This window comes from Budorcas taxicolor, chromosome 20, assembly GCF_023091745.1.
Source record: "Budorcas taxicolor isolate Tak-1 chromosome 20, Takin1.1, whole genome shotgun sequence".
Taxonomy (NCBI): Eukaryota; Metazoa; Chordata; class Mammalia; order Artiodactyla; family Bovidae; genus Budorcas; species Budorcas taxicolor.
Genome location: NC_068929.1, coordinates 5131666 through 5203754, shown reverse-complemented (window position 1 = coordinate 5203754; position 72089 = coordinate 5131666). Strand labels below are relative to the sequence as shown.

The 72089-nt window shown below is 40.9% G+C and overlaps 1 protein-coding gene across 1 annotated transcript; it reads right to left on the bottom strand.

The window, feature by feature from the left end:
• Positions 1-28650: 28650 nt before the first annotated feature.
• SPDL1 (spindle apparatus coiled-coil protein 1) lies at positions 28651-54667 on the bottom strand. Its single transcript, XM_052659274.1, has 11 exons — positions 54509-54667; positions 52795-52971; positions 50620-50811; positions 48210-48359; positions 48011-48109; positions 47824-47934; positions 45537-45677; positions 39505-39608; positions 38511-38698; positions 34836-35178; positions 28651-28989 (listed from the first exon to the last, which is right to left on the bottom strand). The coding sequence occupies exons 1-11, from the start codon at positions 54665-54667 to the stop codon at positions 28842-28844; spliced, it is 1812 nt and encodes a 603-aa protein (XP_052515234.1). The 3' UTR covers positions 28651-28841.
• Positions 54668-72089: the final 17422 nt, after the last annotated feature.

Genomic DNA, 72089 nt, shown 5'->3' with positions numbered 1-72089 from the left:
CATAGGGTTTTTATTATAATGATTCTATGGCACTGTTGGCATCACGGACTCGATGGACGTGAGTCTGAGTGAGCTCCGGGTGATGATGATGGACAGGGAGGCCTGGCGTGCTGCAATTCATGGGGTCGCAAAGAGTCAGACACGACTGAGCGACTGAACTGAACTATGGCACTGTGGAAGATTTTTAGCAAGAGAGATTGATGGTCAAATATAAAGATCTAACCAAAACCACTTAAAGAATTTACAATTATCTTGGTCACACAATTGTATTAAATAGCATCTGCTACATACCTGTACCTTAGGTGGTGCACTATTGATGACTATAGTGTTGCACAGACTCTGAGAGATGATTATGGAAAGAAGGACGTCTCCTGGCAAGACCCAACCCGAGGGTCAGGCTCATGTGTCCAGCTGCCTCCAGGACCTCCCTTTGCCACTCGACATTAATGTCTTCAGTTCTGAAGCTAAACCCATCACCATAGCCACACCACAGACCTATCACCCCTCTGATTGTTTCTGTTAATAATTTATGTAACAAATGACATGAGTAAACTCTGTGCTAAAACGGAAATGCTAGAATTCCTACTCTGTCACTTACATAGCTGCTTAGTTTGGAGAGGTTACTTAACCTTGCTCAGCCTGAGTTTCCTGAAGAAAAAAGTTCCTAACATTTATTGAACACTTACTGAATGCCAAGCCTTGATTTAATACTTTACATGCATTATCTCATTTAACCCTCCAAGTAGCCCTAAGAAGGGCATGCATTCTAAATTACTTCAATTGTGTCTGACTCTTTGTAACCCTATGGACTGCAGCCCAACAGGCTCCTCTGTCCATGGGATTCTCCAGGCAAGAATACCAGAGTGGGTAGCCATGCCCTCCTCCAGGGGATCTTCCCGACCCAGGGATCAAACTCGCATCTCTTCCATCTCCTGCACTGGCAGGCAGGTTCTTTACCAATAGCACCACCTGGGTAGCTGAGGTAGGTACCATTATGATCCCCATTTTTGCTAAGAAGTAAATAGATTTCCCGGTGGCTCAGACGGTAAAGTGTCTGTCTACAATGCAGGAGACCTGGGTTTGATCCCTGGGTTGGGAAGATCCTTTGGAGAAGGAAATGGCAATCCACTCCAGTACTACTGCCTGGAAAATCCCATGGACAGAGGAGCCTGGTAGGCTACAGTCCATGGGGTCAGAAAGAGTTGGACACGATTGAGCAACTTCACATTCATTCATTCAAACAGAGACCAGGAGGCTGAGAGTCTTTATCTACAGCTGTCAACCATTATAACTGACTATAAATGGTATCATCACCCTCTACTTCACCCTCTCTTTCCCTGCAGATGATTGTCTCAAAATGATCATCTCTTGGATATGCCCCATCCTCTATACCACTACCTTGCCAAGGTCGTCCTCATTTGAAGCTTGTGTGTGAGTTCTCTGCCTCCGGTTTTGCCTCCTTCCAGTCTCTTCATCATGTTACTTCTAGGATGCTTTAGAGCCCCAACGACTGTGTCCACCTCAAACTCACAAAATAAGCTAGAAAATATAAACAAATCAGGTTTTAGGTAACTTGGGAGATTTTACTACCTTTGTGAAATCAAGATATTGCATATTAAAGTGCCAAGCAAAGCCTCAAGTGCAGACCAAAGAAATCCATCCAGACTCAGACCCGTGTTTAGGAAGATCATAGAAACCTCTTTCCCTAAGACACAGCAGAAGGAGAAGACTGTGTTGTCCACCTTTCCCATCATCGATTCAGGACTGAGATTTTGTTACAGGTCACTAGTATGGCTGCGTGTGTGTGCGCTCAGTCTCCTCAGTCGTGTTGACTCATTTTGACCCCATGGACTCTAGCGTGTCAGGTATCTCTGTCCATGGGACTTCTCCAGGCAAGAATACTGGAATGGGTTGCCATGTAGTCCTCCAGGAGACCTTCCTGACCCAGGGATCAAACCCATATCTTCTGCATCTCCTGCATTTCAGGTGGATTCTTTATCACTGAGTCACTGGGTATGGCTGTAATGATTATTAAATATTGAAATATGAGTTGCTCAGGGCTTCTCCAGTGGCCCAGTGGTAAAGAATCAGCCTGCAATGCAGGAGCCACAGGAGACACAGGGTCAGTCCCTCAGCTGGGAAGAGACCCTGGAGGAGGGCATGGCAACCCACTCCAGTATTCTTACCTGGAGAATTCCACTGACACAGGAGCCTGGTGGGCTATGGTCCATAGGGTTGCAAAGAGTACGACAGGACTGAAGTGACTTGACAAGCAAAAAGTCACTGCCTCCAGTGCCTGAAGTGCCCTCCTCCCATCCCTGCCTTGAAAAGTTTTCACTGGGCACCACTGGGGTCACTATGATGGTGCCTTCCAGCTTGTCCTCTGTAGTTTAAGAGGATGGGCCCCCTTCCCTGGGTGCCTCCCTGACTCTAAGCCAAAGGGAGGAGGAGAAGTGGATGACAGAGGATGAGATGGTTGGATGGCATCACCTACTCGATGGGCATCAGTTTGAACAAGCTCCAGGAAGTGATGATGGACAGGGAAGCCTGGTGTGCTGCAGTCCATGGGATCACAGAGTTGGACATAACTGACCAACTGAACTGACTTGAGAGAGATGTCTGGAGGTGGAACTGGCACGTCAGCAGGTGTCAGAGTCTCCCGGTCCACCCTCCACTGGCGCCCCGCTTTGGGAACTGCAGCCTCCACAGTATAACATTTTATATCATTTATCTCTTCTTGTTTTACTCATAGAGTCATGGCAAATAGCTTCTATGAGTATGTTATAAGCAATTCAAATAGTTTGGAGCTAAAACATGTTCTTACATTTTAGTAACAGGAGGACACTTTAGGTCCTTATCAAGGCCAGAAAGGCTCCAGGGAAGAAGACATGAGTGTGCAGAAGTAATCAGCTACTCTAAAGGGAGCAGCAGCAAAGACCACCTGTGAATAAGGAGGCGTTTCAATAATCCTGCCTTAAGGCAACAGTCAAATCTCTAGAAGTGAAGACAGCAACGGGAGCTGGAGATGAGGGAGAATCAAAAGGTGTTCTGCTTTAAAGAATTCACTCTCTTCCATTAAATATGAATACCCTCAACCCTTATTGCTAATTAACATTACCTGAGGCTGCCAGGGGGATCTGTCTAAGATGATCTGACTGAGATGTCAAGGCACTAGTTAACATCCTTCAGTGCATCCTCCACACCCTTTAGGATACTAGTTAACTCCTAAGAGCGTTGCACAAAGCCTTCTTGGTCAGATTCTAGCTCTCTATGACACCTTCACTTCCTGCCTCCTGCACTGCCCGTTCTTGCAGCCTCGCTTCCCTGTACCACACACACACACACACACACACACACACACACACACACTGCCACATGCACGGTATGACAGAGAGGCTGTCTTGCCACATGGTGCTGTTTGAAGTCTCCCGAAAGTGCCACAAGTTCTCACATTTAGATGTGCTCTCAGTGTTCAGCAGCACCCCCCCTTCTTCCTTTCTAGACTATACTGCTCCAGAGAGGCAAGGGAAGTCATCCTTGGTATCCTCCAACTTCTCATCTAGACAGACAGCCTTCTTGGGTACCCGCAGCAGCCTGTTCTCATGACCTGCTATCCAGCTTCTTTAACTGCCTATTCTGTCCCGAAACTGTCAGAATTCACACTGTGTGCACAGCGATATCAACCCTGTTCCTTGTTTGTATCTGATTAGCACTGACTGATTCCTTGTCTACATTCAACAGAGGTCCAGCCCCAGAAGTCCAAAGGTCAAATCTGGATGATGACTGATTTGTTTAACAAGCACATTTTATTCTCACAGTGAATTTTTTTTTTTAATTGCCAACAATGAACAACTGAGAAACTTCACCTAAACTTTTGGTTTTTCTCAAAATAAATATGAAGATCTGGCAATTAGGGTCTGTGTTTCCACAGATAGAACTGCCCTGGAGGTGATTTTAGTGGCTGTTCTTTAGTCAGAGCATACACCCTCGTTTGCCACAGCCCCCAGCACTCCCTCTCTTCCCCAAATACTGAGGCCAAGTCTTAATTGCCATTTATAATTAGATTTATACCACTACTTTTCTTAAGGTAGGCCTTCCCTGATAGCTCAGTTGGTAAACAATCTGCCTGCAAGGTTCGATTCCTGGATTGGGAAGACCCCCTGGAAAAGGGAAAGGCTAGCCACTCCAGTAATCTGGCCTGGAGCATTCTATGGACTGTATACATAGTCCATGGGATCAAAAAGAGTTGGGTGACTGGGAGACTTTCACTTTTATTAAGATAAAGACCAAAAAAGAAAAATCCAAAACAAAACAAAAAAACATACTAGAAGTCACGTGCCATCAAAAGTGAGAATACAAAAGAGACCAAGAGGGTATACGTTTTAAGAAACACGAAAGAGGGTCTATATGTGTTCAGTACGTACATCTGAAGAGTTGTCCTAGATGCAGACCTGTGTCAAAAGAGTTCTCCCTAGGCTGCCATTAAAAAACAAACAAACAAACACAGTTTACTTTGTTTAAGATGCCTGCCTATTTCCTAGAGGCATTTGAGTTGTGACCTGTGATAAGTGTGTTGGAAATAGAGGTGGTTAACATTTTTCTGGTCAATGAGAAGACTTTGTATTGGGTGACAGAAGGTTGTTCTTGGAGAAAGCAAATTGCTAGAGCCAAAGGAGCCCTTGAATAATCTCAGTCTTGGACAAATCAAGATCACAACAAGTATATGCTTAACAGGAGACAACAGATTCTTCATAAGCACGTGTGTTATGGTTTTTCCAGTAGTCATGTATGGATGTGAGAGTTGGACTATAAAGAAGGCTGAGCACTGAAGAATTGATATTTTTGAACTGTGGGGTTGGAGAAGACACTTGAGAGTCCCTTGGACTGCAGAGAGATCAAACCAGTCAAATCCTAAAGTCCTGAATATTCATCGGAAGGACTGATCCTGAAGCTGAAACTCCAATACTTTGGCCACCTGATGTGAAAAACTGACTCATTGGAAAAGACCTTGATGCTGGGAAAGATTGAAGGCGGGAGGAGAGGGGGATAACAGAGGGTGAGATGGTTGGATGGCATCACCGACTCAACAGACCTGAGTTTGAGTAAGCTCTGGGAGTTGGTGATGAACAGGGAAGCCTGGTGTGCTGCAGTCCATGGGGTTGCAAAGAATCAGACATGACTGAGAAACTGAATTGAACTGTGGCACCAAGCCTCAGACGATTCAGTCGTGTCTCCTCCCTAAGAAGTCCTGTCCACATCTGCATACCATGCTGAGCCCGAGAGGCTGAGTGTTTACTCCACAAACATTTATTGAGATCTCTTCATGTGAAAAGCGATGTGATAAGCAGAAAGGTATACTTGGTCAGTGACACAGACCAGATTCTTTCTCTCATGAATTCTATAGCCTATGAAGGATGGAAGAAAATCCGCAAGTACACAATAAGGTTTAATAAGGAAAATAAAACAGAAATAATATAAAGAGCGTCTTGGGGGAGTAGAAAAGGTGAGAGTGAGGGAAAGGCTCACTGGAGAAGTTATATTTGAGAAAGGACACTTGGAAAAAGATTGTTTCAGGGAGAAATGAACACAAATATAAAAGTCCTCAGGGGAGAACAGCTTTAAGCATTTGAGAAATTAAGAACGAACCAGTGTTATGGTACTATAGTGACTGTGTGGTTGGAGATGAGCTTGGAAATTAGGAAGGAATTGGATCATGTAGTACCTTGAAGATCATGGTAAGGAATTTGAATTTTACTCTAAATGGACAGGCCAGTAAGAAAGAGACAAGCAGGACTGGCACTCACAGGTTGTGGTGGTCTGTTCAGTTCAGTTCAGTTCAGTGCAGTCGCTCAGTCGTGTCCAACTCTTTGCGACCCCATGAATTGTAGCACGCCAGGCCTCCCTGTCCATCACCAACTTCCGGAGTTCACCCAAACTCATGTCCATTGAGTTGGAGATGCCATCCAGCCATCTCATCTTCTGTCATCCCCTTCTCCTCCTGCCCCCAATCCCTCCCAGCATCAGGGTCTTTTCCAATGAGTCAGCTCTTCCCATGAGGTGGTCAAAGTATTGGAGTTTCAGCTTTAGCATCAGTCCTTCCAAAGACCACCCAGGACTGATCTCTTTTAGAATGGACTGGTTGGATCTCCTTGCAGTCCAAAGGACTCTCAAGAGTCTTCTCCAACACCACAGTTCAAAAGCATCAATTCTTTGGCACTCAGCTTTCTTCACAGTCCAACTTTCACATCCATACATGACCACTAGAAAAACCATAGCCTCGACTAGCCTTGACTTGGCAAAGTAATGTCTCTGCTTTTGAATATGCTATCTAGGTCGGTCATAACTTCCCTTCCAAGGAGTAAGAAATGTCTTTTAATTTCATGGCTGCAATCACCATCTGCAGTGATTTTGGAGCCCCCCAAAATAGTCTGACACTGTTTCCACTGTTTCCCCATCTATTTGAACACCGATAATTCCTCAGAACATTAACATCAGACAAGGCTAATTTGTGGCCATGATGGATTAAGACAAAAACAGGATGCAATCATGATGAAACACAGAAAAATATGGACATTGTAAAAATCACAAACATGATCAACTATCTCCTTGTCATGGTTAACGTGTCTGCTGCTTTTTTCTTTCAGTCAGTTTCAACTTTAGCTTCATTTTATTCTTCTACCCATTAGATGAGATTTATTAATATATCTAATCATAGAATTAAATTGCTTTCTTAAATACTACTTTATTATCAACATAAGCCCAAATCCGATAACAAAGTCCTTTCTGACAGACTCTATGGCTCCCCATGGTCACAAGCAATAAACTCAATTTGTTCTATTTTATGTATGTTGCTGGTGGTCTTTTGATGAAAGGCACTAACAAATGTCAGTGGAGGATTTTAGCTCGGAGGTGACATAATCTTTTTTCAAAAAAACTATTCTCATTGGAAAATAAACTCTATTGGTCAAGAATAGAAGCAACAAGACCAATTCAAGGCTGTTTCAGCATCCAGGGAAAAATGATGGTACATTGGGTCAAAGTGGTAGGGCAAGGCAGTCAAATTCGATATATTTCACAGGTGGTGTCAGTAGGACTTGCTTATGAAGTGGATGGGTCCACAGAGAAACATAAGTAGACAGTCAAAGACAGAGATCCAAAATAAAATTAGCCAAAACAAGATAGAAACCTATTTCTTATCACGTAAATTCTCAGCTGTCATTGCAGATCCATGAATTTAGCAGGGATGCAAGCTCCATCCTTCCTGCTATCCCACCATCCCCCAGGTTTGCAAACATTAAGTGCATGACCCAAAATGACTTACCACCACCTCCCCATGCCAGCCTGCAGGAAAGGAGATGGGGAAGAAGAGAACATATCTGGGAAGTAGCACTCATCAGTTCTGCTCACGTTCCTTTGACCAATATCTGGTTCCAAGGCCACACCTCATTGCAAGGAAACTTGGGAAATTTCTAGCCTTTATTCTACATGGTCATATGTCCAACTAAGGTTTCCCTGGTGGCTCAGAGGTAAAGAGTTCACCTGCCAATGCAGGAGACACAAGTTCAATCCCTGGGTTGGGGAGATCCCCTGGAGAAGGAAATGGCAACCAACTCCAGTATTCTTGCCTGGGAAATTTTGGACAGAAGAGCCTAGCAGGCTACAGTCCATGGGGTCTCAAAAGAGTCAGACATGACTTAGCAACTAAACAATAACAACAACTAATCATGTCCAACTAAATGGTCTCTTACTGTGGAAAGTAGGAAAACAACTGTTGAGACAGTGTAGAGGAAAGACAAAACCTGGTTGAAGTTAGTTAAGGAGAAAATATTAGATAAGAAAACAGAATGGGAAGTATAGGCAAATCTTTTAAAGAGTTTTACTGGGAAGAAGAACAGATAAATGACGTGGTAGCTAGAGGAGACCATAGAATGAAGTTAAAAGAGGTGTGGTGACCATTACCTTCCAAATCTCCCATTATGAAGAACACAGTTGACTACAGGCCCAGGTTCTGTGTTCTGAAAATCTTTCTTCACAATCATAAGACTATACTCTTCCATGGGCTTCTTACAACCAGCGACCAGGAGTGGAGGGAGAACAAGATAGGCATGTCCCTCCATGACATAAGTCTCCTCTGACTAGTGGCTTTAGCCTAAGGACTCCCCCCTGGGTGGGTATCGCCAACAGTGTCTTAGAGTTGCAGTTCAATCCAAGACATTTCACTGTCTCTCTTTCCTTCCTTCTTTCTCTCTCACCTTCACAGGGGTCATATCTGCTTCATGATCTGATGGCTCTTCTGATTTTCTTCCCATCTTCTCTCACAGGAGCTCTGTGAGGAAAGCTCCATTACAGTTTTTGCATATCTAGTTCTGTTTTGGAATTAGCTTCTTGGAAGACTGAAGGGATGCAAGAAGAGATGTTGGAGCTTGTTTGTAGCCTTATGGAAATGAACCCGGCATAAGGAGTCAATGTGCTCATGTTTAAGGGAGAGGAGGTCATTATAGGTAGACAAGATGGAATGGGAAGCATGTTTTTAGATGGGCATGCACAGAATCAACTTTATAAATACGGGGAAGGCAGAAGACATGAGCGCAGGTTCAGATTAAGGAGCAAACGCAAAAGAGTGAAACAAAGGTAGTCTTTTTCCCTTTGTTTCAGCATACCACGGGAGGGAGTATTGTGCAGGGGTGGCAGGTGGATTCTGTAGTCAGCCTGGCTGGATTCAAAGGCAAATTTCTGTCAGCACTAGCTTTGTGATTGTTTCTGTTTCCTCATCTTGAAAATGGAGCAACTTTGCAGCAACTACTTCAGAGAGTTGAGAGAACTACATGAATTAATACTTGAGAGCTCATGTAGAGCATTACTATTTAGCACATAAGCATGAAACAAATGTTAATTATTATTTTTTTAATAAAATGTAATGGTCATCAGCTGAGATAATTAAAGACATTAAAGGAAAAAGAAGTGAAAGTCATCTTGTAGAATTGCAAACAAGCACTCATAGGTTGTAATATTAAAGCGACAAAGTCAAGATTGAGTGGTTTTCTTTTGCCACGTTCAGCCATTTGGGCACAGACTTAAATTAGACCAAAGATTCACCATTCTGGCTACAGTTAGAATCACCTGGGGAGTTTTTAAAATTTAACTCAAGGACTTCCATTTTAAGACTTAACTCAGGTCCAGTGGCTAAGACACCGCACTCCCAGTGCAAGGGGTCTAGGCTCAGTCCCTAGTCAGGGAACTAGATCCCACAGGCTGCAACAAAGAGTCCATATGCCACAAGTAAGGATCCTGCATGCTAATGAAGATCAAAGATCCCGCATGCTGCAACAAAGACCCAGCAAAACCAAATAAATAAATAAGAATTTAATTCAGGTCCTCTCCCCTCCACCCATCCCATTCGGATTAATCTGGTCTGGGGTGGGAGTCTAGCAGACTTTTAAAGATACCCAGGTGACACTAATGTGCAGCCAGAGCAGAGAAGTAATAGAATAAGGGATGAGCTTAATGGAATGAAACTGACTGGGGTTTAACTGAAGTTTATAATTTTTCCAGGTGAATTCAGAGGAGAGATCAAGAGAGTGATTAATTATGGATAACAGAATCTACGTTAGTTAGGGGAAAAATTAAATACTTTCATGATGGAGACTGCAAAACTGGCAGAGTCTAGGGCTTGGAGTTTCCACTGGAGTCAAAGTGTTGGTATGGAAGGGACTGTGCAGCTGAAATAGTTCATGATTATACATCTTTACCCCAAATGCCAAACACACTTACTGCCCTCACGTGTTCTACTATATAAACAACACCAAAATTTAATTCAAGTAGACCATGAGAATTATTCTCTTTTTGATGACTCTTTTTCAAAGTCCAGTCCAAGAACTTATTATTTGAATCTAATTGACCTAAAGTGCTTTTGTTCTAAAAGGATCACCGTGTTGGAAGCTCAGTTATAGAGAACAAAATCTACCCTAATTTAAGTAGAAAGTCATGCATTACAGAGTATTAAGCACATGACAGAACTGATGAGGGGGTTGAAGCAACAGATACTGGATTCCAGGAATGACTACTTACCAAAGCTACACTGTGAAACTAGGCTTAGCAATTTTTATAACTGTCAAGGTAGATATCCTCTGTCTGTGGTAAATCAGTGAGATAAAGAGCAAAGACCAACCAGTAAGAGAGGTAACTAACGCAGACCAATGTAATCCTAAATCATTTGCACGCTGCTTCTTAAGTGCGATGGAAAAGTGCTAATAAGTGTTCGAAACTATGTTTCACTGTATAAGATGTCACAAAGTCAAGAAACATGCAATTTTATTTCCAAGAGTTATTAGTCAATAAAATGTTTAAAAACAACACTGTCTTCCTAAATAAATAAATATGACAATAAAAGAGTTACTGGTTACTCTGTCAATTAATATGCTCAATATATCTTAGTTATCCTGATAGCTTTTCAAGTGGGGTATCTTTAAATTTAAACCAATGGGTCTAATTGTTAATGTAAAAAAATATACAATAAATACTATTTTCCTTGTTATTATACTTCTTTTTCCAGGTCAGCACTTAGATCCATTGCTTTAAATTTTAGAATATTTCAACTGAAATTTTATGGAACATTTTAAAATGTAACTAATATACTGTTTATACCTAAGTTTTTCCTACGTTACCCAACTTCATGGACAGTTTTCACAGTAAAAACAGTTCAGGCCAACTCTCTTCTCTTTACTTTTAATACCCAGAATCAGTGTGAAAGTATTTTAAAATGAGGGGGAGGGAAGGTTTCACAACCAGAATCTAGAGGAAATGTGAGTAACAGATTCAGTTCAGTTCAGTTCAGTCGCTCAGTCGCGTCTGACTCTTTGTGACCCCATGAATCGATTATTCATGTTAAAAAATTCATTGTAACCAGCTAGAAAAAAAACAAAGAAATGCTGTTTCAAAGAATTATCTCTTCAAATAACACAAATCACTTTTTTTAGGTTATAAATTTCACCATACTTATTCTCTTTTGAATTATTCTTTGCATGTGCTTCCTTTTAATTTCTTTTTAACTTTTCTTTGATTTTTTTTCTTAATAAAATGTCCCTCAAGGCTCATAGGAAGTACTATTATTAAAAAGAACACTAGAGGTGGGGTCAAAATTTCTGGATTTAAGACTGAGTTTTAAAGGAAAATTACCTTGCCTTATATTTACATCTGCAATATACTTAGAACTGACATTGTGTAAGGTAGATAGAGATAGGGATCAAGATTTTTTTTTTCTCTGTATGTTATGCAAATTGACTCAGCTTCAATTTGCAAAAAGTCTACCCTTCTCCTTTGTATCTGTGGTCAATTTTTGGCCACAAACCAAATGAGCAAACATATCTGGCTCTGTTTATGGACTCATTCTCTTCCTTTGATATATGTCTCTATGTTTGCATTCATATCACACTGAATTGATTATCATCTTATAACAGGTCTCCGTACCTGATAGTATAAGTCAAAAAATAGCTTGCAAGGAATTTTACTGAAACTGTGTTGAATATTTAGATCAATGTGGAGAGAAGTGATGTCTTTATTATGGGACCCCACTATTTATTTAGATCTTTAGTTTTTCTCCATGATGCTTTGTCATTTTCAGTGTAGAGGCTTTTTACATCTTTTCATTGACTTTAGCTCTAGGCATATGATAAAATTTATGCTGTTGTTCAGTTCAGTTCAGTCGCTCAGTCATGTCTGACTCTTTGCGACCTCATGAATTGCAGCACGCCAGGCCTCCCTGTCCATCACCAACTCCTGGAGTTCACTCAAACTCATGTCCATCGAGTCAGTGATCTCATCCAGCCATCTCATCCCCTGTTGTCCTCTTCTCCTCCTGCCCCCAATCCCTCCCAGCATCAGAGTCTTTCCAATGAGTCAACTCTTTGCATGAGATGGCCAAAGTACTGGAGTTTCAGCTTCAGCATCCAAAGATGCTTTAGTTTTAGCTTTAGTCCTTCCAATGAGCACCCAGGACTGATCTCCTTTAGAATGAACTGGTTCGATCTCCTGTCCAAGGGACTTTCAAGAGTCTTCTAGTGCAATTTGAGCTTTTTCATTTCTATTTGTTTTTATCTGGTATAACTGGCTTTTTAAAAAATTGATCCAGTTTTCAATTTTAGTAGTCTATCTACAAAGCATTTTAGGTTTTTTTTTGCACATACTGTCATAACATCTTCAAATAATGACATTTTAAAACCTCTAATTTTAACATAATTTCAGACTTACATAAAAGTTTCAAGAATATTTTTAAAAAGTACATTCTTTACCCAGATTTTCCAAATGTTAACATTTAACAACATTTTCTTAATTATTTCCCTTTTGATGTATATACATGTTCTTTTGAACCTTTTGAGTATAAGGTGCAAAACATGATGCCTTTTTTCCTTAAATATGTCACCATGAATTTCTTAAAAACCAAAGGCAGCACAATGATCAAATTCAAGGAAATAACATTAACAAAAATGTTAACAAATGTCATACCATCAGCTAATCAAATGCCACTTGTCACATTAATGTTTTCTATTGCAAATGAATATTCCATATGGCAAGCTGTATTCACTTGTAATCTGTATCCGTAGTCTCTTTTAATCAGGTTCAGTTCCTCCACCTTTACTTGCCCTTCATGATCTTGGCATTTTGAAGAGTATGGGCCAGTTTTTGAAGAGAATGTCCCTCAATCAGGCCTTTAGGATATTTCCTCATGATTAGAAGCAAGTTATGCAATTCATGGCAAGAATACCACGACTGTGATGTATGCTTTCCTTACCACTTTACATCAAGAGGCACATGCTATCAATCTGTCTTGTTACTGCACCGGCAAAACCCAGTGGGGTCCCTGGGAAAAGGAAGACGGGACCTAGGTGATAAGATAGAGTCTAACCTCTTCTCTGGGGCTTAGTCTAGTTTCGCTTGCCTGTGGGGGGCTGTGTGCAACAGAGGGCTTGCACCTAGCCCATCAGATTAGAGCTCCTAGTGCACAAACTGCCATTCCTGACAGCTGGGTTTGGTGAGCTGTGTGTAGAAGCACTGTGCAAGGCACTTCAAGCCGAGATGGCAGAGCGGGCAGCGTGCAGAGGCGCTGCGCCTAGCCCTGCAGTCTGAGCTGCCTGAGCAGCACAGCTGCACCCGCCTAGGCGGGCTCCGGCCGCTGACAAGGGCCCTGGCATGCAGCCCCGCCTACGGCCTTTCGGGGAGAACATGCACTCTGCAGTGGCTCCCAACCCTTTTGACACTAGGGACAGGTTTCATGGAAGAAACAGATTTTGGGGGGGGGGGGGGGGGGGGTGGTTTCAGGATGGTTCAAGCGCATTACATTTGTTGTGCACTTTATTTCTAATCTAACGTGAGGCACCAGTCCGTGGTCTGGGGGTTGGGGACCCCTGCTCTGGAGTGCAAGTTCAAACCTCTCATTCTCTGATTAAAGACTTCCTTTGCTTCTGAACCAAACTTGGTCTCATTCTATTGGCTCCAAAGACACTGGGCAGGAGACCCCTTGTTGGGAATTGACTTGGGAGTGTCAATGACAAATTTGGGCACCCCAGAAGTGACAGAACATGGCCTTTTCCCCTGCACCCATCCCATAGTCTCCAGGCTCAACTTGCTCCAGCCAGAAGATGGCAGAGACTTCGGGAAGTTCAGGTGAGGATGACTGCCTCTGATCTCTGAGTTCCCTCTTGAGGGGAGGGGCAGCCGAATCCAGAGCACTCTGCCTGGCAATCAATACCCAGGTGTGGTGTACACACAGTGCAGCCCCCAGAGTCATCTGGATTGTGCCCCTTGAAATGATCACACTGCCACATGGCTGAGCATCAGAGACTGAAACTCACGCGTGCCTGCCCACTGTTCCAGCTGGCTTTTCCAAGGTACCAGACACCGGCTGACAGTGAGGGAAAAGGGGGAGCCACAGCAGTCTTGCATGCTGACTCAGCAGCAGTGCTATCCTCTTGAACTCTGTACAGGCAGGAGAGGCCACACCAGGGCCGTTCTCCTCACCAAACTCCAGGGGTCACAGCAGTGGCATTCTCCATTGTCACTTTGAGTTTGATAAAGGAAAGGGGACACTGATCCTTCGAGGACTCAAGCCAATGGCACAGGGCCAGTGTGCTTACAAAGAGGACACAAGTTCTTGGGTAAGCTCTCACATTCAACAAGGGGCCGGGCAACCCAATGCTTAGACAGTGCCAAGGTGAGGGGCTGTGTTACCATAAGAACTTTAAGACCAGATCCAAACTTAAAGTTTACAGTCAGACCATTACCCATGAGAAGAAGCCACAGTGCTCCAAAAGAGCCAAAGGTCTATGAATCATAGGGGTTACTGTACTCATGGGGGAGGCTAGTGACCCTGGCTGGGGAGACTATATACATATGAATATATATATATGTATATATATATATATATACACATATATACATATATATATATATATATATATATATATATATATATATGCTGCTAAGCTGCTAAGTCACTTCAGTCATGTCTGACTCTGTGGGACCCCATAGACGGCAGCTCACAAGGCTCTGCCACCCCTGGGATTCTCCAGGCAAGAACACTGGAGTGGGTTGCCATTTCCTTCTCCAATGCATGAAAGTGAAAAGTGAAAGTGAAGTCGCTCAGTCGTGTCTGACTCTTAGCGACCCCATGGACTGCAGCCTACCAGGCTCCTCTGCCCATGGGATTATATATATATAAAACATTGTGTATATTTGCATATTGTCCACAAATATACACAGTACTATATTTAAAAAGGGCTTCCCACCCCATGGACAGAGGAGTCTGGTGGGCTACAGCCCACTGGCTCATGACAGAAGCGACTGAACACACACACATATTTAAAATAGCTAACCAACAAGGACCTACTGTATAGCATAGGGAACTCAGTTCAATATTCTGTAATAACCCCAATGGGAAAACAAGTTGTATAAGAATGTATACTTGTATGGGTATAACTGATCTACTTTGCTGTACACCTGAGACCAACACATCCTTGTTAGTCAACTATAATAAATTAATATAAATTAAGAAAAAAAAACCAGTCTCCATAATAAAGGTAACAGCCACAGTGGCAACAGTGCCCATGACACTGGCCTCAACTTCAAGCTGTTAGAAAAAAGTTGCTATTTGAAGTAGGCCAGGTCTTTAAACTCCATACAAAAATCTGTTGACCACCAAATTGCCCTAGGTTATCTGTTAGCTGACCAGGGACGGTCAGTGTGCTCACCAATACATCGTGTCGCTGTTACCTCACTGCAAGTGTCCTGACTGTAGAAAGTGCTGACAGGCCACTGGGAAAAGCAACTTGGCTCACAGAAGCCCTCCAGCCTCCTCCAGTTGAACAAATTCGCAGCGGGATGAAGCAGGCTCTCCCCAGCTTCACTTGGTTTCTACCTTTCCTCAACTCCTTAATAACCATTGTTCTCTTGCTGATATCTGGGCCGCGCATTTTAAATTTGGTCCTTTGTTTCCAAAAGGATAAAATCTATAAAACTCCAGATGATTTTTACTCAGGGATATAAGCATTTAGGACTAAAGCCAGTGACGATCAAATGTTATCTAAAGGTGGATGGAGGAAGTTCTGTTCCTCTCCCCAGGGTTACGACTACACCCAAACACAGCAGAAAACAGTAACAGAAGATAGGCCATCACCTCCCCCTCCACCTTAGTGTCCCCCAAGAAAGAGGAGCGGGACAAGACGGAGAAGGGGTTTGTCACCAGCAAATCTAGGTAATACGGTTTAACCTGTTCTTTTGGGCTTAGTCTAGTTTCACTTGCCTGTAGGGTGCCGTGTATGGAAGCCAGGCATCTAACACTGGATTAGTGTTCTTGGTGTAAAACCGCTGCTCTGGACACGTGAGCTCCGTGAACCGCGCGCAGAAGCGCTCCACGCAGCGCCTCAAGCCAAGATGGCGGCTGCAGTGCGGTGAGCGCCGTCCGCCTGCCCGCGAGAGCGCCACCCCGCCCTCCTCAGGCTGAGCCTGTGAAGCGGCCCCTGAGGGCCTTTCCTCAGAGGGCCTTTCCTCAGAGGGCATACCCCAGGGCTTGAGCTCCTACATCTCCATTCTGGGATCAAAGAGAAAACTTTTTTTTGTTTTTGCTTCTGAGCCAAACTCAGTCTCTGTTGGCTAGAACACCAGGTAGGAGGACGCTTGTTGGTAAAAACTGGGAGGATCAGTAACTTTCCTGGTGATGTTTACACTGATCATTGATTAGGGTGATGTCCTTTAACTTTTCCACGTGAAGGTTACTAGTTTTCCCATTGTAAATATTTTGTATTTGTGGAGAGATGCTGTCAGTTCAGTTCAGTCACTCAGTCATGTCCGACTCTTCGTGATCCTATGGTCTACAGCAGGCCAGGCTTCCCTGTCCGTCACCAACTCGTGGAGTTTACTCAAACTCATGTCCATTGAGTCAGTGATGCCATCCAACCATCTTGTCCTCTGTCATCCCCTTCTCCTGCCTTCAATCTTTCCCAGCATCAGGGTCTTTTCCAATGAGTCAGTTCTTCACATCAAGTGGCCAAGGTATTGGAGTTTCAGCTTCAAGATCAGTCCTTCCAATGAATATTCAGGACTGATTTCTCTTAGGATGGACTGGTTAGATCTCCTTGCAGTCCAAGGGCCTCTCAAGAGTCTTCTCCAACCCCACGGTTCAAAAGCATGAATTCTTCGGCACTCAGCTTTCTTCATAGTCCAACTCTCAACCCATAGCTTTGAATAGGTAGACCTTTGCTGGCAAAGCAATGTCTCTGCTTTTTACTATGCTGTCTAGATTGGTCATAACTTTTCTTCCAAGGAGCAATCGTCTTTTAATTTCATGGCTACAGTCACCATCTGCAGTGATTTTGAAGCCCCCCAAAATAAAGTCTCACTGTTTCCACTGTTTTCCCATCTATTTGCCATGAAGTAATGGGACAAGAAGCCATGATCTTAGTTTTCTGAATGTTGAGTTTTAAGCCAACTTTTTCACTCCTCTTTCACTGTCATCAAGAGGCTCTCTAGTTCTTCTTCACTTTCTGCCATAAGGGTGGTGTCATCTGCATATCTGAGGTTATTGATACTTCTCCCGGCAATCTTGATTCCAGCTTGTGCTTCATCCAGTCTAGCATTTCTCATGATGTACTCTGCTTATAAGTTAAATAGCAGGGTGACAATATATGGCCTTGACGTACTCCTTTTCTGATTTGGAACCAGTCTGTTGTTCCATGTCCGGTTCTAACTGTTGCTTCTTGATCTGCATACAGATTTCTCAGGAGGAAGGTCAGGTGGTCTGTTATTCCCATCTCTTGAAGAATTGTCCACAGTTTGTTGTGACCCAAACAGTCAAAGGTTTTGGCATAGTCAATAAAACAGAAATATTCTTTAACTCATCATACTTTTAGTCCACTAGTTTTAGTATCATTTATTGACAGTTCTTTACTGAAACACTTATTATTATAATAATTACCAAATAGAGATTTTTAAAATTCTGTCATTCTTTTCACTTTTATTAAATAGGATTCTACTGTGAGAATTGTGTATTCATTCATGGATTTATTCATTTATTTAAAACAATATGGGCTCATGATTTCCTATTTTACACAATAGTCTATAATCCATTACTATTATTCATTGAGGGCTTCCCTGGTGGCTCAGTGCTAAAGAATCCGCCTGCCAATGCAAGAGACATGGGTTCAATCCATGGGCCGAGAAGATCCCCTGGAGAAGAAAATGGCTACCCACTCCAGTATTCTTGCCTGGGAAATCCTATGGGCAGAGACGCCTGGCAGGCTACAGTCACAGAGTAGCAAGAGTCAGACACAACTTAGTTATTCAGCAACAGTCATTTATTTTTATGCTCAAATTGTCCTAGATTTGGACAGCAGGAGTCATCATGTTGCCCCCATCATTCTGTGACCACTTTCCTACTTTTTCAGACAAGATGTTTAGGGCTTATCTCAATCATTCTCAATCTAATCCTGAAAGTAGCCAGTTCTGAAAGAAATGGTTCATATCAGTGCAGAACGACATTAAGAAACCAAGATCTGTACATGTACTTATTGTGTGTACATGTACTTATTGCTACTGAGATGTTATTGCTTCTAGAGTTCAACAGATAGACTTGGAAATATACAAGCACTTATATGTAAGTGTATATATATGTGTGTGTGTATGTATGATTATATTTACTTGCATATATGTGTCTGTATATGTAATTGCATATTTTCACTCTAATTTTTAAAATCTATCTCTCCAAAATCATGAGTTTATATCAACACCTCCAATTCCAATCCAATGTCACAGGTTCATTTTTAGCCTCCTTTTTCATTAATCTAGCTTCCCCCTTCATTCATTTTCACTTCTTTGCCCAACAGTGAGAAATCGGTCTCTAATTAGCCACAACACATTGTTATTTGTTCAATCCTTTGGTCCTTTTGCAAAAATTTCCCCTCTCATCTTTTGTTGGATGATCCTCAAGGAGGGTTCATAGGCACAAAAATCACTGAATTTTAGCATGCTTAAAACTGTTTTCCTTTGGTCTTGATGCCTCAAGGATAGATTCAATGAAAATGAAACAGTTCACACACTTTTTTTCCTTAAAAATTTTTTTAAAACAATATTGAGACATTTTTCTGAATGCTGTTTTGGGAAAGCATTATCTTATCACTCTAAGTTATTTGATATTTTCTGCTTGAGTTCTGAATAATTTTTCTCTATTTAAAAACCCTAAAAGTCTGTTCTAGATCACTTTTCTTAGTTTTGAGTGTTGTGTTATACTTTGCTTCTCTTTCAAATGGCTTTTGAGAGGGGGAGAACATGAAGTTCATGAAGCAGCCTTGTTTCATTTCCTTCACATAATAGATTTTTACAGCTTTAGTCTATGTCATCAAAATTCTGGAGTACTTTTACAAAGTTCCTAGTCAAAGGGTGTCCCCTTCTGTCAGTGCAGTGAAGTATACAGTCTTTCATAAAGAATTTTTGTTTTCAGTGATGGAGGAATCAGGAGGAAGTTCTGAGTCCAATAATATTATGGTTGTTCAAGCTGTTCAAGCTAAATTTAGAAAAGGCAGAGGAACCAGAAATCAAATTTCCAACATCCATTGGATCATTGAAAAAGCAAGAGTTTCAGAAAAATATCTACTTCTGCTTTATTGACTATGCCAAAGCCTTTGACTGTGTGGGTCACAACAAACTGTGGACAATTCTTCAAGAGATGGAAATAACAGACCACCTGACCTTCCTCCTGAGAAATCTGTATGCAGATCAAGAAGCAACAGTTAGAACTGGACATGGAACAACAGACTGGTTCCAAATCAGGAAAGGGGTACGTCAAGGCCATATATTGTCACTCTGCTTATTTAACTTATAAGCAGAGTACATCATGAGAAATGCTAGACTGGATGAAGCACAAGCTGGAATCAAGATTGCCAGGAGAAGTATCAATAACCTCAGATATGCAGATGACACCACCCTTATGGCAGAAAGCGAAGAGGAACTAGAGAGCCTCTTGATGAAAGACAAAGAGGAGAGTGAAAACGTTGGCTTAAAGCTCAACATTCAGAAAACTAAGATCATGGCTTCTTGTCCCATTACTTCATGGCAAATAGATGGGAAAACAGTGGAAACAGTGAGACTTTATTTTGGGGGGCTTCAAAATCACTGCAGATGGTGACTGTAGCCATGAAATTAAAAGACGATTGCTCCTTGGAAGAAAAGTTATGACCAATCTAGACAGCATAGTAAAAAGCAGAGACATTAGTTTGCCAACAAAGGTCCATCTAATCAAAGCTATGGTTTTTCCAGTAGTCATGTATGGATGTGAGAGTTGGACTATAAAGAAAGCTGAGCACTGAATAATTGATGCATTTGAACTGTGGTGTTGGAGAAGATTCTTGAGAGTCCCTTGGACAGCAAGGAGATCAAACCAGTTCATCCTAAAGGAAATTAGTCCTGAATATTCATTGGAAGAACTGTTGCTGAGGCTGCAACTCCAATACTTCGGCCACCTGATGGGAAGAACTGACTCATTGGGAAAGACCCTGATGCTGGGAAAGATTGAAGGCAGGAGGAAAAGGGGATGACAGAGGACAAGATGGTTGGATGGCATCACTGACTCAACGGATATGAGTTTGAGTAAACTCTGGGAGTTGGTGATGGACAGGGAGCCCTGGCCTGCTGCAGTCCATGGGGTCACAAAGAGTGGGACATGACTGAGCAACTGAACTGAACTGAATATTATGGTGCTTTTGTCTTTGGCCCCATGTTTTCCCTTTTGTTTCTTTTCCGCTCAATTTCCAGTCTGCAAAGGGAGCCCATCTCCTTTTTAATAATGGGGAGCTTGGCTAACATGACAGAGTAGGAAGACCGTGAACACACTTCCTTTTATGGGCACACCAAAATGACAACATTTACAGGGCAACCAATGATAAGAAAGACCAGAATCTTCCAGAAAAGATCTACAACTAAAGATATAAAGAAGGAACCACAACAAGACAGGTAGGATGGGCAGTGTACAGGTAGACTCACAGCCCATATCTGGGAAGACAGTGCACAAACAGGGAGAATAGTTACAATTGCAGACATTCTCCCCGAGGAAGAAAGGGTCTGAGACCCACATTAGGCTCCCCAGCCCAGCACCCTTGACTGCGAAGAAAAGACTGCAGAACGCTTTTGCCTTGAAGGCCAGTGGGACTTACTTCTGAGAGACCCAGTAGGATGTGGGAAACAGACTTCACTCCTAAAGGGTGCACACAAAATCTCACATGCTCTAGGACCCCAAGGCAGAGGCAGTAATCTGAAAGGAGCCTGAGTCAGACTCGACTGCTGATCTTCGAGGGCCTCCTGGACAGCCAGGAGGTACCTGGAGCTCACCTGGGGACATAGACACTGGAGGCAGCCATTTTGGGGAACACATTCTACCACGTGGACACGGGGGCTGGCTGCCATTTTGGAGTCTCCCCTCTACCTCATTAGCACTGGGACCCAGCGCCACCCACTAGCTTATCCTCGGCAGTACTGTGCTACCTCAAGCCAAGCAACTAGCTGGGCAGACGGCAGGCTGCCTTAGGAGCCCCTGAGCCTAGAGCCACACCAAGATACAGCCCTGTCCACCAGAGAACCCAGAACTTGGCCCCCAAACCTGGTGTGCAGGCACTCGCCCGGGACCCCAGGGCCCAGTAGCCAGAGACCCTGGGACCCAGTTCTGCCCCCTGGTGGACAGGCATCAGCCCCAGGACCCACTTACCTCCAGCCCTGCCCACAAGCAGACTGACACAATTTTATAGTAATTCTCAAAATCAGGTTAGTATGTGTTGTCCAACTTTGTTCTTCATTTGAAATTTCTCCGGTTGTGTCAGTTCCTTGCATTTCCATATACATTTTAGAATCACATTTTAAATTTCTACAGTAAAGCCTGCTTGAATTTTCACTGAGATTGTATGGAAGCCACAGGCAAATTTCAAAATTCAGGTTTTTTGCTTTAGAGGCTCTCTTGTTAGGTGCCTATTTGTTAATTGTTCTACCTCCTTGATAGATTGACACTTTTCCCATTATATAATGTCTTCTTGATATGTAAATTCATCTAATAAGGGATCTTGGGAATTTGGAGGCTAAAGCAGAAAAAAGATAAGCCCATGAAAGGCAGTAACACACAGTAAGCTTTACTGCATGGCACCTGGACAGGACTGCCTGAGAAAGTTCCTCACAGCATAAGACTATCCAGAGGCTACAGGTCAGGGGCCACCATCCAGAAGGTGATAGCAAGGGAACTCCTGGGGAAGAAGGGAACTGCAAAGAGCTCACATGTTGATGACGTTGTTAAGCGTAATAACATGGCAGCCATCTGTATGTCTTCCTTAGGAAAGTGTCTGTTCAGGTCTTCTATTTCTTAATCAGATTGCTTATTTTTTTGTCATTGTATGATTTCTTTATATGTTTTGGATGTCAGTGCCTTATCAGACATGATTTGCAAATATTTTCTCCCCTTCAGTAGATTGCCTTTTCATTTTGTTGATGGTTACATTTGCTGTGTAGAAGTTTTTTAATGTAATATAGTTCTACTTGCTTATTTTTGCTTTTTTAGCATCTATTGAGATGATCGCATAATTTTCATCCTTCATTTCATTAATGTGGTATAGTACACTGACTGATTTGTAGATGCTGAACCATCCTTCCATCCCTGGAATAAATCCAACTTAATCATCTTCTATGATCCTTATAATGTATTGAATTTGACTAGTTAGTATTTTGTTGAGGATTTTTGCATCTATGTCCATCAAGATGGCTTCCCTTGTGGCTCAGTGGTAAAGAATCTGCCTGCCAATGAAGGAGATGTGGGTTTGATCCCTAGGTTGAGAAGATCCCCTGGCAAAGGAAATGGCAACCCACTCCAGTATTCTTGCCTGGGAAATATTTCCCAGAGGGGAAATTCTCTCCAACAGAGGGGATTTGGCAGGCTACAGACCATAGGGTCCCAAAAGGGTCCGATACAACTTAGCAGCTAAACAACAGCAACAACCATCAAGGATATTGGACTGCAATTGTCTTTATTTTTTTCAAATATGCTCTTGTCCCTTTCTCTCTTTTTGGGATTCCTATTATGCATATGTTGCTATCTTTTATAGTGTCTGGTAGGTCTCTTAAGCTCTGTTCATATTTTTCCATTCTTTTCTTTAGCCTGCTGCTACTGCTGCTGCTAAGTCACTTCAGTCGTGTCCGACTCTGTGCGACCTCAGAGACGGCAGCCCACCAGGCTCCCCCATCCCTGGGATTCTCCAGGCAAGAACACTGGAGTGGGTTGCCACTACCTTCTCCAATGCATGCAAGTGAAAAGTGAAAGTGAAGTCGCTCAGTCGTGTTCGACTTGCCAGCGACCCCATGGACTGCAGCCTACCAGGCTCCTCTGTCTGTGGGATTTTCCATTTTCCATAGCCTAAATAATCTCAGTTGGCCAAATTTGCTGTTGAATCTCTCTAGTTTCTCATTCATTATTATACTCTTAAACTCCAGGTTTTATCTGGCTCCTTTTAAGGCTTTCCTGGTAGCTCAGTGGGTAAAGAATCTGCCTGCCACTGCAGGAGACACAGGTTCCATTCCTGATTCAGGAAGATCCCCTGGAGAAAGAAATGGTAACCCACTCCAGTTTTCTTGCCTGGAAATCCTCATGGACAGAGGAGTCCGGTGGGCTACAGTCCAAGGAGTCAAAAAGAGTCGGACTCAGCGACTGAACAACTTTGGCTTCCCAGATGGCATTCGTGATAAAGAATCTGCCTGTCAATGGAAGAAACAAAAGAAATGAAGGGTCAATCCCTGGGTTAGGAAGATCCCCTGGAAGAGGGCATGGCAACCCATTCCAGGATTCGTGCCTGGAGAATCCCATAGACAGAGGAGCCTGATGGGCTACAGTCCATAGGGCTGCCCAGAGTCACACATGACTGAAGTGACTTAGCACACACATACTTTAAATAATTTTCTCTCTTTGTTGGTAGTTTCTATTTGGCATTGCCGGTCCTTTAGATCTTTGTGCATGCCTTTCATTAGTTCTTTGAGCATATTTTAAATCGTTGATTTAAAGTTTTTATCTAGCAAGTCCAATGTCTGAGCTTCCTCCTGGGTGGTTACTAATTTCATTTTTCCTATGTATGGGTCATATTCTTGTTTCTTGCATGCCTTGTGATTTTTGTTGGAAGTTGATCTCTTTGACCCACTTCCTGAGTCAGGAAGATCCCCTGTAGAAGGAAGTGGCAAACCACTCAAATATTCTTGCCTGAGATATATCATAGACACAGAACTATACTGTGACCATGTTGAAAACCCGATTCTCCTCCCTTCCTAGTTGGTTGTTGCTCCATGTTGTAGTCATTGCTTCAACTTTTTACATGATTTTTCTGAACTGATTTTGTAAGGTCTGTGTTCTTTGCTGTGTTTAGCTACTGAAATCTCCATTCTATTAGCTTAGTGATCACCTGGTATTTCATTGGAGATTTCCTGGAATGCCCAGATTCAGCTGATTTTTCTTAATTAATTGTTCACTTTATTGCTGTGAATCCTTGATTTTTTTCCCAGAATCTAAATTTGGTTCTGACTATTCTTGCCAGTTTATTATCAGATTTTGTAGAGGGACAGGCTTTTGTTGTTTCCTATCCACAAATCTTCTCTGATGTCACCCACTATTTTATCCAAGAAAAATAATGGAGATTCTATCTACCTACTATCTATATCTGCTATGTAGAAAGACAAAGAAAAAAGAGAGAGAAAAATAAACCATGAAATTTAAATGGCTCCTGGTGGGAGGAAGTAAGTCACAGAAGCTAGATTTCCTTAAATAAACCTCTTGTAGATTTTACTTTGGATGCACATATTTTGTTGTTGTTGTTTAGTCACTAAAGTGAAAGTGAAGTCACTCAGTCGTGTCCAACTCTTTGCGACCCCATGGACTGTAGCCTACCAGGGTCCTCCATCCATGGGATTTTCCAGTAGTACTGGAGTGGGTTGCCATTTCCTTCTCCAGGGGATCTTCCCGATCCAGGGATTGAACCCAGGTCTCCTGCATTTCAGACAGACACTTTACTCTCCGAGCCATCAGGGAAGTCCATTAGTCACTAAGTCGTATCCAATTCTTTTGTGTTCCAGTGGACTGTTGCCCACCAGGAACCTCTGTCCATGGGATTTCCCAGGCAAGAATACTGGAATGGGTTGCTATGCCCTCCTCCAGGGGATCTTCCCAACCCAGGGATCAAAGCCGCATTTCTCATGTCTTCTGCATTTGCAGGCAGGTTCTTTATGACGAGCGCCACCTGGGAAGCCAGAGTTGTTGCTGTTCAGTTACTAAGTTGTGTCCAAGTCTTTGTGACCCCATGGACTGTAGCCCGCCAGGCTCCTCTGTCCATGGGATTCTCCATGGACTGTAGCCCGCCAGGCTCCTGTCTTTTGCATTGGCGGGTAGGTTATTTATCACTGAGTCACCAGGGAAGGCCCCACATATTTTAAATAAATATAAAAAAAAATTAAAGGATTACCTCAACAAACCATTCTTTGAGTCATAAACTTGCTAAAGTGTAACATTTATGTGGATAAGTTTAGATTTCAACACAAGCAGTTTAACAACAGATGCTACAATAGTAACTATTATGCTAAACTAGGCAAATATTGAGAGACATAACACAGGCAAATTACCTAGCAAATCAATAAACATTAGCACCCTTCCACCACTACCTTAGGAGCTTCCCTGGTGGAGCAAGTGGTAAAGAACACACCTGCCAATGCAGGAGACAGAAGCAGGTTTGATCCCTGGGTCAGGAAGATCCCCTGAAGGAGGGCATGGCAACCCACTCCAGTATTCTTGCCTGGAGAACCCCATAGACAGAGCCTGGTGGGCTACAGTCCATAGGGTGGCAGAATCAGGCACTACTGAAGCAACTTAGCATGCATGCACACACCGATACTTTACTCGAGGCAAGAAAGCATAATTACTTTGTCACCTTTGTTCTAGGGCCATACACAGGGCTTATTATGTCTAATCAGTGAAAACAATAAATCAAGGCTATGATTATAAACATCTGACCCTCAAGCTACCTTTGACTAATGATGAGGGGAAAAGTGCCTATTATTAATAGTTATCTTAGTTTCACATTTTCTATATAAAAATGAAAGTTTGGAAAACATTATTTTCGATCATGTAAACATACATGAACACTTCCCTTGACTCCAACTTGGGCACCCCACAGGGACCTGAATAAGGGTGTTCCTCAAAATTGAAATACTTTCCACCCCTATTTTGTTACCAGCACAACTAATCCACACGTAGCAGATATATTCCTTTCTCCCAGAGAACCACATCCTATTTTGCCAGCAACTAACTCTTCAATACTTTGCTTCTTAAAATAATATCGCAACTCCAACCACCACTCTGCATTTCCACTGTTCACACTTGTATTTCCTACCTGGTCTACTGAATGGCCGAACTAGCTTTTTTCAGCCTCCATTCTTATCTTTTTCTAAATTCATTTTCCATTATGCCCCTAGAGTATTTTTACAATAATTTTTAAATTGAGCATTCAACCCTTTACATTTGTTCAGTAATTGCTTTGCTTCTATCGATTATTCAGTTTTCTCATTATTTAGTGTGCCGACTTTTCAGAATATTTTCCTAAAAGACTCAAGACTCAGCAGAATTTGATAAGGTTCTGTTGTCATCTCTATTCTTCAACCTTCAAACACACTTGCTCATTTTGTTTATAAATCTTTGTTTGTAAAACAGATTCCCTAACTTGCACTCTTCATGGTTTTGGTCCTAGCCATCTCGTCAGATTCTGTTTACTCTTACAATTTTCTTCACAAGCCCCATACACCCAGCCATTTCAGTCTTCAGTTTGCTGAATTAAAGAGGTTGTTTCATACATTTATTGGTTGAACAGCTATTTCTTCCACTTGTAATGCTATTCTCTGTGGCTTAGGAAACCTCTGAAGCAATCTAAGTTTAGAAATGATGAAAATGAAAAAAGCCCCAAGTCAGTTTGTTGTTTTCCTTCTTGGTTCCTATAGCACTCTATACAAACTTAAACGTCTACAACGCTTGTGTCATTTACTAACACTTGTAACCCTGGAGCGCCAAAGAATTGATGGTTTTGAACTATGGTGTTGGAGAAGACTCTTGAGAGTCCCTTGGACTGCAAGGAGATCCAAGCAGTCCATCCTAAAGGAAATCAGTCCTGAATGTTCATTGGAAGGACTGATGCTGAAGCTGAAACTCCAATACTTTGGCCACCTGATGTGAAGAGCTGACTCATTTGAAAAGACCCTGATGCTGGGAAAGATTGAGGGCAGAAGGGGACGACAGAGGATGAGATGGTTGTATGGCATCACTGACTTAATGGACATGGGTTTGGGTGGGCTCCAGGAGTTGGTGATAGACAGGGAGCCCTGGCGTGCTATGGTCCATGGGGTCACAGAGTCGGATACAACTGAGCAACTTAACTAAACTGTGACTTTGGACAAATAACCTCTTTGATACCTTGATTTCCTCATCTGTAAAATGAGCATCAGTAGGGTATATCTAGCTCACAGAGATGTTAGAAAGGTTAAATGTGGTAATATGTGAAAGGGTTTAAACAGGTGCTTGGCACATTAGATATATTCAAACGTTAGATATAACTATGATTACTAGTAATACCACCAACTACCACTATTCATGTATATGGGTCTATTAAACTGTGAGCTCTGAAGGCTTACTCTTGTACCACTAGCACCTAATTCATGACAAACTCAGTGTTGGAAAGAACTGATCTATATTCTATAATATGCAAGGAATATGGTAGTCATTCATTACTATCCTCAGGTTAAAACCATTCAGCCACTTTTTATAAGAAATATTTAATATAAACTTGTAGCTTCTTTAGAGTATACTTTTTGTGACAAATTAAAACTAGTTTATTATTCGATTTATTTAGAAGGGAAAGGCAATTTCCTTTTTTACCTAATATATTTCAATGCGACCCCGTGGACTGTAGCCTACCAGGCTCCTCAGTCCATGGGATTTTCCAGGCATGAGTACTGGAGTGGGTTGCCATTTCCTTCTCCAGGGGATCTTCCCAACCCAGGGATTGAACCTGGATCTCCTGGATTGTAGGCAGACGCTTCACTGTCTGAGCTACCAGGGAAGCAAACAATACATTTCAATAGACTTATCTAATTAACCCAACGTGATGGTTAAAGATGTGTCCATTTGGTTGAGCTATGAAGCCTAGAAATGTTGTCAAACATCATTCTAGATGTTTCTGTGTGTGCTTTTGGATGAGTTTAACACTTGAATCTGTGGCCTTTGAGTAAAGCAGATTTCCCTCCGGAATGTGGGTGGGCCTATGCATGTAATTAGTTGAAGCCCTGGATTAAAAAGAAAAGGCTAACCTCCCCTGGAAAAGGGGAACTTTTGCAGCAGACAGCTTTTGGACTTAACTGTGACATCAGCTCTTCTTTGGGTCTACTGCCTGAGAGGCCACTGGGTAGGTTCTGGACTTGTCAGCCTCCTTATTTGTAAACCACAATTCCTTAAAATAAATCTCTCTTCTCTCAACTAATACACCACCGAATGTATACATGAAATTAAGTTACAGACCAGGCTATAATCACTTACAGGAAAAAAGTCTTTTATTTGGAAGGTTTAGAATTGAAAATATATATTATGTGTGTGTGCATATATATATATATATACAAAAATTGTATGTACCAGGGAGTTAAGAATCCCTGGTTTCATTTTTCTTCTTTTATTTGCTTTGATAACACACTATAATCTATGCAGAATAAAAAAAACAAAAAGGAGATAAATTATAGCAGCTTTATTTTAAATTTCAAAATTGTATTTTTCATGTAATCAAAATAAAACTTAAATCATGTAGATGAATACAAAGATGAACATGTATGCTTTAAACACTGACAAAATCTAGTTACAATATATTTTTAAACAAAGTTTTCTATTTTCACAACATAGTGGAAAACTACGTTCATAAAAATGTATATAGGAAAATATAATGTGTTCTCTTTTCAAGTATATATGGCTCTGAAGGTACTTTAATAATCTATACACAATGCATCCAATAGATTTATAATAACACTTTCCTTCAGTTAATAGTCTATTCACTGTGATTCACAGTTCTTCACTTAAGGAACTCTCCTGGTTAGAATCACAATCACATTTTGAATATCTGGTCAAAGCATGAAAATACCAGTTCCTGGCACAATGAGTAGAAGGAAAATAGGCTGCAAGAAGGTACCCTCAGATAAAGGCAATCTTTAAGCTTCAGAGCAATCTTTGGGGTGAGTGGTACCTTATTCTCATGAAGGAAAAGTCTTTACTGCTGAGGGCACTGGGTCTCTGGAGTTGACTTGGAGGATACATATACAATAGGGTGTGATTTCTTACAAGCTGCTTTTTCCAGTTTGCTTGCAGTTTCTTTCCCTTGTTTAACTTCTCTTTGAAGCCTTGATTCAGCAGCTAACCTACAGGCATTAAAGCATCCACTCTGAATTCAAATGTGGTCAGGAAAAATTAAAGAAGAAACAATCCTATATAGTATAATGGATCTCTTAATGAGACAAGGTGATTTTCTTTAAGGTATTTAAGAAGAAAAATTACAGTTGATTCCAATACAATTAAAAAAACTAAATCACTGCCTCACTAAAAACATTTTCTATCAATAGGCTTAATTTTTCAAATGTCTAAAGAAATATCTTTAAGGCTGATAAAAAGTCATGGCAAAGTATAAAATAAAGAATTAAAATATAATGATACCCTGTGTCCGAGGTCAGGGGCAGCTGGGAGGAGCCACCCCGCGCCCAAGGAGCTGTGGCTGCGTGGGCGCAGGAGGGCCTAGAGGAGCTATCCCACGTTGAAGATCAGGAAGGGTGGTGGTGAGGAGATACCCTTCGTCCAAGGTAAGGAGCAGCGGCTGCACTTTGCCGGAGCAGCCATGAACCACGCCCAAGGTAAGAGAAACCTAAGTAAGATGGTAGGTGTTGCAAGAGGGCATCAGAGGGCAGACACACTGAAACCATACTCACAGAAAACTAGTCAATCTAATCACACTAGGACCACAGCCTTGTCTAACTCAATGAAACTAAGCCATGCCCGTGGGGCAACCCAAGACAGGTGGGTCATGGTGGAGAGGTCTGAAAGAATGTGGTCCACTGGAGAAGGGAATGACAAACCACTTCTGTATTCCTGCCTTAAAAACACCATGAACAGTATCAAAAGGCAAAATGATAGGATACTGAAAGAGGAACTCCCCAGGTCAGTAGATGCCCAACACGCTACTAGAGATCCGTGGAGAAATACCTCCAGAAAGAATGAAGGGATGGAGCCAAAGCAAAAACAATACCCAGCTGTGGATGTGACTTCTATTTTCTTGAAGCAAGGTCCGATGCTGTAAAGACCAATATTGCATAGGAACCTGGAATGTCAGGTCCATGAATCAAGGCAAATTGGAAGTGGTCAAACAAGAGATGGCAAGGGTAAACGTCGACATTCTAGGAATCAGCGAACTAAAATGGACTGGAATGGGTGAATTTAACTCAGATTACCATTATATCTACTACTGCAGGCAGGAATCCCTCAGAAGAAACAGAGTAGCCATCATGGTCAACAAAAGAGTCTGAAATACAGTACTTGGATGCAATCTCAAAAACGACAGAATGATCTCTGTTCGTCTCCAAGGCAAACCATTCAATATCACAGTAATCCAAGTCTATGCCTCAACCAGTAATGCTGAAGAAGCTGAAGTTGAATGGTTTTATGAAGACCTACAAGACCTTTTAGAACTAACACCCAAAAAAGATGTCCTTTTCATTATAGGGGACTGGAATGCAAAAGTAGGAAGAAAGGAAACACCTGGAGTAACAGGCAAATTTGGCCTTGGAATGTGGAATGAAGCAGGGCAAAGACTAATAGAGTTTTGCCAAGAAAATGCACTGGCCATAGCAAACATCCTCTTCCAACAACACAAGAGAAGACTCTACACATGGACATCACCAGATGGTCAACACCAAAATCAGATTGATTAGATTCTTTGCAGCCAAAGATGGAGAAGCTCTATACAGTCAACAAAAACAAGACCAGGAGCTGACTGTGGCTCACATCATGAACTCCTTATTGCCAAATTCAGACTCAAATTGAGGAAAGTAGGGAAAACCACTAGACCATTCAGGTATGACCTAAATCAAATCCCTAACAATTATACAGTAGAAGTGAGAAATAGATTTAAGGGCCTAGATCTGATAGATAGAGTGCCTGATGAACTATGGAATGAGGTTTGTGACACTGTACAGGAGACAGGGATCAAGACCATCCCCATGGAAAAGAAATGCAATAAAAGCAAAATGGCTGTCTGGGGAGGCCTTACAAATAGCTGTGAAAAGAAGAGGTGAAAAGCAAAGGAGAAAAGGAAAGATATAAGCATCTGAATGAAGAGTTCCCAAGAATAGCAAGAAGAGATAAAAGAGCCTTCTTCAGTGATCAATGCAAAGAAATAGAGGAAAAGAACAGAATGGGAAAGACTAGAGATCTCTTCAAGAAAATTAGAGATACCAAGGGAACATTTCATGCAAAGATGGGCTCAATAAAGGACAGAAATGGTAGGGACCTAACAGAAGCAGAAGATATTAAGAGGAGGTGGCATGAATACACAGAATAACTGTACAAAAAAGATCTTCACAACCCAGATAATCACGATGGTGTGATCACTCATCTAGAGCCAGACATCCTGGAATGTGAAGTCAAGTGGGCCTTAGAAAGCATCACTACGAACAAAGCTAGTGGAGGTGATGGAATTCCAGTTGAGCTATTTCAAATCCTGAAAGATGATGCTGTGAAAGTGCTGCACTCAATATGCCAGCAAATTTGGAAAACTCAGCAGTGGCCACAGGACTGGAAAAGGTCAGTTTTCACTTCAATCCCAAAGAAAGGCAATGCCAAAGAATGCTCAAACTACCACACAACTGCACTCATCTCACATGCTAGTAAAGTAATGCCCCAAATTCTCCAAGCCAGGCTTCAGCAATACGTGAACTGTGAACTTCCAGATGTTCAAGCTGGATTTAGGAAAGGCAGAGGAACCAGAGATCAAATTGCCAACATCCGCTGGATCATGGAAAAAGCAAGAGTTCCAGAAAAATATCTATTTTTGCTTTACTGACTATGCCAAAGCCTTTGACTGTGTGGACCACAATAAACTGTGGAAAATTCTGAATGAGGTAGAAATACCAGACCACCTGACCTGCAACAGTTAGAACTGGACATGGAACAACAGACTGGTTCCAAATAGGAAAAGGAGTACATCAAGGCTGTATATTGTCACCCTGCTTATTTAACTTCTATGCAGAGTACTTCCTGAGAAACGCTGGACTAAAAGAAACACAAGCTGGAATCAAGATTGCCAGAAGAAATATCAATAACCTCAGATATGCAGATGATACCACCCTTATGGCAGAAAGTGAAGAGGAACTAAAAAGCCTCTTGATGAAAGTGGAGAGAGTGAAAAAGTTGGCTTAAAGCTCAACATTCAGAAAACGAAGATTATGGCATCCGGTCCCATTACTTCATGGGAAATAGATGGGGAAACAGTGGAAACAGTGTCAGACTTTATTCTTTTGGGCTCCAAAATCACTGCAGATGGTGACTGCAGCTATCAAATTAAGAGACGCTAACTCCTTGGGAGAAAAGTTATGACCAACCTAGATAGCATATTCAAAAGCAGAGACATTACTTTGCTGACTAAGGTCCGTCTAGTCAAGGCTATGGTTTTTCCTGTGGTCATGTATGGATGTGACAGTTGGACTGTGAAGAAGGCTGAGCACCAAAGAATTGATGCTTTTGAACTGTGGTGTTGGAGAAGACTCTTGAGAGTTCCTTGGACTGCAAGGAGATCCAACCAGTCCATTCTGAAGGAGATCAACCCTGGGATTTCTTTGGAGGGAATGATGCTAAAGCTGAAACTCCAGCACTTTGGCCACCTCATGCGAAGAGTTGACTCATTGGAAAAGACTCTGATGCTGGGAGGGATTGAGGGCAGGAGGAGAAGGGGAAAACAGAGGATGAGATGGCTGGATGGCATCACGGACTCGATGGACGTGAGTCTGAGTGAACTCTGGGAGTTGGTGATGGACAGGGAGGCCTGGCGTGCTGCGATTCATGGGTTCCAAAGAGTCGGACACGTCTGAGCGACTTAACTGAACTGATCATGATAAACATATCTAACAAAAAATGTTTAACGCTGCTGCTGCTGCTAAGTCGCTTCAGTCGTGTCCAACTCTGTGTGACCCCATAGATGGCAGCCCACCAGGCTCCCCCGTCCCTGGGATTCTCCAGGCAGGAAGACTGGAGTGGGGTGCCATTTCCTTCTCCAATGTATGAAAGTGAAAAGTGAAAGTGAAGTCGCTCAGTCGTGTCTGACTCTTCGCGACCCCATGGACTGCAGCCTACCAGTCTCCTCCGTCCATGGGATCTTCCAGGCAAGAGTACTGGGGTGGGGTGCCATCACTTTCTCTGGTTTAATGCTAAAGCACTATATCAATGTTAACATGACTCAACAAAAGGCAAATGCAAGATAAAAATTAACAAGGAATCCTGGGCTGCATGAATAGATCTAGATATCCCATTATAAAACTCAAATTTCAACTAGCAAAATAATAGTTTAAGAAAAAAATAAACAATGAAGAAATATTTTAAAGGGCCTATACAGATATTTTATTATAGCAAGAGAATCAATTAAATTCATAAAGCATGCAAGAGTGAATCTCCTAATAGAAGCCATGTTTATTATAATATTATCATAGGATTGTGTGTCTAAATTAATCATGCAGAGGGCAAAAGGCTGGAAACATCTGAAGTTAGCAGATGGACTCACACACACACACACACACAAACGTTTTGTTATTTTGTTTTTAACTATCAAGACAAAAAAATTTCAACGTGCTATTTGAGTCAAACAAGTAGCTGAACATTTGCTTGAATAATTTTTATTAAGCAAAAGAAAGCAGCAGAAGAAATGAAGACAACATAGAGAGTAAGATTTGTACTGATCAATTCTAGAAATTCACCTCCAGAAATATACAATGGTCAAGCACACATACACAATGAATCACATATACACAAGCATAACTTGTTGAATTCAATTCACAATTAGTCGAAACCATGTGTCAGATAGCATTCATTTAAAGGTACCTTTTTCCTTGAGAATATTAAGCTTTTAGTTCAAGTGACTTATAGGTTATAATGCTATTACATAAAAATTCAAGAAATGGAGTAATACATTACTCCAATTAACAATAAAAGCTGCAATACTGTTGAAATGCTTTCATTGTTAAATACTACATTTAGTAAAATGTAAAATGTCTTATTTGTATGTCTCCATTAAGACTGATGTAGTACCTTAAAGATATAACAGCACCTTAAAGATCTCCTTTCATAGCAGACAATCCCAGCTAACTATTTTCATACCAATATGCTTAATTTTTAAAATGTCTATTTATTTTAATTCCACTATCATTCCACTGCATAAAGACATCCTTCATCTTTTATCATCCTTTTTTACCTTCTCCATTTCCCTCATTCACTTCTTTTTTGCCCACACTTGGTCCTGCTATACACATCAAGAATGTGTTTTTACACCACCCTAACCTCAGTCACTGTACCTACCTTTCCCTTCCACTCACTTTCTCTTACCTTCTTTCTGGCCTCTATTATTTTAATTTTTTTTAAAAATGTTAATTGCTACAGACATGTATGTCTGACACCTTCTCTTTTAGTCACAAACTCAATTATGCAGAAACTAGAGGCTTTGAAGTTTGGGTGTAAATTGAAAACGAGTTACCTTTGATATTTTAAAATGTCAGAATAGGTATTAAAGCACATGCTTGACGGCTTAGAATAAACAATTTCAAAAGCCATAAAAAAATTTCACCTAACAGTTTTTTGGAAGGCTGAAATTTCTTAATACTAATTGGAAAGCCCTTTTAGGAGGTAAGGTAATTTTTCTTTCAGGTCACTCCTGAACCAGGAAAAAAATAACTACATTTATTCAAAACAACAAAACATTCAGAGATGTACTAGACTCGTGACACAGAAAAGTGTTACTGTTTAAAATAATTCCTTTATTCAGGAGTCTTTTCCCCTGGCAATCATCTTAGTCTTTCTTAAAGTTTTAGAAAATTGGAAGGTACGTAGATGAAACTGGGGAATTATACTGCATACAATACTAAGAAAATAGATTAAGAAACAGATAGCACAGTTCATGCAGCGATAGAGGCGAGATGGAGAAGGCTGCTCCCTGCCTTGAAGGAAAGACACTGACCTGGGAGAGTTAGGGGTGTTTCCACTTCTTTCACTTAAGGCTTCCGAGTCAGCTGGAACTCCTATAAGTTTCACACACTTCTTTTCCTTTCCTGGCTGAACATCCATGGGCAGATTTTTGTAAGGAGAGAGAATGACTCCTGATGTGTTTACAGAAACTGTCTTTTCTAGCTGCAAGTTGTTATCTTCCAAACCGTTAGAATAGGATTGTGCCTCCTCTTTCTGTGGTGATAATCTATAAACTTCTTTCCCATCATCATTGGTGGCACATATACCATTAGGGGCGGTAATATCCACAGGCAGGACTTCACGTCTCTTTTTGAGTACAGGCACTTCAATTTTCTCTGAGAATAAAAACAATTAAAAAATGTATCTAGTCAATATATCAACTAGCTATAAATATATTTATTTTCCTTTGTTTTCCACTCCTGTTTCTTTAAAAACTATTCATCTGCTTACTGAAATATACTGTCTTTAATTCTTTCTTTTTTATGTATTCCATTAACTGTATCTTTGCAAGGTTATCTGGCTATAAATTTTCCTTGGGACCTCAATATGTTTGACCATAGGAATGAACACTTAAATGTTCTCTTCTAGGCATACAAAAAAGATCTTCATGACCCAGATAATCACAATGGTGTGATCACGCACCTAGAGCCAGACAACCTGGAATGTGAAGTCAAGTGGGCCTTAAGAAGCATCACTATGAATAAAGATAGTGGAGGTGATGGAATTCCAGTTGAGCTATTTTGAATCCTAAAAGATGATGCTGTGAAGTGCAGCACTCAATATGCCAGCAAATTTGGAAAACTCAGCAGTTGCCACAGGACTGGAAAAGGTCAGTTTTCATTTCAATCCCAAAGAAAGGCAATGCCAAAGAATGCTCAAACTACCACACAATTGCACTCATCTCACATACTAGCAAAGTAATGCTCAAAATTCTCCAAGCCAGGCTTCAATAGTATATGAACTATGAACTTCCAGATGTTCAAGCTGGATTTAGAAAAGGCAGAGGAACCAGAGATCAAATTGCCAATATCCACTGGATCATCAAAAAAGCAAGAGAGTTCCAGAAAAATACCTACTTCTGCTTTATTGACTATGCCAAGGCCTTAGACTGCGTGGAGCACAACGAACTATGGAAAATTCTTAAAGACATGGGAATACCTGACCTGCCTCTTGAGAAATCTGTATGCAGGTCAAGAAGCAACAGTTAGAACTGCACATGGAACAACAGACTGGTTCCAAATAGGAAAAGGAGTACGTCAAGGCTGTATATTGTCACCCTGCTTATTTAACATATATGCTGAGTACATCATAAGAAATGCTGGGCTGGATGAAGCGCAAGCTGGAATCAAGATTGCCGGGAGAAGTATCAATAACCTCAGATATGCAGATGACACCACCCTTATGGCAGAAAGCGAGAACTAAAGAGCCTCTTGATGAAAGTGAAAGAGGAGAGTGCAAACACTGGCTTAAAACCCAACATTCAGAAAACGAAGATCATGGCATCTGGTCCCATTACTGCATGGCAAATAGATGGGGAAACAGTGGAAACAATGTCAGACTTTGGGCTCCAAAATCACTGCAGACGGTGACTGCAGCCATGAAATTAAAAGACGCTTGCTCCTTGGAAGAAAAGCTATGACAAACCTGGACAACTTATTAAAAAGCAGAGACATTACTTTGCCAGCAAAGGTCCATCTAGTCGAAGCTAGGGTTTTTCCAGTGGTCATGTATGGATGTGAGAGCTGGACTATAAAGAAAGCTGAGCACTGAAGAACTGATGCATTTGAACTGTGGTGTTGGAGAAGACTCTTGAGAGTCCCTTGGACAGCAAGGAGATCCAACCAGTCCATTCTAAAGGAAATCAGTCCTGAATATTCATTGGAAGGACTGATGCTGAAGCTGAAACTCCAATACTTTGGCCACTTGATGTGAAGAACTGACTCATTTGAAAAGACCCTGATGCTGGGAAAGACTGAAGGCAGGAGAAAGGGACGACTGGGAATGAGACAGTTGGATGGCATCACCGACTCAATGGACATGAGTTTGAGTAAACTCCACTAGTTGGTGATAGACAGGGAGGCCTGGTGTGCTGTAGTCCATGGGGTTGCAAGAGTTGGACACGACTGAGCGCCTGAACTGACTGACTGGACTGAGGGTTATTATAAAAGTTGCATGGGGCTTCAGCATGGAAATTAGAAAGGATATAGCGCATAAGAGTCAAGCAATCCAGGTACAAATCCTAGTGCTAACAACACTCAGCAGCTGAGTGACCTTGGAAAAGTACTTAACCTCTCTGAGCATTGTTTTCTTACTTTTTTCAAAGCTTGAATAATAATCACTTACTGATTAACTACTAAGTACAAAGCACTGTGGTAACTGCTATATGCTTTTGCACTTAATCTAAAACATGGGCTATGTTTTTGTAATGTATAAAATGGAATTAAAAGCACTAATTGAGGAACATTCAGTAGTGTGTTATCGGAGAAGGCAATGGCACCCCACTCCAGTACTCTTGCCTGGAAAATCCCATGGATGGAGGAGCCTGGAAGGCTGCAGTCCATGGGGTCGCCGAGGGTCGGACACGACTGAGCGACTTCACTTTCACTTGTCACTTTCACGCACTGGAGAAGGAAATGGCACCCCACTCCAGTCTTCCTGCCTGGAGAATCCCAGGGACGGGGGAGCCTGGTGGGCCGCTGTCTCTGGGGTCGCACAGAGTTGGACACGACTGACGTGACTTAGCGGCAGTAGTGTGTTATAAAGATTAACATAACATCATTCTATCTCCTATGCAGGTCGAGATATACAGTCACAGAATAATCATTCTAATACTTTTTGTTTTCCGAAACTAACATGTCTTTCATTTTCAAAATCAAAATATTAATTAAGTTGCAGAAACCACAGCTGACTGTGGGGCTAGTGTTCCTGCTCTGCCCTATTGTTTTTAAATCATTGTCTTTCCTTTCTCTTGCACTGCTTCTTTGAAATCCACACCATCAATATTCACTATACTTCCTCCTGGCTGCGCTGTTTAGTTCAGCAGACCTTTGAAATCTGAAGTGGATAACTCTTAATCAGGACAGTCTATTAACCAGAGAAGGGGAAAAAGAAGAGAGAAAGAGAAACCTTTTTAAACTATAAAGAAACCTTATTATTGCTGACAATCTGCCCCCTACTGTTGAGAATCACTCCTGTCCCTGAAATAATGATGAAGAGAGAGCTGTAGGCATGTGAATGGTGTAGGGGCAAAAATGGCTGAAAGGCTATAACCTAGAACATGTAACAGAACTTTGTTTGGCCTAAGAACCATCACATTCTTAGACTCCATTATTTTAGGTTTTCTATGAACAATTACTATTAACTAATATAGCTCTTAAACATCAGTTGCCTCAATAAAACCGAACTCTTTGGTATTACATAAGATGCTGCAATCTTAAATGGAAAAGGCCCAAATGTTAAGGAATACTCATTTTATTCACGCACATCCAGTACACAGTTCTCTTTCCTACAAATTCTGTAGCAATACATTTATTTTATTAAATATAGATACACAGTCACAAATTAGTTTGCAATGAGGTTTCCATAAAGCTGTAGAAAGAAAAAAATTTGATATGATTTCTCAGAGCTTCTCATGATATAAAAGACAAAATATATGATACATTCATACCTTCAGGTTCATACTTCAGTTTTAGCTCATCTAATTTAGCTCTCAGTTTCATATTTTCACTTTGGGAAAGCTGGAGGTGCCTTTCATTTAAAAAAAGTTTCCGCTCAATATCCAGAGCCCGCTGGCTCTCAAGTAATGCTTTCATTCGCTGGATGGACAATTCACCTTTAATGCTTTCACTTTCTTTGCTACATTAAAAAAAAAAAAAGAGAGAGAGAGAGAGAGAGAGAACCAAGGAATATTAACATAACACATAAAATACATAGTTTTTAGTACAAACTATTTAGTTGCTAAGTTGTATCCAACTCTCTTGTAACCCCATGGACTGTAGCCTTTCAGGCTCCTCTGCCCATGGGATTCTCCAGGCAAGAATACTGGAGTGCCATTTTCTTCTCCAGGGGATCTTCCCTATCCAGGGATCAAACCCACTCATCTCTTGCGTCTCCTGCATTGGCAGGCACATTCTTTACCACTGACCCACCTGGAAAGCCCACAATTGTTTACTATATTATATATTTGAACTCTTAGTAAAACATATTTCCCTGGTGTTTTTTAGTAACAAAGAAACAATAAGCAAAATAAGATTTAACAACAGCAGTTTCAAATTAAAAAATCTCATGAATTTTTCAAACGAAATGGACACAGAGGGGCATACTTTCCACATGTATAAATAAACTCCTTTAAGTTTTAAATTACATGACATTTATTCTTTAAAAAATTAGGTTATAAGAACATTTTCTAAAGTTCTTTATACTTGCTAATTTGAAAGGCTTTAAGAAAAACAAAAAACTAAAAACATTTAATTATTCATTGAAAGTATTTTTCTTCAATAACCAGTAATAATTATATCAAATAAATATCATTTGCTGCAGAGGTATTTTTGTTGTTGTTCTTTTCTAGAACTTTCTTTTGGCAACGTAAAGACAAAACTACAATTAGAAGCAAGTGAACAGAGTGAACAGAGTCTCCATCTTTCTAAGCACCCAACACTTACTTTAAGTTGTCAAGCTTTATTTGAAGTAAATCTGTGTAATAGGTGTCATCTTCCAGAGCAACAGAGTTGGCTGAAGGCTTAGATTCCATACTTTCATATAAACTCTAAAGAAAACAACAGTTCTTACTACTTAGATAATAAATTAGGTTAGCATAGGTTTACTAATGTCAGTTACCTCTGCTGCTGCTGCTGCTAAGTTGCTTCAGTCGTGTCCGACTCTGTGCGACCCCATAGATGGCAGCCCACCAGGCTCTCCCGTCCCGGGGATTCTCCAGGCAAGAACAAAGGAGTGGGTTGCCATTTCCTTCTCCAATGGGTGAAAGTGAAAGCGGAAAGTGAAGTCGCTCAGTCGTGTCCAACTCTTTGCGACCCCAGTTACCTCTACTGAATGCTTATCTTACGGCAGGCGCCGTGCTAAGCAGTATCCATGTAACTCACCCTCCTTCTGAAGCAGGCATGAGAAGGAGCACTCCTCTCTTAGAGACGAGGGAGCTGCCTCACAACACTACAGGCAAGCACGCTGGCAAGCGGGGATCTGAGTGCAGCTCTGTCTCCGGAGCCTATGCTTCTAATTCCACCTGTGCTCCCTCTGCTTCCTCTCTCCTGGCTTTCAATATGGAAGAAACAAATACTCACTGGGAAAGTGCAGCACTCAATATGCCAGCAAATCTGCAAAACTGAGCAGTGGCCACAGGACCGGAAAAGGCCAGTTTCCATCCCAATCCCAAACCCTTAATTCCAGCCTTATGAAACAGCCATAGGTAACAAAAATATGAAAAAGAGTGGAAATCCATAAAGTTATTTTCGGTGCCCACTCTTCTGAGATTCTGAAAGAATCTCTGTACAACTTCTCTGAGGAAAAAAATGTAAATTTGCTTAAAAATATGTAAACAAATTCAGCGATTGCAGGTAAAAGACCTTAATTTAAAGCCATAATTTTCGAAGTATAGTGCAGAGTCTACTGGTGAGCCACATACACCTATCAACTGATGTTTTTCAAGTTCAACCAAAATTGCAGTCCTTTCAACAGTTCTTGTAAGAGAAATAAAATTATATAAACTTAAAATTTTATACTAATAGCTAATTTTATAGTAATAGCTACAATTTAGAATGTTGACATTATTAACGTTTACAAAGTTTGTCATTTATAAGCTGTGATTAGTTCTTTAGTGAGAAGATAGATATCTGTGCTCCCTAAGTTAATTTATAAATTCAATGTAATCCTAATAAAAATGCCAACAAACTTTTCTTCTTGAGCTAGACAAGATGTTCATAGGGAAAAACAAACATGAAAGGACAGAAAAAATGCTGAGAAAGAAAAGCTATGGTGGGAGAAGAGCCTTACCAGACAAACCATAACTATAAAACCTCTAAATTAAAAGTATGGCACTGATGTGCAGAAAAGTAGGCCAATCGAATAGAATGGAAAGTCCAGAAATAGACTCAGGCATATATGAAAATCTGATATATGATAAAGATGTTATGTTAAATCACTGCTATCAAGACTGACTTTTAAATAAATGATGCTGGGACAACTGGCTAATTATTTGGAAAAGGTAAAATTAGATTTATACCTCACCCTATACACAAGAATAAACTTCAATCGAGATCAGGTCTCTAAACGTAAAATGTGAAGCCGTACAAACACTACTAGAAAACATGCGTCAGTTCCTCTATATACCCATGCAAGTAAATACACCTATGAAAACATGCTAAAATTCACTTATTATTACAAAAATAGAAATTAAGACTACACTGAGATACCATTTCTTATCTATCAATGCAGCAAAAATTAAAAAAAATAATACATTCTATTGGTGAGGTGACAGAGAAATGAGCACTATGATACAATGCTAGTTTACTTTGACCCAGAAATTATACTGTAGGAATTACTCAGGATGATACATCTATAATAAGGAAACACACATACATGCAAAATAACACTTTGTAGCACTGTACATAATTGCAAAATACTGGAAATAATCTAAATACCCAGACAGAGGAGAACGTATGAGAACCATACATCAGAATCCTCTATTGGTGTGATTAGGAAGATCTCTCTAAACTAGATGAAGTGATTTCCAGGTTAAAATTTAAAAAAAAAAGTGAACTATAAAAGACTATCTGTGTTATGCCACATTTTGTCCAAGAAATAAAAAGGGAAAATAAAGCCTACATATAAAGCTGCTCTTTTTGCAAAAAGGAACAGGCCATGAGTAAATCAGAAACAAACTGGCTGCCCAAACAGGTGGGTGTAAACAGAGGGGAAGGAACGGGAGACGGGCAAAACTCTGTACAGTTTTGACTTTAGAACCACATTAATGATTCACATGCTGGAAAGAGTAAATAAATTCAACAAGGATGGACAAAACCTAACTATTTCAGATGACTAACACACTCATAACTGGTAAGGCAAAGTGCAGCACTCAAGCAGTGGCCACAGAACTGGAAAAGGTCAGTTTTCACTTCAATCCCTAAGAAAGGAAATGCTGAAGAGTATTCAAATCATGTACAATTGCACTCATTTCACATCCTAGCAAGATTATGCTCAAAATCCTTCAAGCTTGGCTTCAGTAGTACATGAACCGAGAACTTCCAGATGTACAAGTTGGATTTAGAAAAGGCAAAGGAACCAGAGATCAAATTGTCAATATTCGCTGGATCATAGGAAAAGCAAGACAATTCCAAAAAAACATCTACTTCTGCTTCATTGACTATGCTAAATCCTTTACCTGTATAGGTCACAACAAACTGTTGAATATTCTTGAAGAGATGGGAATACTAGACCACCTTAGCTGTCTCCTGAGAAACTTGTATGCAGGTCAAGAAACAACAGTAAGAATTGCACGTGGAACAATGGACTGGTTCAAAATAGGGAAAGGAGTACGTCAAGGCTGTATATTGTCACTCTGCTTATTTAACTCTATGCAGAGTACATCGTACGAAATGCAGGGCTGGATGAAGCACAAGCTGGAAACAAGATTGCTGGGAGAAATATCAATAACCTCAGATATGCAGATGATACCACTTTAATGGCAGAAAATGAAGAGGAACTAAAGAGCCTCTTAATGAAGGTGAAAGAGGAGAGTGAAAAAGATGGCTCCAAAATCACTGCAGATGGTGACTGCAGCCACAAAATTAAAAGACGCTTCCTCCTTGGGAGAAAAGATATGACAAACCTGTCTAGACAGTGAATCAAAAAGCAGAAACATCACTTTGCCAACCAAGGTCCATTTAGTTAAAGCTAAGGCTTTTCCAGTAGTCATGTACGGATGTGAGAGCTGGGCCATAAAGAAGGCTGAATGCCAAGGAATTGATGCTTTCAAACTTTGGTGCTGGAGACAACTGTTGAGGGTTCCTTGGACAGCAAGGAGATCAAGTCAATCCTAAAGGAAATCAACCTTGAATATTCACTGGAAGAACTGGTGCTGAAGCTAAAGCTCCAATACTTTGGCCACCTCAGGTGAAGAACTGACTCATCTGAAAAGACCCTGATGGTAGGAAAGATTGAGGGCAACAGGAGAATGGGGTGACAGAGGATGAGATGGTTGGATGGCATCACTGACTCAATGCACGTGAGTCTGAGTAAACTCAGGGAGATAATGAAGGACAGGGAAGCCTGGCGTGCTGCAGTTCATGCGGTCACAGAGTTGGACATGACTTAGTGACTGAACAATAACAACAGAACTTTTGAACATAGTATTTTGACTAAGTTAAAAACAAAAAGAACAAATCCTGAACTTTAATGAATAATTTCAAAACTATATATATTTTAAGAATGAGTAAATAAGCAAATATATTGAGGACAATAAGAGCCAGGTTTTTCACTGTTGGAAAAAATGGGGTGGGCAATGAACCCTGTGGCACTGGACTCAAACTGCAGTTATGAAGTATGACATCAAGGTTTTATTATGTGTGTATGTGTATATATATGTGTGTGTAATACACAAAATTGTTTACATGAAACATTCCTAAACATGCATATAACACATACATAAGTACAGTAAATGTATGGACATAGACTTCCAGTTCTGTCTGCTAGAAGAATCCAGAAGTGATGACATTTCAGTAGCAATAAGCACATTCAGTGCCCAGATCCTGGTTTCTAAGTGCCCTTCTTCGTTTAAAGGAACCTACGTTCCTTGTAGAAATGTTGATTCCAAGGCTAGGAATATTTTGTTGTGCCAGAGTAAGGAAGCACACCCACTGGCCAAATCTGGGACAGAGTAAATAAGGAAGTTATAGATTATAGTCCATAGGATAAAATAAGAATTTATGAGACTATATGACATAAATGAGGAGAAAAGCTCTAATTCATTATTCTAACTGAAATTATCATTTGGCAATCATCACAGTAATACCTGTTTCAGGCAAGAATCATCAATGGATGTTCAAGTATAAGGGGAAATAGATACACACCTGGCCTAAGTAACTCCCTGTGAAATCCTTAAGGTTAGTATCACCTGTCACAGTACAAACAGACACCATGTGCCGTCTGATGTGACACAGAGAAAGTATACCACTAGTCCTGGAGTACCCCATCAGAAACACATTGCTGTTGTTCAGTCTCTAAGTCGTGTCTGGCTCTGTGCAACCCCACGGCCTGCAGCATGCCAGGCGTCCCTGCCCTTCACTATCTCCCAGGGTTTGCTCAAATTCATGTCCACTGAATCAGTGACTTTGTATCACACACCCCAAAATGAGAGAGAATCTACAAAGCAAATGGCTATCCTCCTCAAAAATGTCGAAGTCATAAAAGATAAAGAGAGCCTGAGGGATTGTCCCAGACTGTTGTTCAGTTGCTCAGTCGTGTCTGGCTCTTTGCAACCCCACGGCCTGCAGCATGCCAGGCTTCCCTGTTCTTCACTATCTCCTTGAGTTTGCTCCAACTCATGTCCATTGAATTGGTGATGCCATCCAACCACCTCATCCACTGCCACCCTCTTCTCCTGCCGTCAATCTTTCCTATCTTTAATTACATGGACCTTTAGAGTCCTTAAAGAGATTTGACAATTAAATACAACACATGATCACAGACTGCACCCTAGAAAGGAAAGCATTTGGTCATTTTTGTATTCCAGGAAGGACATCAGTGGTAATTCCTAAAATGTAAAAGGCAGTTCAGCTAAAACTATGTATCAATGTAAGCTTCCTGATTTGATCATTGTACTGTGGTTATGTAAAAGATAAACTTCAATACTGAGTAACAACTTAAGGGTAAAGGGATATCTGGTTTGCAACTTACTCTCAAATGTTTCAGATAAAAATGTTACATACATGGAAAGAGAGAGAAAATAAAAATGCAAATGTGGTGAAACTGACAACCGGGGAATCTGGGTGAAGGGTATGCAGTAATAATTTTACAACTTTCCTGAGGGTTTGAATTTCAAAAATTTTGAAACAGTTTACTAAAGACTTGTATGAATTCCAGTTGCCACATAATACTGGACAATATGACAAAAGTCTTACTTTGCATTCATCAAAAAACAGAGGTAGAAAGCACCAAAAAATAATTAATTACTGGTAACACTTCACAGGAGGAACAGATCTCACTGACATAATGTAGAGCAGAAGACAGAAACAAGAGTGTGTAACGGATGGTTTCATTTCTATGGAGTTCGAGAGCATTTGTACACGTAAAGCTGGTACAAAGTTAGAAGGTGGGAGTACTCACTCAAAAGGGACATGGCAGAACTTTTCTGGAATGCTAGAAGTATTCTATACCATGAGCTAGGTAAGAATTTAAGGGGGTATACGTATGTAAAACTCACTGAGTTGTACACCTAAGATATGGGTGCTTTGAGTATAAATGAGTTAAAATTTACAATAACAACAAATATGGGGGCTCTATTAAAAGAAGCAGTAGTCCAAACCACTGAAAAGCAAAAAGAAACTGAAAGAAAAAATTAAATATTGGTAAATCTCAGTAGAAACTATAGATTAATTACATAAAAAAGAAACCCATTCAAGTTAAAAGTAGCAAGATATTCAAACAAAAAACTGTTATATTTTTAAAAGGTGTTTACACATACCTTAAATTTCTCCAGATTCCTAATTTCACCTAAGAGATGTTTAATTTCACCATTCTTCTGCTCCAACATGGCAAGCAACCGTTCCTGCTGTTCAAATTCAGCTTGAGACCCTTTCATTTGTAGCAATGTAGCGATCTGTACCTAGAAGAAAAAAAAATTCTCCCCCATAAAATTGAGTGGGGAAGAAGATTCTGATAACTATATTTTTGATACAATTCATATTTTGTATTATACTACTTTGTCTTCATTTTAGAAGCTAAACAAATTAGCTGTGTCTAGTTTAATACTCTAATAATTTGAAAATATTTATTTCAGATAGCCTAGTTACAGATATAACTCTTTCGTACTTATTTCGACTACTTATGAGTTGGTATCTGAAGTCCATAACAATTATCTGTACTTCTGTGAAACACAGCTGAACTGCATGGCTGTGGTCAAGAAGTCACCAGGTTAAGTGGTAGAGAAACCCGGCAGAACACTGTACTGTACTCACCATAGGCACTCTCTTCAAGGGGCTGGTGCAGCTTCTCAAAAATTTTAATAAAATTCAGTAGTATTCAGTGGGGGAAATTATTAAGCTACTCACATTCACAAATGTGAGTTTTGCAAAGGACAAGGATGGAAAGCAAAGGTAAAGGGCAATCTAAGGGTCTTGAAGCAAACTTCAATATATTTTTTTAAGAGCAGCAATCAACCTACCTAATTATGATTCCACCTCAACCTGGGAGTTGCACAGCAGTTGGAAGGAAATGAGCTAAAACCTAAACCTAGCATTCCTTTCTGCCTTTGGAAATTTCTGCAGTTCTAAAAAGAGTCAATTAGTTAACATACATTTTTGAGTATAGCAATGATATGAAGTTGCAGCTATGGTTATAAGTAAGAGATAAAGATGACTTTTAACATTTTTAAGGATCCACTTTTTGCTCCTGCTTCATACTGGACTTCTCCAGTGGCTCAGATGCTAAAGCATCTGCCTACAATGCAGGAGACCCGGGTTTGATCCCTGGATCAGGAAGATCCCCTGGAGAAGGATATGGCAACCCACTCCAGTACTCTCGCCTGGAAAATCCCACGGACGGAGGAGTGAGGTAGGCTAAAGTCCATGGGGTCGCACAGAGTCAGCCACGACTGAGCGACTTCACTTTCACTTCTTCACTTTCATACTGGAAGCTAGACATATCAATCCCCCCAAAATTCAGAATGCTACCTGCATCTAAAGATAGCTTGGGGTAGCAGAACAGTGAGAGATTAGTAAAAATAGCCCAACAAGTACAAAAAGATAACAAAGAGCAAATATGAGAAAATTTACAAAGAAATAATTCCCAGATAGGGGAGAGCTGAGGTAAACCAGATGACACAACTGAAATCCTCAGAAATAAAAGACAGAGTTGTTGTCTATTAAGTCAGCACTTTCCTATTTGCCAAACATGTAAGCATGTTGCTGTGCCTTCATTTAACTCCAGGACAACTCTTAAGAGGCAAGTTCTATCATCGCTATTTTACAAAGGAGGTGACCAATTGCTCAGAAAAATAAACATACTTGTCCAAAGTCACACAGCTAACAAGTGAGACTAGGATTCAATCCCAAGTTCATCTGATGCCAAAGTTTAATCACTGATCTTTCCTACTACTTTGGTAAATCTCATCATCCTTAAAACAGGCAGGAAACCCTACAGACTTCTATCAAGTGCTACCACTTCAGGAGAGTTAGGCACAACAGATCAGGAGTCTAACGGTTGGCACGATACTGGAATATAATTTCCACATGCTTTTCTGTTACCAGCTGTTTGACAAAAATGACACCCAACAAACCTTAAAATTAAAAGGGCTTATATGCTTGATTTGCAAGGAAAGGAAATTCAAACTTCAGTCTGTTAATAAGCCTTTGTGGGAGAACTGAAGAATGGTGAGAGAGCTAGTTTTAGTTGGAGTAGACATTTCAGGGCTACCCTCAGAAAGAGACCAGGCCAACAGTAGAACAGAAAATTTTAATACTTGATTTTTCCCATTACAAAGAAAGAGCTAATGGCAAGGCTACTGAAAGAATTAAAAACTCAAGGCTAGTGAGTAACAATTACAAACTCAATCAATCCATGGATGCTACATACACCACTAAAATCTACACAGAATTAAATGTTTTTAAATAAAATATAAAAAGGATCTCTCATTCAATTAAAAAAATTTTTTCTAAGGTCATGTAGTTCTAGAAATAATCATGTAAGTGTATTAGTTGTACAAGTCATACTGATACAAAATAAGGTTTAATAAATCTTATACTAATTCTTACCTTCATTCTTTGCATCTGTTCTCTATTAAATGCATTTTGCTTCTTCAGTGACTGATACTTGACTTTCATGCTGATAAGCTGACGTTCCATTGCTGCCCTTCGATCTTCCACCTAGAAAATATAACATGTTTAATTATGCTTTTATTAAGTGAAATGCCAACTTAATCAATGGAATGTTCATATGTACCTCTGCAAACAAAGAGTTGCCTTTACTGTTAGGGTCCAAGGCTTGCTGGAGGGCCTGGTCTAGCTGCACCTGAAGGTCCTGATTCGCTACACGAGCTTTCTAAATTCAAAAGAGAAAACAATTCAGCTACTTGAGATAAGATTAGCAAGAAAACAACTTATATAAATTGGAAAAGATGGTATTACTACAATCACAATACCTCTAAGGCATCATAGTAAGAAACCGCTTCTTTCTCTCGCTCTTTTTTTTCTCCTTTAAGCCGGTCTACCTGGCGCATTAAACTAGAATTAAGAAGTTCGAGTTGTTCTTGTCTGTACTGTAGCTCATTCACTTCTTCTTGGAGGGTGGTCTATTAAACAGGAATTGAAAAAGAAGAAACTCTTGAATAATCCTTCAGTTAGCAGCTGTCAGTTTATCTATCAGCAGAGGTTAACACTGAAAACTAAAACTAATAACTAGTCAAAGATTATTAAAGTGCATAATAAAGAAAACAGCAAAATTCTGTAAAGCAATTATCCTTCAATAAAAAATAAATTAAAAAACACTCAAAAAAAATTTTTTTAATTACTAACTTTTTAAAAAAGTGATCAAAGAAAGACTCTAGAGACTGTTTCTTTTCTATGAATTTAAAACTTTCATTTTTAAGTTAATTTTAGCTTACAATGAAAAAAATTATATTCATATATCAACTTCCACTGTATGGTTCACAACAAACTCTGGAAAGGGGTACCAGACCACCTTACCTGCCTCCTGAGAAACCTGCATGCAGGTCAAGAAGCAGCAATTAGAACCAGACGTGCAACAATAGATGGGTTTAAAATTTCAAAATTAGTAAGTCAAGGCTGTACATTGTCACCCTGCTTATTTAACTTATATGCAGAGTACACCATTTGAAATGCCAGGCTGAATGAATCACAAGCTGGAATCAAGATTGCCAGGAAAAATATCAACAACCTCAGATATGCGGATGATACCACTCTAATGGCAGAAAGTGAAGAGGAACTGAAGAGCCCCTTGATGAAGGTGAAAAAGGAGAGTGAAAAAATTGGCTTAAAACTTAACATTCAAAAAAACGAATATCATGGCATCTGGTCCCATCACTTCATGGCAAATAGATGGGAAAATGTGGAAATAGTGGCAGATTTTATTTTCTTGGGCTGCAAAATCACTGCGGACGGTGACTGCAGCCATGAAATTAAAAGATGTTTGCCCCTTGGAAGGAAAGCCATGACAAACTGAGACAGCATATTAAAAAGTAGAGACATTACTTTGCCAACAGAGGTCCGTATGATCGAAGCTACAGTTTTTCCAGGAGTCATGTACAGATATGAGAGGTGGACCATAAAGAAGGCTGAGTGCCAAAAAACTGATTCATTTGAACTGTGGTGTTGGAGAAGATTCTTCAGAGTCCCTTGGACAGCAAAGAAATCAAACCAGTCAATCCTAAAGGAAATCTTTGGAAGAACTGAAGCTGAAGCTCCAATACTTTGCACACCTGACACAAAGAGCTGACTCACTGGAAAAGACCTTGATGCTGGGAAAGACTGAGGGCAGGAGAAGGGGGTGACAGAGAATGAGATGGATGCGTGGCATTACTGACTCAATCGACATGAGTTTGAGAAGACTTTGGGAGATAGTGAAGGACAGGTGTTAGGGAAATTAAATGGTCTTGGCCTATGACCTTGCTTCTAGCCTGCCTGGACACTACCCTGACTGTGAGTGACTGCCTGCTGTGAGCGCAAGCCTTGCAGCACCGCAGATAAGATGGGGAAGAATTTTGAGATTGTCAAGACCTTGGAGGGGCCCTGGCCAACCAAGCCCCAGGCATAACAACATTCCAAGTTTTACAACACAAAACAAACAGCATTAACATGAAACCAGGCTTGCAAATTGGTCAGACTGATGATTATACCAGTTTTCTCCTGGGATTATAAGCGGGAACCCTGAACTGCAATTTTTTGAAGTCTAACCCAAGTAGCGGACATGCTGCCTGGGACCTTGGGACAACTGGGACTCCAGATGTGCTCTGACACGGGACTTCCCAGCGCCGTTTGAGTCTGGATGTTGGTCAAACCTCAACTTGGTGACATATCCTCTGTTCTATTTCCCTTTTCTTTTAATGTTAGTATATTGAAAGTAAGCTAGATAATTCTCTAATAAATATCTGTATTATTTAAGTGGCTTAGTTTGTTAACAAATCCTTTGAACCTGAGACTAAAGTGAAAACTTTCGGCAGAACAATAGGGTGCTGCCATTCATGGGGTCGCAACAGTCAGACGTAACTGAGCAGCTGAACAACAAATCAACTTCTGCCGGACCAACTTTTATATTGAGCTTTTATGACACAAACTAGGATTAGAATAAATGTCTAAACTCTTCCAGAGGTTCCAATAATCTCAAAGTAAAGTCTGCCTTACATAATCATGTAATTTAAAAGCTTTACTTTAATTGAAGGAATCCATTTAAAAACTTATTTTTTAATTAGATCATAGTTAGGCCAAAAAATATTTCAGTCTTAAAAGTAGCTCATAAGGATTATTACAAAAACATGAAAAATATACAGCCAGAAAAAGGAGAAATCTCCATAATACACATGCCATAAAAATTACCTTCACATTTTCCATTTCGGTCAGCTCAATTTGAAGAGTCAGCGTCTCTGAAGACACACTTTCATGTACACGTTCAGACATTTGCATTTCCTTTGATTTACTAGAAAGGAGTTTCTCCTGATGATCCACTTTGTGCTTCAGCTGCTTTTCACTTAGCCGAGCTTCATCTAACTCAGCTTTCAGTGTTTCTAACTAAAAAAAGAAAATTCACAATCTTATATAGTAAAAGGTAGTAAAAGTCATCAGAACATACAATTGCAGTACAAAGTGTTCTGGTACCTGCAGGACAACTATTTTGGAAGGCAATCAAACTGAACAAAATTATTTAACCCCTTTTCCAAAAATGTCACATTGCTTCAGTCTTGGAAAACTAATACAGGCACACCTTGTCTTACGGCGTTTTGCTTAATTGTACCTCCCAGACACTACATTTTTTTCACACATGGAAAGCTTGTGTGAAAACATTCAGCACCACATCTAACATTCACTAAACGGTGTGTTGTTAATAAAAGTCTTTTACTTGATGTCCAGGGTTACCATTATCATCTATATTGAATTATATTGAAAAGGATCTCAACATTCCTAGAATATATCCTGATATTTGTTTACTATTTAAAAAATAAAGAGACTTCTATTTTGATTTCTTTTCCCCTTTCAATTTTATCATGTGAAACAAAAATTTCAGCTGATTGATATATGTTGAAATGTGTATACCCTTCTGAAAAACATCACTGAATGACCCAAACTTATTGTATAATGAGATGACTGGGGTTTCCTATCTGGCCAAAGCTATGCATCTTTTAACAGACAGTGGCATGCCTTGTTTTATAAGCACACAGATGATCCTTACACATAATCAGGGTAAGTCTGGACTCCCGGCCATGTTGTCACTGTGTGGAAAATGAATGGCATGACAGCAACAGAGGAAACAGGCTACCTGGACAGTAGTGGAGAGATGACGGTGAGCTGGGCTACAGAGTAGCCCAGAGACAGATTGCAGCCCAGAGTAGCTGAGACAGATACTTTGTAGCTCAAGTTCTTAAGAGCTTGTTGATGGACTAAACGTGAGAAGTAAGTGAAAGAAAGATGGCAAGTAAAACTCCTAACTATTGGCACAAGTAATCTGAGAACATAAGAAAGACTGAAAGTATTTTTTGAATGATTTAGTCTTTACCAAAAAGCCATCTCTATAACTGGCCTTACTTTAGACTCAATATTTCCTATATTACTTTTTTGTTTAGGTATTGAAAGTTATTGCTAAACTGAAAATATCCATGGGGAAGAAAATAAGCATCCGTATCAGTAATTGGTGTCTCAACCTGCGTAGCTTCGGATAAGCTGGATTATTAGTCAGAGTGGTAAGCAAGATGATTCTAAATATTGCATGAAGCGTATTTTGATAGTTATATTTTAATGCATATGAGGAAAAAAAAGAACCAGCTCAAACATAATATATTTCATTGATACTGTTACTTAAAATTAGAGAACATTTAAAAGAGAGTCAATTTAATGAGAATTAACTAACCAGCACAGGTGGTACAGATACATAAAAATCTTAACAGATGCTACATGAAACGCAATGAAGCAGGCTTTGAAATAAGAGAATCAAATTTTGACTGACAGTCTCTAGCTCTATAATCTTGTCCAACTTCACTCAATCTGTTTAAACACTGGTTTTCTTATGTTATATGGAGATAATAATGGTACCTCCCCCTTAAGGAGTTGTCTATGAACTTGATCATATGTATTAGTTTATCTTCAATAAAAAAACTGTAAAATATACGTTTTACAGTTGTAAAATATACAACTCTAAGGTACATTAATTTACCAAAAACTATTGGTTTCCTTGCGGAATTATAAAGTATAGCACAAGTTGCAGTGAAGGCTAGGAAACTAGTCTTTCTGAAAAAGGATCGGTATCCTAAGCACTCTAAAGGAGGCCATGCTGATCAGAGCTAAAACTCCTTCTTAACAAATAGTTGCTAAAATTAAATAATTCAATTTAACTACTAAAATGTCATTTAAAACAAACTGCTAAGGTCACGTTAAGATGATGGAACCCCTCATCTCAGCTATTTTGCACAGATGGTAGTAAGAAAGTCTTTCATCATCTAAAGTTTACAAATGGTTGCATGAGCATGAAATTCTTCTGTTCCAAAACACAGACGCCCAAACCTTTTTCTTTAGTTCATTCACTTCCTGCCCGTGGCTTCTGGTCAGTGTTTCTTCTAACTGCTCCAGATGCTTTTTCTGTTGTTGTTTAATAGTTTCACATTCGGAGCTCAAACTTTCTAACATTCGACTCTTGAGCTCAACTTCTCTCTGAAGAGTGTATTTTTCTTGTTCGTAGCTCTGAAAACAGATTCAATTATAACTCAGTTATATAAAAATAACTTAAAGCCATCACATGTAAGCAGTTTTCCTCTTTGACTGAATCATTCCTGTTTCACACATTCGCTGCTTTCTAAGTAACAAGCACATGTTAAATCTGGAGTAACTATAGCTAGTATTAACGTAAAAAAAACCCTGAGAGGTGATTTGAGACTCAGTTAAAGTTCATGCTGGGGATATGGTAATTGCTTCTAGGTCCTGTCAAAGAAGTAAAAAGTGATCTCTGGCTGTCCAGTCAAGTAGTCTCTGCTAGGAAGAAAAAAAAATTAATAGCACTTAAGTTTATTTAGTAAGAATTATTTGGTTTGATAACAATATTCTCTACTTGTAACTCTAAGAAAAATGAAGAAAAGGTCATTAGTTCAAACCTCTTAAACAAGCTTTAAAAAAATAAGATAAAATTAGATTTAAAAGGAAACAACAAGGGTGGTCATTAGTTTTTTTAACTGCTATGTTTAAATTTGGAGATCAAAGTTTAAATACATTACTGAGCATTTTCTAAGTAAAACGGATTTATTCATTCTTTTAATAAAAGCATGTCAGGTATCAGGGATGCAGCCGTGACCAAGGAGACGAAATTCCCATCTCTCCTGTCGTGTCTCTCGTGAGGGTGGGGGACAAATAACTCAGAATGAGGCAAAAGCTCCTGTGGAGCCCATAAAGCAGGGCTCGTATAGCTAAGAACAAGGGGAAGTAACTCATAAGATGGGGTCAAAGGTTGAAAGAGGTTAGATTACACGGAGATCTACAAACCCAGGTAGCGAACTCAGTTTTTGTCGTAAATAAAACGGGAAGCTGCTCCGCGCTCTCAGCAGAGCTGTGACATGATCTTTTATATGCTCCTCAAAGACCGCCTGGCTGTTGTATAAAGAGTGAACAGTGTGAATGGCAACCTGGGAGACAGGCAACCTAGTCAGGAGGCTATGATAACAGTCCAGGGGAGAGACGACGGAGGTCTGAACAAGAGCAGCAGATGTTCTGTAGGTCACGTTTTTAGAGCTCACTAGTGGATTACATATGAGAAATATGGGACAGAAAGATATTGAGTAAAACTCGTAGATTTCTGGCTCAAGTAACTGGATAAATGTTTTTATAGTTACCAAATAAGGTAAAGAATTCTGCAAGAGCATGTTTGGTTAGTGGGCAAGGAATCAACTGTTCTGTTTATGTTAAGTCTGAGATGACCATTAGTGGGCAACTGAATACAAAAGTCTAGACTTAGGACAGAACTAAGGACTTGGTGTAGCATCAAGACAAACCAAAGTCTAAAATTCAACATGGAGTAAAGAAAGAGAACATATTTTTCAAACTCAGAACAGAGTCAGAAAAAAAAAATATTAGAGATTCATTCAGTTCATTTCCCTGCAGATGGGTGGGAATTAGGCCTACAATTTTCAGAAAAGAAAAATATTACATTAATAATATTAATGACTGCTGGACAACAGCAGTCTTCAGTGGCAAAGCACAAACTGGTGAGCAGAGGAGTCTAGTGTCCCACCTCAGTCAGGGTCATCATCTCATTACGGCATTTATCCAGTTGACTCTGCAGTTCATTCTGGCTCTCCACTAGCTGTAAACCATACTGCGCAGCTTTCCGTCGCTCTTCTTCAGTCTCTTTGAGTTTGCATCGAAGATCTGCTATTATCTCTGCCTCCATGACTTTTTCCTGTCTACTGAAAATAGAATAAAAGTATCTAAACTTAAACAAAACACTTCATGTTACTAAGACACAAGTGTGTTGTGTATGTATATATTCAGTATCACTGTCACATGAAAACAGTATTACAGATTTTCTCTTTGACTTTTAAATGGTCAAATTTGCATTCTTGTTATAAGAGTAAAGTCTGACTATTTTGTTACCCAATTTGAGAACAAATCAAATAGAGCAAAAAGAAAAAAAAAGATAAATACAATTTAATTTTGCTTCTAAGGAATGCAGTATTAGGAAACCATTCAGTTGTTGCTAAGCTTCCTTAAATGCTACGGTAAGATGATCTCATAATTATATCACTATACAGGTAACCAAGAGAACAGTAAAAGAAATCAAGAAACTTTATAGTAGCATAACTTCTACTTAACTATAAAAAGGTACCTTTGAATAAGATTGGTAAGGTAAGGACTAGCACGTCCACAAGTTTTCACAACAGTCTTAACTTCCTGAACACATGAAATTTGCCACATTAAATGCACTTTATTGAAAACAGACTCACTAGCATTTTGCTAGTTATTCATAACAACACACGCAAAACAGAGACCATGTTTAGAGTAATTAAAGAACAACCCCATTCTAGATTTTCAAGCAAAGACATAAACATTTAATATAGAGCTCAACCTCACTCATCATCCTTCCCCAACTGGTTCCAGGCTCCTCAGTTCAGTTCAGTTCGGTTGCTCAGTCGTGTCCAACTCTTTGTGACCCCATGAATCGCAGCACGCCAGGCCTCCCTGTCCATCACCAACTCCCGGAGTTCACTCAGATTCACGTCCATTGAGTCAGTGATGCCATCCAGCCATCTCATCCTCTGTCATCCCCTTCTCCTGCCCCCAACCCCTCCCAGCATCATGGTCTTTCCCAATGAGTCAACTCTTCCCATGAGGTGGCCAAAGTACTGGAGTTCCAGCTTTACATCATTTCTTCCAAAGAAATCCCAGGGCTGATCTCCTTCAGAATGGACTGGTTGGATCTCCTGGCAGTCCAAGGGACTCTCAAGAGTCTTCTCCAACACCGCAGTTCAAAAGCATCAATTCTTCGGCGCTCAGCTTTGTTCACAGTCCAACTCTCATATCCATACATGACCACTGGAAAAACCATAGCCTTGACTAGATGGACCTTTGTTGGCAAAGTAATGTCTCTGCTTTTGAATATTGCTATCTAGGTTGGTCATAACTTTCCTTCCAAGGAGTAAGCATCTTTTAATTTCATGGCTGCAATCATCATCTGCAGTGATTTTGGAGCCCAAAAAAATAAAGTCTGACACTGTTTCCACTGTTTCCCCATCTATTTCCCATGAAGTGATGGGACCAGATGAAACAGTTTTCTGAATGTTGAGCCTTAAGCTAACTTTTTCACTCTCCTCTTTCACTTTCATCAAGAGGCTTTTTAGTTCCTCTTCACTTTCTGCCATAAGGGTGGTGTCATCTGCATACCTGAGGTTATTGATATTTCTCCCGGCAATCTTGATTCCAGCTTATGCTTCTTCCAGCCCAGCGTTTCCAGGCTCCTAGGCTAGACTAAAACTCAGCTTTGAATTCAAAGAGCAACAAGTCATTTTTAAGGTATTCTCCCATGTCTCCAGTCATTCATTCAACAGGTATTTCTTGAATGCCTATGTGCCAAGCTCCACTCTGGGCACTTCAGATACATCAAGCAGTGGTCAAATGGACCCCTAAAAGGCTCTTCGTTCATAAAACTTACCCTCCAGTAGAAGCCAAGCAATAATAACATAATAACTAAATGCACTAGAAAGTAAAAAATGGGAAAAAAAGCAAAACAAGGTAAGTGAGCTTGGAAGAAGTGGCTGTATTATAACTAGAAGAAATTTAAAATGTGTTGAATCGGGAGCCCCTCAGGTGACTCTGAACAAAGCCTTAGCCATTAGGGAGGAGAAGGCAATGGCAACACACTCCAGTACTCTTGCCTGGACAATCCCATGGACGGAGGAGCCTGGTAGGCTGCACTCCATGGGGTTGCTAGGAGTTGGGCACGACTGAGCGACTTCACTTTCACTTTTCACTTTCAAGCACTGGAGAAGGAAATGGCAACCCACTCCAGTGTTCTTGTCTGGAGAATCCCAGCGATGGGGGAGTCTGGGGGGCTGTCCTCTGTGGGGTCGCAAAGAGTCAGACATGACTGAAGCGACTTAGCAGCAGCAGCAGTCATTAGGGAAAGCATGTTCCACATAGAGGGGTAGCAGTACAGTGGAAGAAGTCCAAAGAATGAACAAGATAGAATATAGGTCAGAGGAGATTACAGAGGAGAATATAGAGATCAGGCCATTGTAAACAAAAACTTTGGCTTCTACTCTGGGTGAAATGGGAAGTCACTGCAAAGTTTGGAGTAGAGAGAGGCTACATTTAAAAGGATCATTTTGGCTGATACGCTGAATGGCTGGGAGGGAAGCAAGTTGAAAGCAGAAAGATCAGGTGGGATGACCACTCATACCAGAGTGGCTGCCACAAAAGGTGATGAGATTTAACATATATTCTGAAGGCAGAGCCAACATGATTTTCTGACAAATGGAATATGGGATATGTGGAAGAGAATTTTAAAAGGCCTCCAAAGCTTCTGGCTGAGCAACTAGTAAAACAGGTTTGCCAATAACTGACACATCAAAAACTGAGGGTAGAGATGTTTTGGAAAGAAAATGAGAGGTTTAAGTTTTAAAACATGAGATATGTCAAGTAAGTAACAGCTGTAAGAGAAGGGCATAAGCTGGAGATATAAATTTGGGAATTATTAGCATAAATTTTTGAGTTCTGTGTTCATTAAAGTATGAGCATAATTAAAGAGAAGAGGACAAAGGATGGAGCCCTGTCATGAGATGGGAAAGAAGATAGCAAATGCTACTCAAGCGCGGTCAGTGAGCTAGGAGGAAAAGGAAGAGCATGTGCTGTCTTAGAACTCAATAAACAGTCAGGTATTAGGGAGGTAGATGATGAACTGCACCAAATGCTCAATCAAATAAAGTGAACACTGAGAACTGGCCATCGGATTTAAATTCACGGAGTCAACTAGAAGATGACCCCAAAAATAGTTTTGACGGGGAGACTGGGGCAAAAGCCTGACTGGAATTAACTGGAGAGAATGGTAGAGCAGCAGAGAGCAAGCGCAGGTTTGCTGCAAAGAGCAGATAAACGGGGCAGTAGCTGGAGATGCAGTAGGGCCTTTTGTTTTTCAAGATGAAAAACTCTTTAAGAAAAAACAACAGCAAGCTTGTATGACAAAGGCGAGATCAAGCAAAGGAAAACGAATGATACAGAAGACATGGAGAACTACTGCAGTAATGAATGTGCAGGGTCTGATCTCTGGACAGGTATATGAATGTTTCATCTGAATTAAAGGAAAGGAAAGTATGTGGGTACAGGCACTGATAAGTAGGTAGATGCAGTGTTCAGAGTCTGCATGAGTGCCCTTCTGCTTCCATTTATCAGTAAATTAGGAAGGAAGGTCTTCGAGAATGAAGATGGAGGAGGAAATACAGGGTATTAGAAGAGGGGGTTAAAAAAAAAAAAGAAAAAGAATCCTATGTTATCCAGGACTGGCTATCACTGCTCTAAAATGCAAGACCTCTCCAAAGCCCGTACATGATGGAGCCAGCCATTAACTGTTGAGCTGTTAATAATATTTGCTAAGGATTTACCATTTGCCAGGTAGAGTGCTTCAAATGAACTATGACATTTAATTCTCTTAGTGGACCTGAGCTAAGTACTATTGTCATCAATATTTACCAAAGAAAATATGGGACCAGCTTCAGGATATCCCAACCATCAATGTCCACGGCAGCCACAAAATTAGCTCTCATTCACTCTAAAGATTTGCTGGAATTCCTATTATGTGTCAGGTACTGCGCTGTTGCTGAGGACACAATGTGATCCTCAAATCAGACAATACGCCTGCCTTCTTGAATTTTACAGTCTATTACTAGAAAGATGTTAAATCAAATAACTAATAATGTAAAGTTACAAGTGTGTTACGTGCAAGAGGGAGAGGTGTATGGTGCTATGAGCCTATAACTCAGGGCAGCAGTCTCAATCTGGGTGGTGGCGTGTGAGCAGGGTCAGAGGGAATAAGGACAAGAAAGATTACCCTGAGGAAGTGACTTTTCAACAGGTGTAATGAACGTCTAAGAGTAATCTATCAATCTGCAGAGAAAGGTAGCCAGGGTTGAATAAAAACTATAGCTAATATGTACCAGATATCACACTTGATGCTTTGCAAACATTATTACTGCAAACTCTAGAAAATTCTTAAAGAGATGGGAATACCAGACCATCTGTCCTGCCTCTTGAGAAATCTGTACGCAGGTCAGGAAGCAACAGTTAGAACTGGACATGGAACAGACTGGTTCCAAATAGGGAAAGGAGTATGTCAAGGCTGTATATTATCACCTTGCTTATTTAACTTATATGCAGAGTACATCATGAGAAACGCTGGACTGGATGAAGCACAAGCTAGAGCCTCTTGATGAAAGGGAAAGAGGAGAGTGAAAACACTGGCTTAAAATTCAACATTCGGAAAACTAAAATCATGGCATCTGGTCCCATCACTTCATGGCAAATAGATGGGGAAATAGCAGAAACAGTGACAGACTTTATTTCTGGGGGCTCCAAAATCACTACAGATGGTGACTGCAGCCATGAAATTAAAAGATACTTGCTCCTTGGAAGAAAAGTTATGACCAACCTAGACAGCATATTAAAAAGCAGTACTTTGCCAACAAAGGTCCAAAGCTATGGTTTTCCAGTAGTCATGTATGGATGTGAGAGTTGGACTATAAAGAAAGCTGAGTGCTGAAGAACTGATGCATTTGAACTGTGGTGTTGGAGAAGACCCTTCAGAGTCCCTTGGACAGCAAGGAGATCCAACCAGTCCATCCTAAAGGAAATCAGTCTTGAATATTCACTGGAAGGACTGTTGCTGAGGCTGAAACTCCAATAGTCTGGCCATCTGATGCGAAGAACTGACTCATCTGAAAAGACCCCGATGCTGGGAAAGATTGAAGGCAGGGGGAGAAGGGGACGACAGAGGATGAGATTGTTGGATGGCATCACTGACTCAATGGACGTGAGTTTGAGTAAACTCCAGGAGCTGGCAATGGACAGGGAGGCCTGGTGTGCTGCAGTCCATGGGGCTGCAAAGAGTCAGACCGACTGAGTGACTGAACTGAACTGAAACGTTATTTTATTGAATCCTCTCAACAACCCTACGAGATAAAAGGGTCACCCCTCCCCCCAAACCATGGACTGCAGCATGCCAGCCTGCAGGCAGTCCATGGGGTCTCAAAGAGTCAGACACTACTTGGGGACTGAACAACAACCCCCCATTTTACACAAATGCAAACTGAAAGGTTAAGTAACAGGGGCACAGAAAGGTTAAGTAACTTGCCCAGGGTTATCAGGTGATAACACTGATAACTCAGTGGCTAAGTGAGATGGGAACAGGATTTGGTTCCATAGCCTGGTGCTCCTAACCACTTTTCCGTTCTGCTTCTCACAACAGAAAAAAGCATACAGTAGACAGGAAGCTCGGGATCAGACTGCTTGAGTTGTCACCCCATCTTCAGTACTGACTGGCAGCATCAACTTGAACAATTTCTCCAATGTCTTGTTTAGTCATCCATAAACCAAGGTCAGTTACAATAGGGTTTTTGCTTAAGATTAAACCAGCAATGGGTAAAAAGCAGCTAAAGCGGAACCCTACACAAAACTGTCTGGGCAGCGCTGTCCAGTAGAAATACAGTGCGAACAAGACACGTTAATTTTCAATTTTCTAGGTTCCACGTTTATTTTAAAAAGTAAATAGTGGTGAAATTCACTTGAACAATGCGTTATTTAACGCAATATATCCAAAGGATTATCATTTCAACATGTAGACGTCATATTATCAACGAGAGTGTAGTCTTTAAAATCCAGTGTGTATTTTACATTTGTAGTACTCTTGCCTGGAAAATCCCATGTGCGGAGGAGCCTGGTAGGCTGCAGTCCATGGGGTCGCTAAGAGTCGGACACGACTGAGTGACTTCACTTTCACTTTTCACTGCATTGGAGAAGGAAATGGCAACCCACTCCAGTGTTCTTGCCTGGAGAATCCCAGGGACGGGGGAGCCTGGTGGGCTGCCGTCTATGGGGTCGCACAGAGTCGGACACGACTGAAGCGACTTAGCAGCAGCGGCAGCAGCCTTTCTCGAATCATACAGGCGGCGGTCATAGAGCCAGCGCAGAGCCAGTGTTCATCATTCCCCAGACCCAGGCAACGGACCCGACTTTCCGTATTTACGCAGAATTCCCGGGAGGAGTCGTAGCGGCCCAGCGGAATATTAGCGCCGGCTCGGAAGCTGGTCTGTAAGAGCTGAGTTCTGCCGAAAAAGCTGCTCCAGCTGAAAGCCTGGGCGGAGACCCAGACCCCAGGTACTCCTAGGCCCTGCCCTCCTCTCCCCAGCCCTTCTCTACGCCGCCCCCGCGCGCCCCCCTTCATACGCACCTCCCTCCGGGCCCCTGGCCCCTACCTTTCCTCACCCCTTTCCCTGCTGCTGCAGCTCTCCGCGCTGATTCCCGACGTTAACTCCACAGCGGCAGCAACAATCACCGGCCCCCTCACTCCCCGAGCACTAGCGTTAAGCGCCAGAGCTTCTTGAAAGCAATTTCCGGAAGCGCCAGGGCTTTTTGAATGCAATTCCCGCGAGACCTCAGGTCACGCGATACTTTCCGCCCTAGCAGCGCGTAAAAAGAAAAAACGGGGACGGAACGCCCAAGACAGTGCCACGCCCCAGCCACGGCGGGTTTGGCGCAGGCTCAAACGGAGCTCTGTGTCGCGTCAGCCTTACTCACGGTTGGTTTTCTGGATGCTTTGGGGGTTTTTTGGTCTTCGTTTTCCCTAGAGACAGTGCTTTCTGGAGGGATAGGGTCACTCGAAGGCGAGGCGGCGGGGGAATTCCCGCGTGTGCTGGCTTAACGGCGCGTTGGCCGGTGTGCATCCTGAAGGCTGTGCCCTGTGGTACCTATCTTAGGGTTCCAGAAATTTCAGTGAGTGTGACACTGCCGAAAAGCATCATAGGCAGAATCACAGTTACGTTTATAAGACAGTGCCAGTTAATTTTACACGGATTATCACATTTAACCCCGCCAACAGCCTTATGAGGTGGGTGAGTGCTAATCGACTCAGGCGTGTAAGACTCTGCGACTCTATGAACCGATCAGGCTCCTCTGTCCATGGGATGCTCCAGGCAAGAATACTGGAGTGGGTTGCCAGTGCCCTCCTCCAGGGGATCTTCCCGACCCAGGGATGGAACTCGGTCTCTTCTGTCTCTTGCATTGGCAGCCGGGTTCTTTCCCTCTAGCGCCACCTGGGAAGCCCTATGAGGTTCTACAGAGGAAAACAGTCCCAAGAAGAAAGGTACCTTTGACAAGTGATAGAACTAGAATTTAAATTAATGCAGCCTGCTGTGGTGCTGGAGAAGACTCCTGAGAGTCCTCTGGGCAGCAAGGAGATCAAACCAGTCAATCTTAAGGGAAATCAACTTTGAATACTCATTGGAAGGACAGTTACTGAAGCTGAAGGTCCAGTAGTTTTTGATCACCGGAGATGAACAGCCGACTCATTGGACAAGTCCCTGATGCTAGGAAAGATAGAAGGCAGGAGGATGAGATAGCTGGATGGCATTACTGAGGCAATGCGCCTGAACTTGGGCAAACTGCAGGAGGTGGTGAGGAACAGGGTGCCCTCTTGGGCTGCAGTCCTTGGGGTTGCGAACAGACATGACTAGGCGACTGAACACCAACAAGTCTGCTAAAGTCCAAGCTCTTACGTGTGTCTTTAAACAGTTACTTTACATTTTGTAAACCTGATGCCTATTCATTATTCAAAACTTTAAGCAATCAGAAATAATAATAGCCAACGTTTAGTGAGCACTTCTGACTCCATTAGCAACCGTAGTACAGATCAAATTATGCTTTTGAGCCCATTTTTTTCTTACTTGAGGACTTGGCCATACGTGCTTTCTTCTTCATCATCAGTTTTTTACCCCTCTGTTGGATCTTCCCTATCAACAAATAAACATGCCGTAATGACTTCCATCTGAAAAATAATACTAATCTTCCTTGACCTCGTTGGGCTTCCCTGGTGCTTCAGTGGTAAATAATCAGTCTGCCAAGCAGGAGACCTGGGTTCAATCCCTGGGTTGGGAGGATTCCCCTGGAGAATGAGATGACAATCCACTCCAGTATTCTTGCCTGGGAAAACCCATGGACAGAGGAGCCTGGTGGGCTACAGTCCATGGGGTCGCTAAGAGTCAGACACAACTGAGCCACTAAACAGGGAACAAGTCGACCTCAGTCAGCTTACCATCTCATTATTTGCTTCCCTTGATAAAAAAAAATCCCTAGGAAAAAAGCCTATACTCATTATATTAATTTTCTTATTCTTTTTTTTTTTTTTTTTTAACCACTTTAGGTTTTGGTCTCACCACTCCAGTGAAATGGCTCTTCTCAACATCACCAGTGAGTACTATCTTGCAAAAGCCATTTTTCAGCCCTCACTTAACAATTAACAGTTGATAGCTCTCCCTGAATCTCCTTAGGTGTTGGGATGCCACACCCTCCCTGCTTTTCCACTCTCAATTTCCTTTGCAGGCTTCCATTTCTGACTGAGATAGGCCTCACTAAGTTAAGGTTTGATCTGGGTTCAAAGACTGACAACAGTGATGCCTTCGTGTTGCTCACAGTATAGCCTAACAAATGCACTTGGGTCCTGAATTAGCCAGATACTCCTTCATTTGTCATCACCCCCCAAGTTCTTGAATAAATGAAACCTGATTTTCCTTTTCATTTGCAAAGATTTTTCAGCTCAGGACTTGGGAAGATACCATTCTAACCTAGTCCAATCATGACTGGCTGAAATTAGGTAGTCTATAATGTATCTGAACTTCATTTTTCTCCTTAGTTACATGAATACATAGGCCTGTGTTTCATTCATGTCTCTTTCAAATTTAATATTTTAGAGATATTTTAAACTTCTATTTATTATTTTTTATTGGAGTATCATTGCTTTACAGTGTTGTGTTAGTCTTTGCTGTATACCGACATGAATTAGCTACATGGATACATACACTCCCTCATTCTTGAGCCTCCCTCCCGCACCCTCTAGGTCATGACAGAGCCCCAAGCTGAGCCCCCTGTGCTATACAGTAGCCATCTGTTTTGCACGTGGTGGTGTATATATCTCAGTCCTACTCTCCCGATTCATCCCTGTGTCCACACGCCCCTTAGTGACCACAACATGTTAGGCAAAACGCAGGGAATTTAGAGATACGGTAATTACCACTCGACTCTGGAAGATTCTCACAATGTAGTGGGGGATTAAATAAAAACAAACTTAAATAACCATCGGGCTATGTATGACTGTCATGTCAATGGTATATACCCTACAGTAAAGATGTGTGAAGGGAGAGATCGGTTTTATTATGGTATCCCTTTAACGTTTCACCGTGCAGGTGGCACTTAAGTCGGGCCTTGAAAAACGGCCAACCTAAGTGAGGATGAAAACACTCTAGGGAAGTAGACAGCATTAGTAAAATCATGGACGCTACCTATATCAAAATTAAAGTCAAGTTTTAGGAGCCGTCTGGGTAGGGTGCTGCCTGTACCACCACTGGACACTAGATGTCACAAGTGAAATGAATTCTAGATTCTCCCTGCCTGGATAATTAAGATTCAGGGTTCCAGACGCAGACCTGCCTGCCCAGGGGAGGTCCACATACCATGTGCTGAATGCCAAGGGTCAGGAAAATAAATGCATTTGTCACTGTTTAGTTTACCTGGTAAGAGATGGGATTTTTGCCTCCTCATGCAGAAAGTGTGAGAAGGCACGCATCAAGCATAGCAAGAGAATTTAGATGCTGGAAATCAGTTCCTAATATTGCTATAATATTACTTCAAATAACACTACTAATATTTCTAATTGTATAATTCCTAATATTATAGCTATTGAAAACTGGGAAAGACTGCTGTAGTAAACTGGCCATCATTCCTTAACTATGGAAAAGAGAGGACTGGTTATCAAAAATGGTGTAGAAGGGAGTTGTTACATTGCACTGAAAGCTGTGTGTATTTTGATATGACCTTACTAAGTGATCATGTTTGTTTTGGTACCACAGGTGAATACTCTCTGCCCTCAAGGTACTTAGTGTTTAGTGGAAGGGGCATTTACCGAACAATAAACCGTTATTCAGAGTACAACTTAAGATTTTCTTGTTCCTTCGTATTATTAAGCGTTGGCACAAGAACTGGGGGTCAGAGAAGAGCAAGCCCAGGAGCCTAAGACACAGAGTTTTGCAAATAAGAGCTGGGTTAATTCACAAAGTTCCATGACTCCTAGGATGGACCAGAAGATGAAGTTTTGGAAGTTAACACTTAAGGTTGTGGTCATTAACACATGGAGAATGGCTGAAGTCAAGAAAGATGTTTAGAGAGTAGAGAGGGCTGTGTGCAGGACTTTGGTCATCGTCCTAGTCTGTGGAACAGGAGGAGAATAAGGATCCAGCCAAAGAAACGGAAGAGCCATCCGGAAAGAGGCCAGGAAATTGAGTTGTCACAGATCTCTTACGATGATTTGGTATCAAAGCCATAATTTTCCTGGGTGGTGGGTTTGACAGGTGAGTGTCAATGCTGGCCGCGGCAGCCTAGTCTGCCGTCTCTGTTGACTCTGCTGTGTATGGCAGCGCCAGCTTCGACTCTTCGTGAGCCCTACTGTGACATTCCTTTCCCCACAAACAGGTGCAGTCCTCACTCAGAGCAAAGGTGCCTCATCCCAATACTGTGGACACTTATTAGCTGAATTTTTAGCATCACTTCCCTCTTCCTTGTCCTGCCCAAAGCATTCTGATTATACTTTGGGTAAGTCATCTTTCTCTCCATTTGCAGCCATGTGGACTGTTTAAAATGGATCCTAGCCTTCAACTCTTGGGTCCCCCTGGGTATAATTGGTTCAGGGATATACATGTGACTAAATCCAAGTGGGTGAAATAAGACTGGGACTGTTGGAAAAAATTGGATTTTGTTAACCCCTTCTGTACTTAGACTTTGTATCCTAGAGCTGCCAAGTGCCATCTTAGGTCCATGAAGCTTAAGTTGACTTGAAATGGAATCGAAAGCAGAGCTGATAGAGAGGGGAAAAAAGCTGCCAGGGTCCTACATCAAGCTTCTCTTGAAGCTAGAGATATCCTTGAACCTTTTAGTTTTTGCTCATATAGCTTCAGTCTGAGTTTTCTGTTACTTGAAATATAATCATTGTTTGCCAGTACACTCAGTAACACATATCTGAGACTTCCCTGGCAGTCTGTACTTCCACTGCAGGGAGCACTGGTGTGATCCCTGGTCGGGGGCTCAGATCCGCATGCTGTGCAGTATGGCCAAAACAATAAAATAAAATGGTACTCATGTCCAAACTTGAATGGACTAGTTGACTGCAACCTGTCAACTTCTCATTCTACATTTAGGAGGTTATGAGGCTAAAATTGAAAATTACTAACCTCCAAGGATAGAATCTAGTGATGGCTCCTCTGAGAAAAATGTCTTAGTTGAACCAAAAGGAAGGTTCATCCTGGATGAAGGGGCCTAGTCTAGAGTAAAAAAAAATAAGGATCCAAACAGCTTGTAAGTAATCCCTTTCCTGGCACCACTTCACATTATCATTACATCCCTGTCAAGCTTGCTTCTTCAGATGATTTTGACACCTAAGCCAGTTAGAATTAAGGTGCAGTTATGGTTTTTACTTTCCAAGAATAGTGCCCACTCTAGTTAGTTCAGGGTATATATGCATATATAAAAAAAAATCTGGCATCCTGATTTTTGCTGCTATTTATAGAACCATAGTTCCGTAGTTTCTACTTATGACTTTGTATCTTCCAGTGTCTGTCACATGTTCCTTTTATGACATACCTCAGCTAGTTGGAACCCTTTATCCAGCACTGTGACCCATATCTACATTGCTGAATAAAAGATATTCACTAGCTATGATATATATTACTCAACTATACTGCTAGCCCAAATTTATTTGGCCTGACCCAAAATGGGATGGTTTAAATACTGTTCTTGCTCTGAGGGCCTGAAACTGTCACAGTACTTTTCTGCATGGAAAGAAGTGGTGGTTGTCTTGATGTTGTAATGCTCAATTTAGTGTATTTCATTCCTTGGGGAGAACTTGGGAATGCACACAAAATACATTGAATTCACCTGTTCAGTAATAATCACTGTGAGCTACTTGCTGCCTATTGCCACTAGGTGACAGTCTTTGAAAATATTCTGTCCTACAGGCCTTTCTGTTACAGAAATTAGATTTTGTCTGTAGATATGGTTACTGGACTGCAAGGAGATCCAACCAGTCCATCCTAAAGGAGATCAGTCCTGGGTATTTATTGGGAGGACTGATGCTGAAGCTGAAACTCCAATACTTTGGCCACCTCATGGGAAGAGTTGACTCCTTGCAAAAGACCCTGATGCTGGGAGGGATTGGAGGCAGGAGGAGAAGGGGACGACAGAGGATGAGATGGCTGGATGGCATCACCAACTCGATGGACGTGAGTTTGGGTAAACTCCGGGAGTTGGAGATGGACAGAGACACTTGGCGTGCTGCAGTTCACGGGGTCGCAAAGAGTCGGACACGACTGAGCGACTGAACTGAACTGAACTGATGGTTATTATGCTAGTTTCAGCCAGAAGATTAGCCAAATGCACATACTTATTATAACCTGTACTCGTTAGTCTTTCGAGGTCGTAGTTACCCCCCAGCATTCTCCTACCTAGTCTACTCCATGCTCTAGACTGAGTGGTGTCTCTTGCAAATTCCTATGTTGAAATCCTAACCTAAACATGACTGTGTTTAGAGATACGGCCTTTAGAGGTGATGGTGATTAATGGAGGTCATAAGGATGAGACCCTAATCCCATAGAATTGGTGGCCTCTTATGAGAAGAGTTGGAGGAAGAGAAGTGTCTCCTTTCTTTGCACCAAAGCAGAAAAGACCATAAGCTGTAAACTGACAGTGAGAGAAGCATCTGAAGGCTAGGGAGAGAGCCCTCACCAGGAAATGAGTGGGCCGGCACCTTAAGCTCGGACTTTCCAGCCGCCAGAACAATGAGAAGTAAATGCTCTGTTGTTTAGGTACTTCATTATTGCAGCCCAAGCAAACTAAAATAAACACCATGGTTAAGAATACAATACATGTTCTTTAGTCAGCATCTGGGTTCAGTTGCAGCCTCTGTTACTTCCTCTGATTGTCTTTAAGAAACTGCTTAGCCTCTCTAGGCCTCAGTTTCCTGGAATATAAAGTGGGCTAATTAAAGTGGGAAAATTAAAGTCGTTTGTTGTACAGTTTACCCTTTAGCATAAAGTCAGTAAATAGTAGCTGTTATTATCAACAGCATTATCTCAGCTCAAATGCCGCTCCCTCTGTTCTGAATCTTTATCCTCAGGCATGTCCTCTATGTACAGTTTATACCACCCTGTGCCTATCCTTTGAAACAATTATAGTAGTTTCTGGTAATTTATGTCTGCTTCCCTCAATAAAAGGTAAGTTTGCTCAGAATGGAAATGGCCAATATATGTTTTGCTCACTATGGTTTCTCCCAGCAAGTGCTTGAGACGTGCTTGTTGCTAAAGTCGTGTTTGATGAATGCAGTTCATTCATTTAAATGGGGAATCTGTAAACTCTCTTTGAGAGATCAAAGTCAAATAACTTATTTAAAAAATACTATTCTTAATCCTAAATGAAAAGTGCTAAAAATTTATGAATCAGTTTACATGAAACAGATTACATGTCACAGAGACAGTACGCTGAATAAATAGGATCCTTGATACCCTCTGAACTTTTTTACTGTTGCATTTGCCTGTGATGATATGTGTCCCTCACTTGAACTAATATTTCTTCATTCAGAATTTATGTATTGATGTAATTTCTGTAATTCAAGCATTTTAAATTGTACTGGGAAACTTGGCATATAAAATAACCCTATTGGAGAGGCCTGTAAAGCAAAGACTCCTTGGTTAAAGTTAATGTTCACTTTTGTGTAAATAGAGACTCTCATGTGATATTTCCTTAAAGGAAAAGCTACTCTCGATGAACTTAAAGTTTTAAAACTCATGTTTCCCTAATATTTTATTATGTCCCGGACAGGTTTATCTATTTCCTGCAAAATATGTCTGGCACATGCTGTCCTATTACGTTTTCCTTAATAGAAAATGTTAAAAGGAGTGTATGTTTCCAGTAACCTTTAAAGTTCTTTGATTATGTAAAAAGACTCAAAAGCACAGTAACAAGAAATGCTAATTATGTGTATTTAAAAGATAATTTTCTGCTTTCAAAGTTCTCTCAAAATATGAGACATGAGAAAGTGGTTTTCAGGCTTTATGTACCTTGCATAGACAGGAAAAGCTCCCTTTCTTCCTATTGCAGTGATAAAACCTTAGGCAGCCCTAATATTAGATGTGATCCTTGCTTTGCATTAATCATTGTTTTACCACGTACTTGCCTCTCCATTATCAGGCAGGATACTCAGACTCTTGCTTTATCGCAAATGAACCGTATCCACTCCCCGTGATGTGCTGCGTGCTGGCAGTATTCCGCTACTTTTGATAAATTGGTTAGTCTTGTAAAATACTTCCCTAAGCTTGAGTTCTGGAACTCGTCAGGTGTCCTCTCTGACAGTCCTGTCTTCCCTTGGCTCTCAGATTACCCCACCAGCTGGGTTAAGGCCCAAATCCTCCCATAAAGTGTGCTTCTTTGGAATTCAGATCTATTGGCGTTTGGCGCTAAAAAGCAATGTTCTTGCACTTTCTGTCAGATCAGGGCTGAATAATCTCCTGGGGGTGAGTAACCTTTTAAATGTTGGAAGACTAACAGTTTCAGGGATCAGTGTGAGCTTAGCAATTTGTAAGAAAGATCAGAGAAATACATGGCCCTTTTCTTGAATATAGCAAGATCCAGATTATTTTTTCCTTTTTGCAAATCAGCGTGGAGGTTGGCATCACACTCTCCCCGACCCCATGCCAATCCATCAGTCTGTGCATAGAGCAAACCTTTACTGACAGAAATATGGCTTCTGAATTACACTGGCACTTCATCAGTATTACTGCATATGACTGAAGGAAGGGAGTTATGGAAGTGTCTTGGGTGACAGTCCTCCTCCGACCTACAAAACTCCTGGCAAAGGAACTAATAGGCATCCTATAAACAGGCAGAGTTGAGCTCTTAAAAACCGCATACTATTCATAGGGTTTAAATTTCTCAGCCAACATGGAAAAACTAGGTTGAAAAAGTAGCATCTAATTTATTCTTAAATATAGTTGGAAGATTTGATTTTATTTCTGCTCCCACGAAAGTTAATTATTGCTGCTTCCATCCTAATAAATAGAGGTATTTAAGTTTCAAAGAGTGCCCCCCAAACTTTGTTGTACATGTAAACACCTGAGAAGCTTTTATAATACCTGGTGCCCAGGCTATACCCAGCACTAATTGAATTGGAATGCCTGGGGATGTCTGTCAGGCATCAGTGATTTTTTTTTTTTTTTAATGATTTAACAGTCTCTTTATTTATTTATTTTATTTTTATTTATTTTACTTTGTTTTACTTTACAATAATGTATTGGTTTTGCCATACATCAACATGAATCCACCATGGGTGTACAAGTGTTCCCAATCCTGAACCCCCCTCCCACCTCTCTCCCCATGCCATCTCTCTGGGTCATCCCAGTGCACCAGCCCCAAGCATCCTGTATCCTGCATCAAACCTAGACTGGTGATTTGTTTCTTATATGATATTATACATGTTTCAATGCCATTCTCCCAAATCATCCCACCCTCTCCCTCTCCCACAGAATCCAAAAGACTGTTCTGTACATCTGTGTCTCTTATGCTGTCTCGCATACAGGGTCGTCATTACCATCTTTCTAAATTCCATATATATGTGTTAGTATACTGTATGGGCAGTTGGCACTATATTGAGTCTTCCGATCCATGAACATGGTATATTTCTCCATCTATTCGTGTCCTCTTTGATTTCTTTCACCAGTGTTTTATAGTTTTCTATATATAGGTCTTTAGTTTCTTTAGGTAGATATATTCCTAACTATTTTATTCTTTTCATTGCAGTGGTGAATGGAATTGTTTCCTTAATTTCTTTTTCTCCTTTCTCATTATTAGTGTATAGGAATGCAAGGGATTTCTGTGTGTTGATTTTATATCCTGCAACTTTACTATATTCCTTGATGAGCTCTAGTAATTTTCCGGTGGAGTCTTTAGGGTTTTCTGTGTAGAGGATCATGTCATCTGCCAACAGTGAGAGTTTTACTTCTTCTTTTCCAATTTGGATTCCTTTTACTTCTTTGTCTGCTCTGATTGCTGTGGCCAAAACTTCCAGAACTATGTTGAATAGTAGTGGTGAAAGTGGGCACCCTTGTCTTGTTCCTGACTTTAGGGGAAATGCTTTCAATTTTTCACCATTGAGGATAATGTTTGCTGTGGGTTTGTCATATATAGCTTTTATTATGTTGAGGCATGTTCCTTCTATTCCTGCTTTCTGGAGAGTTTTTATCATAAATGGAGGCAGCAGTGATTTTTAAAGATCCCCAGGGAGAAGGCAATATACAGTGAAGTTTGGGAGCCTGAGTTGAAACAGACACACTCCCTACCTGCTCTTCAGCTTTTCTCCCTTGCTTCTTTATCTCAGTAGTTCTCAATCTGACTCCTTATTAGAATTAGGAGGCATCTTAAAATATTCCATTCTGGTCCGTTTGGTCTAGGGCTGGGTGTAAGCATCAGAAATGCTTTGCTGTTCCCCAGCTGACTCTAACGTACAGCCATGGTGAAAAAATCACTGGGCTAGCCATAAGGTGGGTCCTTTAGCCTTTTTCTTGCAGTAAGAACTTTATGCATATTAAAATTCCTATCCACTTGCCTTGTTGAATGAATTTTCTTCTTCAGTTCACCAGGTTCTAAAGTTCCAACCATTTTCCTAAATCCATTGGTAATAGATTACCTGATGAAATACAGAACAGCCAGTTACATTTTATTTCAGCTAATCAATAAATGCTGTCTTCTGAAATGTAAATTTAACTAGTGTCCTATATTGACTACGTCTACCAACACTAACTGGTGGGAGAGCATGGCTCATTCTTAGAAAAATTAGCAGCTGAATTTCAGGAAAGTCCCATCCTTTGAATCTTCAAGGTTTAGCCTTTTAGTTCTTATCCTTTTTAGCTGCAGAAGTGGTAGATGAAAGGCATGAGTGATTTGGCAATTAAAAACTACTTAAGATCTCCCAGTGAGCCAGGAGGACCCACATTTCCCTTTTACTTAGAGTGTCATTGGCT

Coding starts and splice junctions, on each gene's coding strand:
- SPDL1 (XM_052659274.1), bottom strand. CDS start 54,667: ATGGAGGCAGAGATAATAGCAGATCTTCGATGCAAACTCAAAGAGACT. Junction 52,972..54,508: donor AGATGATGACCCTGACTGAG/GTGGGACACTAG, acceptor ATCTGTTTTCAG/AGCTACGAACAAGAAAAATA. Junction 39,609..45,536: donor GGAATCTGGAGAAATTTAAG/GTATGTGTAAAC, acceptor TGTTTTCTTTAG/AGTTTATATGAAAGTATGGA.